This window comes from Nicotiana tomentosiformis, chromosome 9, assembly GCF_000390325.3.
Source record: "Nicotiana tomentosiformis chromosome 9, ASM39032v3, whole genome shotgun sequence".
NCBI lineage: Eukaryota > Viridiplantae > Streptophyta > Magnoliopsida > Solanales > Solanaceae > Nicotiana > Nicotiana tomentosiformis.
This window is the reverse complement of record NC_090820.1, coordinates 33,591,073-33,663,161: the sequence shown is the minus strand read 5'-3', so window position 1 is coordinate 33,663,161 and position 72,089 is coordinate 33,591,073. Positions and strand designations below refer to the sequence as shown.

Genomic DNA, 72,089 nt, shown 5'->3' with positions numbered 1-72,089 from the left:
CTGATGAAATAAGGGAAGATTGTGAATTAATTGATCGTGCACTGTGTTTTCTTAGGGTTCAAGACTTCAGAATGGTGAAGTTGTGAATAGTGTCTCAAGGTTCTATTTGTAGGTTGACCAAGTCGCCCCAAACTTAAGGCGAGTGCGGCCGCACAATTGTGAGTGCGGACCGCACTCTTTACCTGGACCTTGAAGCAACTCTACGGTTCGCATAAAAGTGAGTGCGGCCGCAGATTGGCTATGAATTTTAACAGACCAACTTTAAAGAACTTGCAATTTTTATCTTCCAGTTGTGTGACCACACATAAAATTGTGCGGCCGCAGAGTGATTTCTGCTGCTGCCTTTAGAATTATGTGGTCCGCACAATTAATGTGTGGTCCACACTCTTTGCTCTCAAGTATAGACTAAATCAATTAGGCATGAATCAATGTTTGCAACCATCAATTCTCAAATTCAAGCAATAACTAGGCTAAAATTCATATATCCAATCACAAATAAGCCCTAAATCAATCACCCATTAAGTACCCATACTAGAATTGGGTCACAACCCTAGCTAAGGGTTTAGCTACTTATGGACAATGGAGAAATTAAAGAATAAACGAAGATAAAATGCATAATAATTGATTAAGGAAAGAAAATCTAATGTTTAAATGCTAAACTAGTACAAAGTTGCCCAATACAGTTAATAAAAACGGCTCTAAGTGTTCAGGTGCACAAAAACTTAACCTAAAAATGACAAAAAGATATATTTATACCCAACTGAAAATATCTGACAAAATTGCCCATGCGAAGGTTGTGCGGCCGCACAATTCTGTGTGCGGTCTGCACTTTGAGACTGACTGGTGGGTATGGCTTTCTGCGGTCGCACAAAAGTGAGATGCAACTTTCTCTAATTATGCGGACCGCACATTTCTGAGTGTGGCCGCACTCTTGCTCTTGGACTGGATCAGGGTTTCATTCTGCGGACCGCACATTTATGTGTGCGACCGCATTTTGGCATCCTACAGCCGCACAATAATAATGCGGTCCACACATCTTCAAGCTCCCAAACTTCAGCTCTCTGAATCTAGTCTTCAGCGGCCGCACAATAATTGTGCAGTCCGCACTCTGTGAAGAAATCTTATCAGTGCATCTTCAGAGTTTGCGGCCGCACACAGTATTGCACGGTCCGCACTGTAGCCCTTTTTGCCTTATTTTGGTTCTTGTCCAATTTTACTCCTTTTTGAGTTGATTTTTACTTCTTTGGCTCGTTTCCCAATATTCCTGCAAGAAAGCACATTTCATTAGTTCTCGGGAATACCTTTAAGAATTTTTTAGCTCAAACGTAAGTAAAAGAGAGCAAATAAGTGGTCAAAATCCCTATTTATCAACTCCCCCAAACTTAAGCTTTTGCTTGTCCTCAAGAAATTAAGGCAATTTCCCACCTCCACTAGAAAAAGACTATTTCAGCTGGCCTAAGTTGAATCAAACACAAATCAATTGGGACCAACAATTACCCACACGCTCATGAATCATTAACAAGCCTATGAATTAAATGTTAATGCACAAATGGCTCTAATGTGATGCTTGAGCATCAAGGGTTGAATTTATTCATCAAGGAAGCTCGCACTTTCATGCAGGTCACTGTGGATCCCAAACTCCTCCTCCTATACTCTCCGGAAGCTCATCTCACTCACAAATGAAGAATTCAATTCAATGACTCGAGAAAGATTTGCTCATCACTCTCAAAAGAATGTCACAAGCCCGACTCTAAGTACTATATGCTTTCCCCTCATGTAGATCACCACTAATGTAAGCTCGTTCGGCTTGAAATCATGTATGGAGTTTTCGGCATGTAATGAAGGCTTTTGGACTAAGAAGGAAAATATCGGAATGCAATTGGTTCATCTTCCTTTTAGCACTTCATATTCTCTTTTTGGCTCTTACTTTTCCGACTCTTTGTGTCATTTTCTTTTCCCTTAGGGGGGGTTAGAGGGACTTACATCACTCTTTTTTTGTCATGCTATTCATACTTTCCTTCTTTGTTATCCATGCTTTGAACTTTTGCTTTCTTTTGCATCTTTTCAACCCTTTCACATTATTCACTTTCTTTTTGTGTTTTTCTTTAGTTCTTTATTTCTTTTTCTTTGTCTTTCCTCTTCTTCATTTCTTTTCTCTTTTTTTTGTGCCTTGAGACCATCTTTAAACTCCTCGTCTCTCCCCCAAGCTTATATTTTTGCCATTTGAATCACATGAGTGCTAAAGAAAGTTCGGGTGCCAAGAGAGAGTCACTATAAAACGGGTAAAGGCTTGTAATGTGGTTATCGAATAAAAAGGCTTTAGGCTCAAAAGGGTTTACTAAGGTTGATATCATTGGTGGGCCATGGAAGGTTTCAAAACGGGTCAAGGAAAGCCTACAATCACTTCTCAAGCCAGGCTAACTTAGAATTTCGCCTAGAAACACATTCGAGGCAAGTTCTAGACCACTCGTACGAGTACTTGGACTTGTAACAAAATATCTCACCTCCCACACAACCGGATTGTCAAAGAGAATAGAGTCGAGGGCCCACAACAACCGCATTCAAGATTGAAAATCGCTAATGGTTCAACTAAACCACTCGATGATTGCCTAAGTTAACACAAGAGTCACAAGGTTACTAACTAGGGCTATTTCTTTACAAAAACTTTTTTTTAACCATAAGCGCATAGTTAAGTGTGTTGGTACCAAGTGAAGCATGATTGACCCTTATGTATTCATTAATACTAGTTTCTACCTAATCATCAAAAACTGACTCGATCCCTTAAGAAGGTTGTCACATCATCCATCGTTGGGAAGAGCCGCCTGGTTCACACAAGAACCACCTTTGGAAAGAACTGTAGCATTAAGAAAACCAAAGGCTTATTGTTCACTAAAACATAAAAAGAAACTAACAAATCAAAAAGAAGCTAATAAAGTAACTAAGAAGCTATACTATTAAGAAAACAAAATGAAGAAGCTATGAAATAAAATACTAAAAGTAAGGCAAATGAATATACAAACCGAGAGGAATAGAATATATACAAGCGGGATGAATATATATACATAATGAGGGAGATAATAAAAATAAAGATAAAAGAAAAAGAGTATTAAAGTTATTACAGGCCCAAATGTAATAAAATGTCATCACCGTCATCCAAAATGAACCAAAATAGACCACCCCCCAGAAAAAGAATAAGCATTGTCCTCAATGCTTAGAAAAATCAAAACAAAAGAGGATAAAAAGTAAAGAAAACTCCCTATGTGGTCTCAGGGTGACTTGTAGCATCACCACCCTCTGTCTCCTCCAGCTGTATCTCATCATCACCAGGCTGAGGGACAACAGGGTTGGTGAGCATTTGAAGCATCTCCTCAGCAGTGGGGGAAGTGAGATCTGGCTCGTCAGACTTGCCAGCTGGTGCCTCTGCTGATGGTATTGCTGGGTCAGCTGGTACTGATGGATCTGCCTCCATCAGTAGGTAAAAGGGAAAATTACTTGCTGCTGCTATCTTCTTCACCTCCCTGCTCAAACTCTCCACTGCTTTTTTTGAAGCCTGGCTCATCTTCTTCCCCTGTTCGGTTGAAACCTAGGATTTCCTCATCTTCTTCACCTGCTCGGTCAACTCCTCAATAGCACCCCCATGAGCCACTAGAGTATCCATAACAGTCTTCTGGTTGTCCAGAATCTTCTTCAATGTTTCCTCCACTGACGGAGGGACCTGTGGTGCTGCTGGGGTGGAGGTCTGTGCTGCAATAGTACTGGATATGTCAGACAGCTTAGAAGTGGCTGTCTGCATCTAGTTGTTGAGGCTCGCCAAAGTCTGGGAAACTCGCAGCGCAGTGAGAGGATAAGTGGATGAGGTTTGCACTGGTACTGCAGCTGATGGCCTAGAAGATGAAGATGGTGGCATGTCGACTGTCCCGGTGGAAGGCACGGCTGTTGTGAAAGGCATGGGAGATGTAGATGGCTAAGCAACAGCCTCAGAACCCACCATCGAGTGCTCGTCAGACTGACCAACGGTGGTAGTGATCTTACCCTTGAACTTCGGGTTGTCAGCACCCTGCAGGTGGTACCATGAGAAAGGCTTCTTGGCCTTTACTTTTGTGTCATATGGCCTTGGCTCCACCTTGGAATCATTGAAATACTCTGTGAGGGTGTTTGGATAAGGGTAGGACTTTTCACTTTTTCGGACCGCCAATGTGATGTTGGTTGACATGATGGCACCCACATTGATCGGATACCCCACCATAATAGAAAGCCACCAAAACTGCTCGGGGAAGTGGGAGGTTGTTCTCATTCAAACTCGGATCCATTCGGCTACACACCAAGGTTTGCCACCCTTTAGCTTCAAAATTTAGGGTTGCCCGGAGGATAGGAACTCCTGCTGTAATCCATATTGGTGATGGTCCTCGGGCGGCCAAAATCTCAGCTAGCCACGGGCGAGCTGCGTCACCCAGAGCCAACTTCTCTAGGTACTAGACTGCCTCCACGTCTTCGAATCCCACTTAAGTGTTCAAAGAGCAGGCGTCGAAGCAGACTTTCAAATTTCTCACCTTTCTCACTTTCATCCCCTTCTTGATGTGAGCCACATTGGTGTAGAACTCCCTGACCAAGTGCTCATTTGCATCGATGACACTGTGGATGAACCACTTCCACCCCTTGCGCTCGTGGAACTGTCTAAGGACATTTGGATTATGAATATCCAAATCCTTAAATAAGAATTGTCGCTCAAGTGGGAGCGACCTCTGGGGCCACAATTCCCGGAACCTGTTGAAGGTTGTCAAGCTCACGAACTGATCCTCCCACATTTCCTTTTTCTTCGACCTCTCAAGGCCGCCCACTTGAGTGTCCCCCCCCCCTCTATCATTATCCGGTACATTATCATCATCGACATCAATAGGTACTAGCACTAGAGGAGTAGGTGTAGAGGAGGGCTCGGAATCCTGGCTTCCCGCATCAGAACCCCCAGAAGAACTAAATATAGGTTCGTCGCGCAATTGAAAACGCCTAGTGGGTTGGGATGGTTGGGACTGGGCCTCAGGTTGGATCTTCATTGAATGACCCTCGAAGGCTTCCCTGGATAGGGCATAGGAACTGGATTCTGAGGGCTCTGTGGCCCTTCCTCTCCCGGTGGTTGGCTTTTTAGCAATAGGCTTCGATTGCACTCGCAGAGGGCGAGTTGCTTTTCCTCTGCCTCGGGAGGGTTCACCTCTCCCTTTTGATGTATCGCTTCCACCACATGATCTAACCATTGTTTGCAATACAAGGTACATAGGTCAGTTGAGTTCAAAATATTTCGAACATTTATAGAACAATTGCAGCACAATAGTCATCAAAGGAGACAGTGCGGACCGCACAATTCTAAGTGCGGCCGTAGATTGTCTAGTGCGGACCGCACAATTTTGAAGTGCGGTCACACACCCTGAAGTGCGGATCGCATAATTGTGAGTGAGGCCGCACATCCTGAAGTGCGGACCGCATAATTTTAAGTGCGGCCGCACAAGTCCATTCCTTAGATGCTGATTCTCTGAAGTTCACAAGTGCGGTCGCACACATTTTTATGCGGCCGCACAATGTTTATGCTGACCGCACAATTTTGAGTGCGGCCGCACAAGTCCAATCCTGAGATACTGATTCTCTGATGTTCAAAAGTACGGTTGCACACATATTTATGCAGCTGCACAATATTTTCTGCGGACCGCATAATTTTGAGTGCGGTCCGCACTTTTCAAGCACAATATTTGCCCTAATCAAGTGGTCTGCGGACCGCACAAATTTGTGTGCGGCCGCTCAATTTGAGCATTTACGATAGTAAAGTTAGGGTTCATGCAATTTTTCAGAATTTAGACATGGCATGCACAAATTAACATGATTAATGGTCTACCCAGTCCCTAATGAACATATATGAAACTACCCACATGATTTTAAGCACCCATGACTAACAATTGACATTTTAGGTCTAACAACTCGCACCACAAAATAACAAAAACTAAAGGAAATTACAAAATCTAAAGATGTAATGAACATACCAGTTATGAAGGATGCATGTAAGAATCTACACTGATGAAATGAGGGAAGATTATGAATTAATTGATCGTGCACTGTGTTTGCTTAAGGTTCAAGACTTCAGAGTGGTAAAGTTGTGAATAGTGTCTTGAGGTTCTATTTGTAGGTTGACCAAGTCGCCCCAAACTTAAGGCGAGTGCGTCCGCACAATTGTGAGTGCGGACCACACTATTTACCTGGACCTTGAAGCAACTCTGCGGTCCGCATAAAAGTGAGTGCGGTCGCAGAATTTGTGCGGACCGCACAATTTTGTGTGCGGCCTCCGATTGGCTATGAATTTTGACATGCCAACTTTAGAGAACTTGCAATTTTTGTCTTCTAGTTGTGTGACCGCACACAAAATTGTGCAGCCGCAGAATAATTTCTGCTGCTGCCTTTAGAATTGTGTGGTCCGCACAATTAATGTGTGGTCCGCACTCTTTCAACACTTAGCCAAAAATTTTGACACAGTTCCTGCAATGCACATCCATTCCTGCATACACTTCAAAACTAGTTAGCACAAAACAAAGCCTATCTAATGAAAAAGAAAAAAAAAATACACATGGGTTGCCTCCCAAGAAGCGCCTTATTTAACGTCACAACATGACGCAGGTTTCCATCAATCACTTGAAATGAATTAACGCCACAACGTGGCCATCATCAACTTTGCCAAGATAATGTTTCACCCGGTGACCATTGAGTCTAAACACTTCATCATTCTTGTTCTTCAAGTCTAATGCACCAAAGAGTGTCACATGCATAACCTCAAATGGACCACTCCACTTGGATTTCAACTTTCCCGGAACATCTGCAACCGAGAATTGAACAATGGCACAAGATCACCTTCTTTGAACTCCTTGTTCCGGATGTACTTGTCATGGAGGTACTTCATCTTGTACTTGTACAAGGATGAACTTGAATATGCATGGAACCGGAATTCATCAAGCTCATTCAATTGTGCCACCCTTAAGTTGGCGGCGACATCCCATTCAAGATTAAGCTTCTTCATTGTCCACATAGCCTTGTGTTCAAGTTCCATCGGTAGGTGACAAGATTTCCCGAACACTAACTGATACGGAGACATACCAATCGATGTTTTGTAAGCCGTCCTATAAGCCCAAAGAAAATCATCAAGTTTCTTTGACCAATCTGTCCGGTTGGCATTCATGGTCTTTGACAAAATACTCTTGATCTCCCGGTTGGAAACTTCAACTTGCCCGCTTGCTTGAGGATGATAGGAGGTCGACACTTTGTGAGTAATACCATAATTTGTAAGTAAGGTATCAAAATCTTTGTTTCAAAAGTGCGATCCCCCATCACTAATAATGGCCCTTGGAGAACCAAACCTTGTAAAGATATTCTTTTTCAAAAATGCCACCACACTCCGAGCTTCATTGTTGGGCAGCCATGGCTTCAACCCACTTTGACACATAATCCACAACTACCAATTTGTATGTGTTCCCACAAGAGCTCACGAACGGACCCATGAAATCAATGCCCCACACATCAAAAATGTCAATCTCCAAGATGGTGGTGAGGGGCATCTTATTTTTCTTAGAAATCCCACTAGCCCTTTGACATTCATCACAACGCTTGACGAGATCGCTAGTGTCCTTGTAAAGAGTAGGCCAATAGAATCCATAAGTCAACACTTTTGTTGTCGTTCTAGATCCACCATGGTGACTACCATATGGCGAAGAGTGGCAAGCTTCAAGAATTTCCATTTGTTCCTCCTCCGGTACATATCGTCGAATCACACCATCGGTACAAATCCGGAAGAGATGAGGCTCATCCCAATAATAGTCAAGAAAATCCCATTTGAGCTTCTTCCTTTGGTTAGAAGAGAACTCACTCGGTATAATGCCACTCATAAGATAATTGGCAAAGTCGGCAAACCATGGCATCCCGGTCATAGAAATGGCTAGGAGTTGCTCGTCGGGAAATGAATCATTTATCTCAAGTCCATCATGTGGCCTCCCTTCCTCCTCTAAACGAGACAAGTGGTCCGCCACTTAGTTTTCACTACCTTTGCGGTCTTGAATCTCTAGATCAAACTCTTGCAAAAGAAGCACCCATTGCAATAGTCTTGCTTTAGAATCTTTCTTGCTAATCAAATATCGAAGCGAAGCATGGTCGTGTGAACAATCACCTTTGTACCCATCAAGTACGGGCGAAACTTTTTCATAGTAAAAACAATAGCAAATAGCTCTTTTTAGGTCACTGTGTAGTTGACTTGGGCATCATTCATGGTCTTACTAGCGTAATATACCGGATGGAAGATTTTGTTGATACCCTACCCAAAACCTGCTCCGACCGCCACATCACTTGCGTCACATATGAGCTCAATAGGCAAGCTCCAGTCCGGTGTGGTGATAATAGGAGTAGTAGTCAACTTAACTTGAGCAATTCGAATGCCTTCATACAATCCTCATTGAAATGGAACTCGGCATCCTTCTCCAAAAGTTTACACAACGGGTTCACCACCTTAGAAAAGTCCTTGATGAATCGGTGATAGAACCCCTCATGACCCAAGAAACTCCTCACTCTCTTCATGGATGTAGGGGGAGGGAGTTTGTAGATCACCTCAATTTTAGCCTTGTCGACCTCAATACCATGCTTTGAAATTTTGTGGCCGAGGACTATGCCTTCTTCGACCATGAAGTGACATTTCTCCCAATTCAAAACCAAGTTTGTCTCCTCACATCTTTCCAAGACCTTATCCAAGTTGTTCAAGCAATCATTGAAGGAATTCCCAACCACAGAGGAATCATACATAAAGACCTCAAGAAAATCCTCCACCATGTCGGTGAAGATGGCCATCATACACCGTTGAAAAGTCGTCGGTGCATTTCATAACCCAAATGGCATCTGCGAGAATGCGATAGTACCATAGGGACAAGTGAAAGTGGTCTTTTCTTGGTCCTCAGGAGAAATCAGAATTTGATTGTAGCTGGAATATCCATCAAGGAAACAATAAAAAGCTCGTTCGGCCAACCTGTTAAACATTTGATCAAGAAATGGAATCGAAAAATGATCTCTTTCCGAGTGACTTTGTTGAGCTTCCGATAGTCCATGCAAACTCTCCACCCGATCACCATTCATGTAGGAATCAACTCGTTCTTGTCATTGGTGACCACAGTCATGCCCCCTTTCTTTAGGACACATTGCACCGGAGAGGTCCACGAGCTATCGGAAATGGGGTAAACTACCCCAGCATCCAACCACTTTATGATCTCCTTCTTTACCACCGCTTACATTGCTTCATTTAACCTACTTTGATGTTTAATGGAGGGTTTGACATCCTCCTCCAAAATAATCTTGTGCATGCAAAATGCGGGGCTTATACCCCGAATATCCGCCAATGTCCATCCTATAACTTTCTTCCTCTTTTGAAGCACATGGGCCAAGAAACGCATACCTGAGATGTGAAGGCAATGGCTTTAACTCCAAAGTGGGAGGCTCCTCGATTGAGGGCTTTGTTTGAGGAGTCTTCCGGTTCTCAAGATCTAAGGACAATTTTCGGGGTTCATAAGCATACGACCCCATTCCTTGTAATACATTTAGACATTCCACATAGTCATCCTTTTCATCATCATCATGATTAAGCAATACGGCCTCCAAAGTATCATCAACATTCGGCACTAGCATCATCAACAATCACCTCGGTCACTAAATCCACAAACGAACAAACTTCGTTGCTATTCGGTTGCCCCATAGATTTGCACACATGGAAACTCACCTTTTCATCACCTACCCAAAAGGTGAGCTCACCGGCTTCCACATCAACAAGAGCCTTCCCCATAACAAGGAAAGTCTACCCAAGATAATAGGCACCTTATAGTCCACTTCGCAGTCAAGGATCACAAAGTCCGCCAGGAGGATGAACTTATCAACACGAACCAGCACATCATCAATAATACCCAATGGTCTCTTCATAGTACGATCCGCCATTTGTAACCTCATAGATTTGGGTCTTGGTTGCCCAATTCCCAAAGTTTTGAACACCGAGTAGGGCATCAAGTTGATACTCGCCCCTGGATCACATAGAGCTTTGGCAAAGTCGGTGCTTTCAATAGTGCAAGGGATTGTGAAATCGCCTAGATCTTCCAATTTCGGAGCCATTGAGTGCACAATAGCACTCACTTGATGTGTCATCTTGATGGTCTCATAATTCATTGATCTTTTCTTTGTCACAAAACCTTTCATGAACTTTGCATAACAGGGCATTTGTTCCAACGCCTCAACCAATGACACATTAATGGATAAGCTCTTCATCATGTCAATAAACTTCTTGAATTGGTTCTCACTATTTTGCTTGGCGAGCCTTTGAGGGTATGGAGGAGAAGGCCTTGGCATTAGTGCCTTAGCCTTTGGCACTACCGGTTCCGGTATGTCAATCATGTGTTCCCTAGATGGGTTTACTTCTTATTGGGTCTCCTCCGCACTCTCATCAATATCAATTTTCACTTCTTCATTAGCTTGAACCACATTGCTTGGAATTTTATCTTTTTGAACCACTACATCATCATCCACAATTCTTCTTTGATTTGAGGTGGTTGTATCTCCACCTCTTCTACTCCTTGTTGTTACGGCCATGGCATGTCCCATGTTGTTCCCACCATTTGGGTTCACCACCGTATCACTAGGTAGTACCCCCTTAGGACGAGTGTTTAAAGCTTGCGAGATTTGCCCCAATTGAACTTCCAAATTGTGGATTGAAGTGTTGTGAGAGGCTAATTGAGCATCGGAGTCAGCATTTTTCTCCATCATTTGTTTGAACATATTTTCAATCCGTCCCATCTCATTATTGGAAGAACTAGAACCTTGAGACGGATAAGGAGGCAGGTTGTTAGGTTGTTGATATATCGGGGGCCTTTGAGAGCCAGGCCCCCGATTCCCTTGGTTACCGTTCCAACCCCCTTGGTTGTTGCCTCCCCAATATCCTTGATTGTTGCCACCCTAATTGCCTTGGTTGCCTTAATTGTTCCAATTACCTTGATTATTGTTATTGTTCCAATTACCTTGATTGTTGGTACCACCACTTCAATTGCCTTGGTGATTTTAATTGTTCCAATTTCCTTGATTTCCTTGAAATCGCCATTGTTGATTTAGGCCTTGACAGTTGTTCCTTTTCCCTTGGTAATTATTCACATATTGCATTCCTTCCTCTTGCTCATTATATGATTCGTCTTGGTCTACACGGTTTTGCACTTGTTGACCCTTTTGCCTTCGCTTGTTCACCATCATATTGACATATTCTATTGCATTTACTTGCTTAGGACCTTGAACCTGTTGAAGTTGAGCTTTGGCCAATTGATTCATTGTAGTGGTCAACTCGGCAATTGCTTGCCCATGATCGTGCAATTCTTTGTGTTGGTGAATCACATTTGGATCACCTTGAGGAACATTTGCTCTACTTTGCCATGCCGATGAGGTATCCTCCATTTCATCTAAGACTTCGCAAGCTTCGGCATATGGTGTTGTCATGAAATTTTCACCGGCAAGTTGATTGACCACGTATTGATTGGTCGTATTGATCCCTTTATAGAAGGTTTGTTGAATCATAGCCTCGGTCATGTCATTATTCGGACACTCTTTCACCATAGTGTGGTACCTCTCCCATATCTCGCGTAACGGCTCATTGGATTCTTGTTTGAATGCTAGAATCTCATCTCTAAGAGTAGCCATATGCCCGAGAGAAAAGAACTTGGCAATGAATTTTTCCGCCAATTCATCCCATGGCAAAGAACTTGGCAATGAACTTAGCCATATCGTATTAAAGCATCCTCAGAAACGTTGGTCTGTTTACTACCCCAGCAGGTGTCCACAAATCCTTTCAAGTGCTTGTACGTATTTTGATTTGGAGCTCCGGTGAAGAATCCCCGTTGCTCAAGCAGTGTAACCATAACATTTGTGATTTGAAACTTGCCCGCCCTAATGCGGGGTGGGACTATGGAACTTGCGCACCCTTCATTCGGCAACATCCGGTGTGGAACCGCTCTTGGTGGATTTGGGGGAGGAACGGGAATGTTGTCTTGAGGCTGTCAGCCTCGTCTATTTGCTTGAGGTACAAGAGGAACCTATTCAACTGGGTCATCTTCCACATCCACATACCCCAAAGGCATGGTTTCGAGAGGATCATTGTTAAGAGCCATTTCTTTTGTACCTACAATCGATTCACAAAAAGGATAGTAACCCGGAAGGAAAAGAAGACAAGTCACACACAACCAAATATATAGCTAAATCCATTTTTAGCTCCCCGGCAATGGCGCCAAAAATTGATGTCGCCCAAACTCACACCACTAATTTAGGTTGCGAGGCGGTCGATGCAATAATAAAAACCCAACGCGAGTCGGGGTCAATTCCATAGGGAGCTTGATGTGGGATTAGGTATATACCTAGTGTGAATGTATGACGTGCCTAAGATTACACTTCGACATTTCCAATTGTTGTTTCTACTTCTACTTTTACGCTAAGGCTTGTAATTGTAAAGCTAAGAGACAATGTTTTTGGTTTTGATTGTTTTTCAAGTTATAAATGATCTAGGGTTGTAACTTCCGCCTAGTTGGTTACCTAACGGATTTATAGCTTTAGGGCATGTTTGGTTGATCGGGATATAATATAGCAATCACACGTAATTACTCACTCTATATCTCTCGATAGTTTGAGTGATTTTGCCCAATTCGCCTTTCTCAAGTCCAAATGGGTATCTCACGAAACAAGTGATAAATGTTCAAGTCGGGTCTTACTATATCTAGATTCGACCCTTTAATTGGGGTTATCAATTTCTTGAGTTCACCCCAATTTCTTGTTAGCCAAGTTTTCCTAGACTTAGTCTCACTTTCTCAAGTATAGACTAAGTCAATTAGGCATGAATCAATATTTGCAACCATCAATTCTCAAATTCAAGCAAGAACTAGGCTAAAATTCAGATACCCAATCACAAATAAGCCCTAAATCAATCACCCATTAAGCACCCATACTAGGGTTGGGTCACAACCCTAGCCAAGGGTTTAGCTACTCATGGACAATGAAGAAATTAAAGAAAAAACTAAGATAAAATGCATAATAATTGATTAAGGAAAGAAAATCTAATGTTTAAATGCTAAACTAGTACAAAGTCACCTAATACAGTAAATAAAAATGGCTCTAAGTGTTCAGGTGCACAAAAACTTAACCTAAAAATGATAAAAAGATCTATTTATACCGAGCTAAAAATATCAAACAAAATTGCCCCTGCGAAGGTTGTGCGGCCGCAGAATTCTGTCTGCGGTCCGCACTTTGAGACTGACTGGTGGGTATGGCTTTCTGCGGTCACACAAAAGTGAGATGCGACCGCACTTCCTCTAATTGTGTGGACCGCACATTTCTGAGTACGGCCGCACTCTTCCTCTTGGACTTGATCAGGGTTTCATTCTACGGACCGCACTATAAATTGCCAGTACATATGATATACATAACGGTGATACACTGCAGTTGATTGGTTTTGATAACATAGATGATCATGGAGTTGTAGATTTTAATAAAACTCCAATAATAGATGATCCTCTAAATAATACTGTTTCGGAAGGCCAACTTTACAAGGACAAGGAGACACTGATGATTGTGTTGAAAAACTACGCTATTCGAAAACAAATTCAGTTTAAGATTGATCGATCAAGTCCATCAAGGTATAAATGTATATCTAACTTTAATAATTGTATACAATCGTGAAGTTTTATATTAATGATGCACGATAGTTTATCTAAATTTACTTACTATTGTGTAAATTTGGATGTTGTTAGATACTGTCTAGTATGTGTCAATAATCGGTGCGCGTGTTTTTTCAAGTCTTCATCTCTAAACAAGTCAAAAAAATTTAGGATTAGAAAATTCAGTAAGGATCACACATGTTCGGCGAAGGATAGATTGTTTACACAATGTGTAGCTACTACTCCTGTCATTGGAAGAATTATCTGTGATAAATAAGATGATTCTAAAACAGTATATACTTCAAAGGACATAATGAAAGATATGAAAAAATAATATGGTATTGACTTAAGCTACTGGAAGGCAAATAGATCAAAGCAAAAGGCACTTTAGTTTTTGAGAGGAGACCCAAGTGAGTCGTATGCAAAGTTGCCGAGCTACTTATATATATTGATGCATTTCAACCCCGGGTCGGTTGTGAGTTTGAGAAAATCGGATGAAGGACACTTCATGTATGCTTTTGTCACATTATATGCATCAATTAAGGGATGGGAGTTTTGCAAACCTATTGTTGTGGTTGATGGAAGCTTCCTTAAAGCAATATACAGAGGGACGTTACTCACAGCTTGCTCGCAAGATGCTGGAGGTTTGTTTTAGAAAAACTCTATTGTATTTCATTATTTATATTCATGTATATCCATATATCCCATTGTGTATCAGAGTATCCTTATATGTATATATGTTCATATTATGTGTATATCTATTTATACTTATATCTTTCTTTTATATCTGTGCAATCGATTACACATCTATAGGTATTTCATCTACGGAATAACATAAAAGATATATACAAGAGGAGCCAAAAAGAGCTAAGAGAGATATTTTTCGCTACGGCAAGAGTCTAATCACAATATGACTTAGATGGAACAAATAAATAGAAGAGTGAAGGATTACTTATTTGATATTGGGTATCACATGTGGTGTAGAGCGCATGCAAAAGTAAACAGAATAATGACAATGACTTCCAATATTGCAGAGTCAGTAAATTCAGCTACTAAGGATGCAAGGGATCTTCCTATACAACAATTACTTGAAGAAATTCGAATGTTGATCGAGAGGTGGAACTACACAAATCGAAATACTGCACAAGCGACATTTACAAAGCTTACCTAAAATACAATGATATACTGGATGAAAATCATGATGTATCACAGAATATGATGGTATGTTTATATTATAAAATATGTTCCTTGTTTTATATTCATATTTATCTACAGAAACACTTAAAGAAAATCTATTGGATTAATCTTTTGTATTAGTTACGCAAAGTCTTGACTAATATTGCATTTCTACAAAATATAGGTGAGGCCATCAATTGAAAACTTACATTCAGTTATTGACAAGGGGAGGTTGTTCATCGTTTGCCTTAGGGAAAGGACATGTAGTTGTATAAGGTTTCAATTAGAACAAATACCATGTCCGCATGTATGGGCAGTGTTGAGGTCAAAAAACTTAGAGGGTGAAGATTACTGCTCTATGTATTACAGCAATAAATACATGTTAAAAGCATATGACATTCCAATTTATCCTCTTCCAGATGAAAGTACATGGACAATACCTGCAAAAGTATTAGAACAAGTTGTGTTGCCACCAGTCGGGAATAAGGTGCCTGGAAGACCTAAGAAGGTGAGATATAAGAAGCTAAGAGGTCAAAGAGTTCATGCAGACAATGTGGAAGTGAGGGTCACAATAAGAGAACATGTAGAAATATACCTAATCACCACTGAGTGGTCTTGTTCCCAATAGATTATAATTATTAGTTTAAATGAAGGCAGGACTTAAATATAAATGACTGGAGTATATATCAAATTTAATAATGATGAAATATTGTTCATTTTAATTGTAACTCAAGTTACTTAAATTTTGCACTTGTATAATTAATTTTTAATTTATTAGAGGTTGCATTTTTTCATGTATATCAAAATGTATCATACAATTTTGCCGGTCGAGATCAATACATTAAGTTGTATTATCTTCACTCTAGTTATTTAAATTCCAAAAAGAATTTGAATATTCAATTGCTGTATTATCTTCACTCTAGATGAAAGGAAGATAAGGCATGTTAGATCTTAACTGGAAATGGAGAAAATCTTTTACCATGTCTCTGGATTACTGTAAAAAACTTTGATTATTTTCTCTTTTTAGAAGTGGTAAAAATAAAGGGGATAATATAAAGGTACTGATGTGGTGGGAGAGGATAAGGAGGCTAGTTTAGAGAATGGGTGCGTGGATCAGGACCACTGCCCAGTTAGATGGATAAGAAAATTATTGCGCAAGCAAAGCCTCACCATGTTAGCAAAATGGATATTCAGTTCTGCAGTTGTAGATGCCTTATCCAAAAAACTCTTTAATCTCTACTTTAATAATTATGAGGATATGCAAAGTTTTTAGAAAGAGCTAATGTGACAGCGGGCGAAATTAGGATTTGAAGTTTATGAGTTATAAATTTACAATCGAATTTATAGTTCGTCTTGGTTACTAAGTATAAAGTAGATATTTATACATAGTTAGGGTCTAAACAAAAGCTATTCGTTCATTGGAAACCATAAAGAACACTCTACCTTCACCCCTTACTAATGATGATATCATCCAGTCACCCAATTACTCAATTATTTTTCAAATTCCATGATATACAATGCTCCTGATTGGACATAGAATTGTTTTAACTTTTTTTCAAAAACACTTTGAAAACATGTATATCATCATGTATATTATTGCATAGACATGTTTATATTTTTATAGCACATGATTTTGAACTATTTAATCATTTTATAAGAAGTTGTTTTACTATGTTGTCATATTGAACACTGAAGTTTATTGACACGGAAAGATATAATATTACGTAAGGATAGGGGTGTACATGGGTCAGGTTGATTCGAATTTTCTAATTACCAAACCAAACCAATTGTATCGGATTATTAAATCTAAATACCAAACCAAGCCAATAAAAGTCAGGTTTTTTAATCTCGATTTTTCTCGGGTTTTCGGTTTTTTCAGTTTTTTTTTCATAAAGTCTTCATTGCACAAAACGTAAAATTTGTGCTCCAAATATTTCTTTAATCCTAGTACAACAGAACTATATAAGTCATTTTTTAATAAAATAACATAAATATGAGATGAGCCATGGCATTGTACTAAAATATTCAACAATAAAGATAATAAAATCACGTAAATAAATATTATTAATAAGCCATAATGAAAACAAATAAAATTTAAAATTATGACTAATAAGTACTATTATTTACATAACTAACCACTAAAAAAAATAAGTTATACATTTTATATAAACCATGAAAAAACAAAAAAAATAGATATCCAACACTATATTCATTCATAGTACAATTGAATTGAATGTCTTTTATTAGCATTAGTATTGATTTGATTTTGGTTTAGGATTTATTTGAGTTACTAACATTTATGAACTATAAAACTTATTGGAGCATCCAAAAATTATAAGCTCATGCTTGAAATAATACGTTAAAAGATAAAACTATGAAAAGCTTAAGAAATATTTATAAACTGCACTACCAAAAATAGTTTAATGTATTAAATATATTTAAAATTTCTATACATATGTTGTCGGGTTGGTTTGGTTTCGGTTTGACTTTTTTTAGTTTAAACCAAACCAAACCAAATATAGTCGGGTTTTTTTCCAACACCAAACCAAATCAAACCAAACCATAGTCGGATTTTATTTTCTTGGTTTGACTCGGATTATCAGGTTGGTGCGATTTGTCAATTTCATTTGTACACCCCTACTTAAGGATATACAAGATAGGATATACATCTTTGTTCTTGTTATACATACAACAATACAATATATACATATAACTAGTCGCATAGTTGTTTGATATACATATCAGATATACATAGCAGAATATACATGTTTGTTCAATTTGATTGTAACGATCCAGCCAGTCATTTTCGTTTCCCTATTTACTGCTCATTCTGTACTTTATAACTGATATATGACTTACCGGAGTAATTGTTTTAGGTCCGGTGAGGATTTGGAATGAATTAGAACACTTAGTTCCAAGTTTTAAAGCTTAAGTTCAAATAGTGATCGGATGTCGACTTATGTGCAAACGACCCCGGAATAGAATTTTGATGATTCCAACAGCTCCGTATGGTTATTTTGGACTTAGGGGCATGTTCGAAATTTTATTTGGAAGATCGTAGTTAAATTAGGCTTGAAATGGCTAAAATAGGAATTTAAGTTTGAAAGTTTGACCGGGGAGTTGACTTTTTGATATCGGGATTAGAATCCAATTATGAAAATTTTCATAGCTCCGTTATATCATTTATGAGTTGTGTGCAAAATTTTAGGTCAATCAGACTTGATTTGATAGGTTTCGACATCGAATGTAGAAGTTGGAAATTCTTAAGTTTCATTAAGCTTGAATTGGGGTGTGATTTGTGATTTTAGCGTTGTTTGATGTGATTTGAGGTTTCAAAATAAGTTCGTATGATGTTTTAGGACTTGTTGGTGTACTTGGTTGAGGTCTCGAGAGCCTCGGGTGAGTTTCAGATGGTTAACGGATCAAAAGTTGGACTTAAACAGCTGCTACAATTTCTTCTGCTGGAAATGCAGAAAATCGAGCCCAGGATCAAAGCCCAGAAGTCGAGCCCAGGGTCGAGGGCCAGGATCGAAGCCAGGGTCGATGCTCAGGATCGAAGGCCATGATCGAAGGCCATAATCGAAGGTCAGGATCGAGGGCCAGGATCGAAGCTGTAACGATCCGACCGGTCGTTTCAAGAGTTATAGCCCCATTTTCCCCATTTCTACTTCTTTTTGTGTTATTCAGCTATATTATATTATATCGGGTTAGTTGGTTCGGGACCGGAGTGGTTTCAGAGTGAATTGAGATACTTAGTCTCTTAAGTAGAAACTTAAGTTGGAAAAGTCAACATCCAAATTGGAAATTTGGCGATTTCGGTCGGCAGTGGAAAATTTGATATCGGGGTCGGAATGGAATTTCGGAAGTTGGAGTAGGTTCATAGTGTCATTTGTGACTAGTGTGCAAAATTTGAGGTCATTCGGACGTGGTTTGGTTAGTTTCGGCATCAGTTACCGAATTTGGAAATTTAGAAGTTCTTAGGCTTGAATCCGAGGGTAACTTGATAATTTGATGTTGTTTTGAGTGATTCGAAGGTTCGACTAAGTTGGTATGTTGATGTATGACTTGTTGGTATTTTTGGTTGAGGTCCCGAGGGTCTCGGGGTGATTCCGGGTGGTTAACGGATGTGTCGAAGTTGGAAAATGCAGCTGAAGCTGCTGCTTCTGCTATTTCCGCACCTGCAGAAGGAAGAGTCGCAGGTGCGAGGCCGCTGGTGCGCGTGGGGAGTTCGCAGGTGCGGAAAATGCTGGGCTAGGTAGGATGCGCAGGTGTGAGAAGGGTATCGCATCTGCTAGCCCGCAGGTGCGAAACCTGGGGCACAGATGCGGAAAGGGGAAATGCTGGGCAGGCTTCGCAGAAGCGGAGGAAACGCGCAGGTACGCCTTCGCAGGTGCGACGAGTTTGCCGCAGATGCGGAGTCTGGGCGGATAAGTGAGTTGCGCAGGTGCAGCTCCTTAGACCGCAGGCGCGGTCGCGCGGGTGCGAGTAAATGGCCACAGGTGCGAGAAGCCTGGGCAGAGGGTACATATTGCACACTTTGCGAATTTTGGTGAATTTTTCACCATTTCTATTCGATTTTGGAGGTTTTCGGGAGAGATTTGAAGAGGGAATCAAGGGGTTTTCATTGAGGTAAGTTACTTGAGCCCTAATATTTGTATATATAGTGATTTTTCGTTGTTTAATCATTGTAATTAGTGAAAATGAGGGGTTAGTGCTTGGAATTATTGGAGAGTAATTTAAGGATTTGAAGGACCAAACGATGTCGGATTTTGATGAATTTGGTATGGTTAGACTCGTCAGTGAATGAGTTTTCTAGTTTTGTGAATTTTGTCGGATTTCGAGACGTAGACCCGGGGGCCGGGTTTGAGCCAATTTCGGGTTTTGGTCTAATTTTGAAACTTTTCTTATGAAATTCATTCCATTAGCGTATATTGATGGTATTGTACTGATTGTGAATAGATTTGGAGCATTTTGAGGCCGAGTCTTGAGGCAAGAGCATTGCGGGGTAGAGATTTGACCAGTTTGAGGTAAGTAACGATTGTAAATCAAGTCTTGAGGGTACGAAACCCCGGATTTTTAGTGACGCACATGCTAGGTGACGGGCGTGTGGGCGGGCACTGTTGGGAATTGTAACTTGGTCCATCCCGTAGCAACTGTAAAGTTGCATACTTTGTTGAAACTATATAATAGTTATATGTTTTAGAAAGAATTTCTATAAATTGGGCTGAATGCCATATTTGGGCATTGCGCCAGTATTGTTTGGACCCTTAGGGGCTTTTTTTCTTACTATCCTCTCATTGTTTTCGATTGAAAATCTATACTCAGTCATGTTTATACTTGTTTACCGCATAACTCAGTTTTATTACTAGATTTTGATGCATATAAATATTGTTTTGGGCTGAGCACCTTGTTTTTACTGAAATGCCCGAGTGGCTTGAGAGGTTTATGACTGAGTGCGGCTGAGGGCCTGATTGTGCGGATGAGTATGGATCGGGGCAGCCCGCTTGCAGCATACTTTATTATTATAGCACATGAGTTATCCATGCAGATTATAGCGCTTGGGCTGAAAGAGCCCCTCCGGAGTCTGTACACACCCCCAGTGAGCGCAGGTATCTACTGAGTGCGAGTGCTGAGTGCTGAGTGACTGGGAGGCATGAGTGATTGTGAGGTATGCCTGAGTGGCAAGAGTGATTGTGAGGTATGTCCGAGTGGCAAGAGTGATTGTAAGGTATGCCCGAGTGGCACGAGTGATTGTGAGGTTTGCCCGAGGGCCTGTATATGAGTGATGTTTTGCCCGAGGGGCTGTTTATGATTTCATAATTTTGCTCACCTTTGCATTTTTTCTCTGTCTGAAAACTGTTGAAAAATATCTTTAAATGATTTTTACTGGAACTGGGTTAAACGAGATGTTTTGATTCAAATCCTGATTTTAAAAGCATGTAGTATTTTACTGAGATTTCGCGATACGAATGTTATATGCTTTATTGCTCGTCACTACTGCTCAGTCTTTATTTATTGTTGTTACTTACTGAGTTGGCGTACTCACGTTACTCCCTGTACCTTGTGTGCAGATCCAGGTGTAGCTGGACACAGTAGCGGTTGTTGATTGTTCTGGTTGCAAATTTTATCGGAGATAGCAAGGTAGCTGTTTGGCGATCGCAGCCCCTGCTCTTCTCCCTCTTATCTTCCTCTAGTTGTATTTAGCTATTTTCTAGGTTGAGTTAGCCTTGACATTGTTAGACAGATTGTAGTAGATGCTCATGACTAGTGACACCCCGATGTCGGGCTTTTTCTTCCGCACTTTTATTTTGATTTGAACTACTTTTCGAAGGTTTTTATGTTAAATAACATTAAAATTATCTTTGAAATGAAAATATCATTTTATTTTGGAAATGAGTCTGCTTGCCTAGTTCCACGATAGGCGCCATCACGACATGTGTTAGTTTGGGTCGTGACAGAAGCCATGATCGATGCCCAGTATCGAAGGTCAGGATCGAGGGCCATGATCGAAGCCATGATCGAAGCCTTGATCGAGGGCCAGGATCGAGGCAGGACCGAGGGCTGCCTGGACAGAATTATAAAACAGGGGACTTCGTACCTTGTGCAGTTTTTGACGAATTGGAGCTTGAGGAGAGGCAATTTTTGATAGATTTTCAAGAAAACAATATTTGGGTAAGTGATTCTAACTCGGATTTGGTCAATATACATGAATATATCATTATTTTCACCATTTAAATAGTGTATTGAGATAGAAATTTGGGAAAATTTTAGAAATCTCAAAGAAACAAATTTTTGAGATTTCGGTGTCGATTCAGAATCGGATTTGAGTGAAACTGATATGGTTGGACTCGTAATTGAATGGGTTGTCGGATTTTGTGAGTTTTGCCGGATTCCGAGATGTGGGCCCCACGGGCAATGTTTGAGTTATTTTCGGCTTTTTATTGAAAAATATAGTATTTTCTTATGAAATTGATTCCTATAATTTTTGTTGACTGTATCGAATTATTTTGGCTAGATTCGAGCCATTCAGAGTCGGATATTCGTGGAAATGGTATTCTTGCCGATTGATTGAGCTTGGTTCTAGGCAAGTGACTTGTCTAACCTTGTGGGGGGGAAATTTTCCCTAGGATTGGTATTGATGTGATAAAAGTCGTGTACACGAGGTGACGAGTGTGTACACGAGCTAAATATGAAAGATTATATTTTTAAATTGTGTAGATCACTGTTGCATATTAATTAAATTATTAAATATTAATATATTCTCCATCATTGATCTGATTTATATATTTTAAATTTGTTTGACCTTCTCCTGCTAATTGTTTTCACATGTTTAGCTTAAACTTGGTTTCTTTTATTCTGTGCATTATTTGAAGGTGGAATTTCTTTAATTTAAATATTATTAATATGAAGTATTTGATATTTTGAATTTGGAACCGAGGCGACGTATTAAAAAATTTTAAATATTATTTTTGCTGAGTTATTTATTCCCTAATATTTTGTGAGATTTTGTACTCATTGTCATTGAGCAGTGAGCTCCCTGTTGTGGAAAGTATTGTTGTTGTTGTTTATTTTGGCAAATTGAATTATTTGGGCACTTGAGGTGCAAATTGTGATATATTGTGATATTGATACGCATGCGATAGTATAAGGTCTGGGTGTTGAAACGCATGCGGTGAGATAAGGTGGCTTGATACGCGTGGCTAGTAGGGGAATTACTAGAAGTCATGCGGTGTGATAAGGGTGGCTAAAACGCGAGATACTATTTCGGAAAAAATATTTTTCTTTAAAATTAAATGTGAAGGCTCCCATGGTGATATAAGGAAATGAGATATTGTGAATTTCTTTATGATTTGGGACTACGAGGCGGTACCTCGGGAGTGCCCTTGTTGATATTGATTTATGGCCGCAGTTGCCTTTGATTAATGTTGTAATTTTCTTAAAGTTGAAAAGAATTCTGTTTTGTTTCCACGAGGTATTATTTGCCATTATTTTGCGTAGTTAATTGGTGACATACTACTTACTTGATTCATTTCCATTGTCATTTTATTTTTATTATATTGTTAAATATTTCACCTTGTCTTTCATTATTCCAGTAGGACCTGACCTGACCTCATCACTACTCTACCGAGGTTAGGCTTGGCACTTACTGGGTACCGCTGTGGTGTACTCATACTATGCTTTTGCACATATTTTTGTGCAGATCCAGGTACATCCTATCAGTACAGACATCAGTGAGCTACCTGTGTACGGAGACTTCGAGGTATATCTACCAGCGTCCGCAGACTCCGGAGTCCCCTTCTATCATTATTATGTTGCTTCCTTATTTTACTTAGACCCTGATATATATAGATACATTGAGGATAAATTCTTAGAAGCTTGTGACTTATTTCTACCGGGTTTTGGGAGTTGTAATTATGTGAATTTGAAGATTATTTATTTTAGATTTTTATTGTTATTCCGCATTGATTGGCTTACCTAGTCTTAGAGACTAGGTGCCATCACGATATCCTACAGAGGGAATTTGGGGTCGTGACAAGTTGGTATCAGAGCTGTAGGTTCATAGGTGTTATGAGTCACAAGCAGATTTAGTAGAGTCTTGCGGATCGGTACGGAGATGTTTGTACTTATCTTCAGGAGGCTATGGAACTGTTAGGAAAACATTCACTTCTTTGATTCCTTATCGTGCGCATTGTTGACTTCAAAGTTCTAAACCATTGTCTTTCTATTCTCTCACAGATGGTGAGGACACGCACAACTGAATCCGATGATCAGACACTCGCGCCCCCGATGATCACCGTATCCTCCGTACCATGGGTATTATGGATTCTAGTGGGGTTTCTTTCACGGCATTCTAGATTAGAGGAGCGGCCTGCCAGTGGTGGCGGGCATATGAGTTGGATAGTCCGGCTGAGGCAGCTTCACTTACTTGGACTCAATTTTTTGATATATTCTTGAGGAAATATGTTCCTCAGAGTCTTAGAGATGTATGGCGTGCAGAGTTTGAGCAGTTGCGTCAGGGTGCTATGACCGTGTCGGAATATGCGGTCTGATTCAGTGATTTAGCTAGGCATGCACCAGCCTTAGTTGCTACTATTCGAGAGCAGTTTCGCAGATTTATTGAGGGTCTCCACCCTAGTATCAGATTCAGTATGGCCTGAGAGCTAGAGACAGACATCACATGTCAACAGGTGGTGTCAATTGCTAGGAGATTGGAAGGTATGCGGATCCGGGAGAGGGAAGAGAGGGAAGCTAAGAGACCCCGAGATTCTGGCACATATAATAATGCTCGTGCCCCAGCTGCAGCCGTCATAGTAGAGGTTATGTGAGCCGTCCTATTCATTCAGCACTTCCAGCTTCCAATGGTATTCCGGCTACTCCCAGACCTCAGGTTCCATATTATGCACCGCCAGTGTCTTTTGTACCTCATATACGGGGTGCCTTGAGCGAGCAGTCTAGTCGATCAGGCCCGAGCCAGTCCTAGTAGCCACGTCCTCCGAGCGAGCAGTCTAGTCTAGGAGGGGTGCACCTCCGCAGGTTTCTCAGGCCCCTTCTATTCCACAGGGCCCTCATGCTTCTCAGGCCATGATTACTGCACCAGTTGCCACTCCACCTGCACAGCCAGCTAGAAGTGGAGGTCGGACAGGTAGAGGTCGCCCTAGAGGGGGAGGCCAGGCCAGATATTATGTCTTTCCTGCTAGGACAGAGGCCATTACATCTGATTCTGTTATCACATGTATTATTCTTGTCTGTCATAGAGATGCATCAGTCTTATTTGATTCAGTCTCCACTTATTCTTATGTGTCATCTTATTTTTCCTCGTATTTGGGCGTATCCCATGATTCCTTGAGTTCTTCTGTTTATGTATCTACACCCGTGGGTGAATCTATTATTGTGGACCGCGTATATTGGTCGTGTTTAATTGTTATCGGTGGTTTTGAGACCAGAGCTGATTTATTATTGCTCAGTATGGTGGATTTCGATATTATTTTGGGCATGGACTGGTTGTCGCCCTATCACGCTATCCTTGATTGTTACGCCAAGACGGTGACGTTGGCTATGCCAGGTCTACAGAGGCTAGAGTGGAGAGGTACCTTAGATCATATTTCTAGCAGGGTTGCTTCATTTCTTAAGGCTCAACGAATAGTTGAGAAGGTGTGTGATGCGTATATGACCTATGTGAGAGATGTTAGTGTTGATACTCCTACCGTGGAGTCAGTTCCTATAGTAAGGGATTTTCCTTAAGTTTCTTCAACAATTTCCCGAAGAACACTATCTGTAACGCTCATGAAGATTGCACTCAAAGCCTCTCCGTCAGGTCAGCCTTCTCTGTCTCTTTCATCTCTTCAGGAAAATACTCATCAATTGCCTTCCATAACCCTTGTAACACCAGGGACGATTTCATCCTAATCTTCCATAGACTGAAGTTAGAACCCCCGTCAATTTTCTCTATTTCACACTTTGTTGAAGATGATGAAGACATCTTAACCCTAGATTATATGTAGAAACTCGAACCTTGCTCTGATACCAATTATTGTGAAAGATCGTGGGTTAACTAGTACACAATCACACACAAAGCAAATAGAGAAGAAAAATTAACACAAAGATTTAACGAGGTTCGGCTAAGCCTAATCCTCGGGACAGGAGCAGAGAGTTTTTCACTATAAATGAAAAGAAAAGTACAATACAATCTATAGAATCTCCAACTACAACCCCTATATATAAATCCCAAATAGTCCCAAACCTATAAGAGAAAGGTTTCCCAATTTGATAAGGGCTATATGTTTTCCTTTCCCAAATCTATTAGAACAATAGGTCTTCCTAAACCTATAGGGATTATGGGAATAGATTTAGCATACCTTATTTGACACCAAATCAATAAATATATAATATGTGTCACACCTCAAATCATCACTTTAACTATGTAATTTGTGAGACACGAAATGTGAGTAGTTTTATTTTTTCTATGGGTCAATATGCCCTAATTAGTGAAAATTATTTTCCTTTACGAAGAATGAATATATTCGACTTAGTTTACCTATGCCCTAATTAGTGAAAATTGTTTTCCTTTACGAAGAATGAAGATATTCGACTTACATTACCTATGGGCTATGAACTTAATAACTCGTATTTGATTGCTTCAAATTAACGAAAAACGAAGGATACTCCTAACTGAAATAAGAATATTCAAGAACAAAGAACAATATTTAGTATACAAGTAAAATATTCGATATATGCATAGACAGTCAGAGGCGAATTTAGTGCAAAAGTTACGGGTTCACATAAACCCGGTAACTTTTGCAAAAATTTTGTATTTGCACTAAAATTTTTATTAAAAGTATAAAAATATCTAGCTTGAAACCCAACACGTTGGTCCAGTTATCATATATATATATATATATATATATATATATATATATATATAGGATCGGGAACCCGGGTAGTGCGAAATATAGCCAAACAATGGTATAATGGCAATAACAAAGACAATGGAAGTTGATAACAACGACAATTAAAGTATATAAAGAAGACACAAATTTAACGTGGTTAAGTCAAAGTGACCTACGTCCACAAACGGATATGGGCAATTTACTATAACAATAAGAATACAAAAGAGAGTACAAAATTAGAGTAAATACTCTAATTAATCCCAAATACCCTAAGGGAATAACCTCACAAGATCACTCCAAAGAAAGGGTTCACACAAGTGCTTCTCAACAACTCTCATACAAAAAACTCTTAATAAAGGAAGAAAGGAAGAAACAAGAAATGAAAACTCAAGTCTTGTTGGTGTGTTTCCAAATGAGTAGAGAATCCGCATTATATAGGGAAGAGAAGAAAGAAATGCTTGGCCAACAATTGGACACATCCTCTCAAAATACAAGGCTATTTATTTGGCCAACAAGGCCTTAAATAAAAGGCTCCAAATGTGCTAACAAGGCTCACAAATAAAAAGCCTAAAAATAAGGCCATCTTTTACAAATCTCCACCTTGGCCTAATTTTGGCTGATATAGTAAATTTGCTTCACCTTCTCCGCAAAAGCCCCAATGGGCATATGTCAAAATTTAATGCCATCAAAATCAGACAAGTTGTCTGATACCGAAACTGCAGTAGGGCCTATAACAGTGGAGCCCAATAAAGTATACAACGAACCATATCTGTGTGCTTTCATGATCACAAGAGCATCTTGAAAAACTTTTAAAACTCCACCATCACTAGTGAATTTGCACCCAAGGAATTCTAAAGTGCCCAAAGATATGAGATTTTTCTTCAACTCAGGAACATATCTAACATCGGTGAGAGTTCTCACCACATCATCGTGCATTCTGAACCGAATTGTACCTTTGCCAATAACGTTGCAAGTAACATTGTTACCCAGTTGGACAACTCCACCTGCAACTGAATCATATGTAGAAAACAAGTCCCTGCTAGGACACATATGATATGAACAACCGGAATCTAAAATTCACTCATTATCTAATCTGAAACTAGTTTCAATTGCTAAAAATATAGTTCCCTCAATCTCATCAGTTGCTACACTAGCTTCGGCGGTGTCAGTATTTTTGTGCTCATTTTTTCTTTCTTTATGCTTGTCTTTATTTTTCAGTTTATAGCATTCAGAAATATTGTGATCTTTCTTATGACAATAGCGACACTGTAAATTATTATATCTGGATATGGAGTCGGATTTGCCCCTAACAAACAAGCCAACTTCCGCTTGAGTTCCACTAGCTTCCCTAGTAATATCACTATCTATCTATTCTTTTGATTTTAAGATAGATTTAATATCCTTATAAGAGATATTATCCTTTGCATAAAGTATAGTATCTCTTATATGCTTAAAAGATGGGGGTAGAGAACAAAGCAGTAACACGGCTTGATCCTCATCTTTAATTTTAGCATTTATATTACTCAAATCCATAAGAATGGAATCAAAAGTGTCAAGATGAGAGAGAATAGAGGTACCTTCACCCATACGGATTGTATAAAGCTTCTGCTTCAGGTAAAGTCTATTTTCCACCGTCCTCTTCATATATAAGGTTTTCGATTTTTCCAACATGCCTTTGGCTGTGATTTCTACAGAAACTTCACGTAAAACCTCATTTGAGAGATTTAAAATGATACATGCTTTTGCCCTTTTGTCTATGACTACAAACTCCACATCCGTCATTTTATCCGGCTTATTCTCATTTCCTTGTAACGCCAAGTCTAAGCCATCCTGAATTAGGATAGCTTTCATCTTTAATTGTCATATTTCGAAGTTTGCACTTCGATCAAATTTCTCAACATAGGTCTTTGTTAGAGTCATTTTGGCTATTGAAACTAACCCGGTTAGATCCGGCTCTGATACCAATTTGTTAGGATCGGGAACCCGGATAGTACGAAATATAGCCAAACAACGGTATAATGAAAATAACAAAGACAATGGAAGTTGATAACGACGACAATTAAAGTAGATAAAGAAGACACAAATTTAACGTGGTTCGGTCAAAGTGACCTACGTCCACAAGCGGATAGGGACAATTTACTATAACAATAAGAGTACAAAAAAGAGTACAAAATTAGAGTAAATACTCTAATTAATCCCAAATACCCTAAGGGAACAACCTCACAAGATCACTTTAAAGAAAGGGTTCACACAAGTACTTCCCAACACTAACTCTCATACAAAAAACTCTTAATAAAGGAAGAAAAGAAGAAACAAGAAATGAAGACTCAAGTCTTGTTGGTGTGTTTCCAAATGAGTAAAGAGTCCTCATTATATAGGGAAGAGAAGAAAGAAATGCTTGGCCAACAATTGGCCACATCCTCTCAAAATACAAAACTATTTATTTGGCCAATAAGGCCTTAAATAAAAGGCTTCAAATATGCCAACAAGGCTCACAAATAAAAAGCCTAAAAATATGACCACCTTTTACATATATTAACTTTAGATCGTTCTAGAAATCCATAAACTTAAACATCTGAATCTGCCACTGCACATAGTACAAATATACAAGAAGCATTATTACGCACATGTTGCACTTTTTTCTTTTCTTTTTGGCATTACATCAATTCATGATTGAACACTTATTACAAGTTAAAAAGTTTGATTTCAAAGTAGATTATCACAGTAGAGTGCCCTCGGCTGGAGCGGGTGAGCCGGGAAGTACAACGGGAATATCTGGAGGTTGAGGTTCAAATGGGCCAGATGCAGATCCTGCGCCTAGGCCTAGAGGAGGATCACGACGGCCTAAAGCCCAACTTCGTCTGCCTACACAGTCTTCCAAGGCCCAACAGCAGCATAGGAAATAGAAGCTACCACAACACACAATAAAAAAGTTAAATGTTAGTATTAGTAGCAATCTATGTCTCGTGCATAGAAATGCTTAAGCGCCCTTTGGTTTGACTAGAAAAACTTATCTCAATTCCTGCAAAATCTTGACACTTATATTTTAGAAGTTTATGGTTTTCTACCACCATCACGATCTCAAGTTATATATATAATAATAATCGAGTAAAATATTTACTAGCGAATTTCTTAATACATATACGTTATCCAGACAAAATTAGGAGCAGCTCCTAAGTTACATGAACTCATAAGTGACACTCTAGATCTGCCCCTAAGCGTGAGGCTAGCTAACTACAGTGTTGTTTCAATTTTCAAGGTGAGGTGACCTGTATAGATCCCCTGCGTTTTATTTACTGATCAAAACAGTTGTAATAAAATACAAAAGTGAGTCTCCCTTTGTTGTGGTGGAACAAAAAAAATCTCCATTTGTTGCTTCTTTACTTAATTATTGATCCTCTATATCGTGACAACTTACCTATCCGAAAATATTCCCCAAAATATTAAAGTAAAAACAGATAAAATGAACGAACTTGCGTAAAAATACTAACATGAGGTTGATAGCAGTACTAACCAAGAAGAGAGGGCAAAGCACAAGTTAGAAAAGTAGCGACGAAAAAAACCAGAACCAACGGTACTATGATGATAGTGTTGATGTGTCCAACCAGGATCAGATCCTGGTCCAGCCATACTCGGAACATTTGGTGGTGCTGGTACGTACATCTTAATATTATTCTCCTCAAATCTTGTTAAACAAAACCAATCATAACAAGAAACTGAGACTTGGGTTTTATACAAACAGTGTTCGACTGTTTTCTCGTCTAAGTTACGAGGATGTCTTATCTGCTTATAGTATATGGATAGTGACGGAAAAGGCATGAGATCTTATCGTGGAAAGAAAGCGGTGGGAAATAGTTGATGCATATCCTTTAATGTTCCAAGTGTATTGCTTCCATGCATGCATATCCACGTATAGTATTCTCACCTTCCTTTTTTATTTTTTTATTTTTTATAATAAAACTATGATATTCAAAACGACCCTACGCATGCTGTAATTTCACAAAATATCTTATTCCAAAATTGGATAACAATTAAATTTATACGCAGTTTAAATGATACGTGATTTAGTTCAATACGAATAATTAACACTAATAGATAAATGAATTAAAGATGAAATAAACGATCAACCAATCGCAATGTTAAGACCACGACTGATCTTAGATTGAACAGTGAGCTGGTCCTCGATTGAACCCTCGGTTCAAACCCAGTCGCGAATAAAGAACAGAATGAGTGAGTAATGCCTTTAACAGCAGAGGCGGATCCAGGATTTAAACTCTATGGGTTCAACTTTTAAATTTTTTTGATTGAACTCATTATATTTTTAAAGTTATGGGTTCATATCTACTATTTTTTGTAATATTAATGAATTTTTACATATAAATTTTTACTATGCGTCGAATGTTATGGGTTCAATCGAATCCATCGAGTATACCCTACATCCGCCCCTGTTTAACAGTAGCTAGAAGACAAAAGTAAATATTTATTGCTTTGAATTGCTAGTATAAGTCTAAAAGGGTAAAAATCTTCTTTTTCCGATAATTGTTGATCCATAATCGATATCAAACGAGATCTGCATCGTGATATTCGATTGATGGCGAATATTACGGCCCTCTATCTGGGAATGTCGGGCATACGAAACCTTATTTTTGGGATCGGTTTTGTGCCGTGCTCTGAGGAAAAGGCTTCTGAATAAATTTTTTGGAGTCCGGTACCTTCAATATCGGGGTGCACTAGGAAGCACATCATTACTGGGAATCACTTTATTATTTTCACCGTGATGGCCTGATTTAGCGTCAACGTTCAAGTGAGTCGACTAAGAGTTTGACATTTTTAGGCTGGCCTGGATTTAAGATTTCAAAGAACAAGCGTAAAATAGGGTGTGTTATGATGATTTGTATTAAATCCACTATTATCTTTAGCCCCATGGTGGGCGCCAAACTATTTATCCCAAAATTGGGTAACAATTAAATTTGTACGTTGTTTAAAGGATACGTGGTTTAATTCAACAAGAATAATTAAGAATAACATATAAATAAATTAAAGACGAAATAAACGATCAACCCAATCGTAATGTAAAGACCAGGATTGATCTTAGATTGAATAATAAGGTCATCCTCGATTGGACTCTCGGTTCAAGCCCAGTCGCGAATAAAGAACAGAACAAATGAGTAATGCCTTTAGCAGTAGCTAGAAGACAAAAGTAAACATTTATTGTTTTGAATTGCGTGTTACAACGTGTAAGACCAAAGAAAAACTTCTCTTTTATATAGTAGGAGAGTTTCAATCCTAGTATTAGTCTAAAAAAGGTAAAAATCTTCTTTTCCCGGTAATTATTGATCCATAATCGATATCGAACAAGATTCATGCCGTGATATTCGGTTGATGGCAAATATTACGGTCCTCTATCTGTCATGCACAACCGTTCACCGTGTCTCCCAAGGTCTAGAACTTATACTCGGTTTGGGGTGCATCGCCTTACCATGCCCGATGTCGGATATATCGTTCACTCTTCCTGGGTCTCGATACGAAGAGTCTCTGATCTCGATTACGATTTTGCGGATTCGTGCTCCTCTTTCGTTCTCTCATCGGGCAATCGGGATAGACATTGCCCCGATTTTACCCATACATATTTATATCTTCTGCCAACACAATTATCGAATAATTTTATTCACCAAAACTTAAACTAGATGAGAAAAGACGATAAGGCAGGATCACCTAAAGTACTTTTGCCTCTTATGAGGTTTAAACCTGAGGCCTTCGGGTATCTCACCTTCAACTTCAAATCAAACATAACGCATGTAAACCGTGGGCCAGTGGGATAACAAACTGTTTTATCTCGTATTTTTCATGAGAAGAAAAAAAAAAAAAAGACGGGTTATGTTTTTTTCTAGTTTAATAATTGACGTCTAACTGGATAATAGTGGACTAGTAGTTAAATAAGTTCAATCACGAAAAATAATTACATTAACCCTGTGATTTTGCATTATAGATGTTAATTTACTACATAAATAAGTGATAAAATTGAATTGAACAGAAAAGACATATTAGTGGAGGACCCCCTGAATACACCAAATAATATTTCTTCTCAGTAGCATATGATGGACCGTTTGACTACTTCAGTAACATACTAATGTTTTCTTTTTTCCTATGTACCAAATTAAGTTTACTCGATTTAATCTTGTATCGAGAACTGGACTCCCATTAATATCTTCATAAAGATAGGGGTTTGTAGTTAATATGGATCTGTAGCTAAATGGAAGTGTTAAAATTAAAAGAAACTTCAGACAGTCCTAGAAATTTTATGTCATACAAGTGTTGAAAGTTAGGAAAATGGAAGTGTTCAAACTGCAGCCACGAGTTCATGAAACAATAAAAATGGAAATTTATAAATAATTGCTCCATCCAATCCAATTTACGTAACCCTATGATCTTTTTTATTTTAAGAATGACCTATTTTCTAAATTTGAAAAAAATTTAACTTAAATTTTCATTTGACCCTTACTAAAAACTTTTATAGCTCCACATATGACAATGGTATGTTTAAGACCAAAAATTGTCAAAAAACTTGTAATTACATAAATGTTATGACATGTAACATGTTTAACACAACAAGTATCAATAATCTTTTCTTCTTTTTTAAGCTCCATGTCTAGTCATATAGATTCAAAACAACCTGAGCACGAACTAGTACCTTCTGGTTTTGTTGCAGCCACCCACCCACAGATCATGCAATTAAAGAATTGCACACAATAGTCTCTACTCATTCTCATGTAATCATTAATGTACTCATTCACTAAGAATAGGAGAAGAATGACAAGATTTACTTTTACAGTAAGGATTGCCACTTAGTCCAATCCAAGGAGCAAACACAACTTATAACTTTTCATCATACTGTGCTCTTCAACTCTTCTCACAATCTTACTCAACAGGTGCGGAGTCCAGAGGCATCAGAAATTATGAACTGGGATACCAGGGAATTCATTAAGGAGATACATTTAAATAGATCAAGATATCGAGTGTAGATCTTGCAAGAAAAATGGAAGACAACATTATTTCAAGTCATAACTATGTGGGCAGTCTTTCTCTTTTTCACCTTTTCTTGAGCTGAGGGTCTACGGAAACAGCCTCTCTACCACCAGGTACGGGTAAGGTCTGCGTACATACTACCCTCCCCAGACTCCACTTGTGGGATTAGACTGGGTCAGTTGTAGTTGTTGTACTATGTGAGCAGAACATGCAAATGTAAAAGGATACAACATTTCTGAGATTGTTTATTAGGCTTTTCATTGATCTAAACAGAGTCTGCTAATATGAAGAAACAAAATTTACATGTACAATAATGAAAAGATTCTCATTATCCAAAAGAATACAAAGGAGAAATACTACGATAAAAATGCTTTTTTACCTCTCTATGCTGTTGAGAAGCTTCTTGATTTACGTATAGGACAAATAATCTGTAAATTTTGCAGCTCCTTCAAGTATACCAATTATAGAATATCACATCATTCATTAGACTTTACATGCTTTCTTTTCCTTTCTTGTTAGAATCCTTCTTTGATGGCTTTGTCTTTCTTCTTGGAGCACCAGTGGCAGGTTCCACCAATGGGCCGGACCACGTTTGGATCGGTTCTTTTGAATATGAGAAATTCATGGATGTGAATGGGACTTCTGACGGTTCATAGCCTGGATCAATGTGATGTGAAGAACCCAAGGTATAACCTAATGTTCCATCCTGGTGTGGGGGAGGAAACTTTTCACTCTTGCTCTTCGCGTTTGCTTGTGTTACTAGACGCCGCCTCTGTTTAAGCAAGTTAAGCAAAAGTCAGTAACAACAAGGCCAGAATGCACTAAAGAAATAAATCGGAGGATTGAACGAAAATGGAATTATATAGCCCTTCCGACGTTCAAATTTATATGATAATTTCTATTTTCCAAATGTAAAAATGTTGACCCCATTCCACCAGTAATACTATTTATTACAACTCCTAAAGTTTTGAGAATTTAAATTCATCAAAGAATCAAGTTTAAACTTCGATGTGTGTTTTCTCTATCAAACAACAACAACAACAACCCAGTATAATCCCACTAGTGGGGTCTGGGAAGAGTAGTGTGTACGCAGACCTTACCCCTATCCTGGGGTAGAGAGGCTGTTTCCGATAGATCCTCGGCTCCTTCCCCCTCCAAGAACTCTCCACCTTGCTCTTGGGGTGACTCGAACTCACAACCTCTTGGTTGGAAGTGGAGGGTGCTTACCACTAGAGCAACTCACTCTTGTCAAACTAAGTCAAATTAACATTTTAAAAATTGTGCACCGTCAAATGTTATGACATAAAATAAAACCGAGGGAGTAGTATTTCCAGACGTTGTAACATGAAAACAAGCACTTGTTTGCTAATTTAATTGGAAAGGAATATTGTGTATAAAATGTAAAACTACTAGGAAATGCAATGACGGAATTTGACAATCATGTCAAATGCGAAACTACTAGCAGACAACCCTCTCTTCCAACTACTAATCATTGACAAGCAATATATTGACCAATTTGGCGTGTAATTAGCCCAATGCAAAAAAGACGAGGTATGTTGGAGAAATGTACACTTCAGAATCTCAATAGCTTTTACTACTTTCCTAATTATAAGATAATAAGATGGCAACACAGAGAAACTATTCAATCAACAACAACAACAAACTACTTTCCTAATTATAAGATAATAAGATGGCAACACAGAGAAACTATTCAATCAACAACAACAACAACAAACCCAGTATAATCCCACAAGTGGGGTCTGGGGAGGGTAGTTTGTACGCAGACCTTACCCCTACCTTGAGGGTAGAAAGGTTGTTTCCGATATACCCCGACTCAAGGAAAGAAGGGAAACTATTCAATCATGGGTAAGAAATTAACTAAAAGCTGAAGTTCGACTTTGAGCAGATATTTTGTTCTCTTTATTTTGTAAGTTTTGCGTTGGAACTACTCCGACAGATTCAGATTATGCATAAAATGCATATGCAATTTTACAACACTTGGATGGTAAAATATTAGAAGCATGACATGACACAGGTAAACTAGTTTAACCCTGGGATAGAAATTACCTGAAACTGAAAATTTGACCATCTTTATATTTTATTATCTTTGTTTTGTTAGTTTCACGTTGGAACAGCTCTGACAGTTTCACATTATGCAAAAAATGCATATGCAATCTTACATGACTTAGATGATGGTCAAATACTAGAACATAAAGGTAATGCTGAAATGAGATTCTTAAATGACATACATCAATATTGACTTGCAGCTCCGCGTTGGCTTCAGGAGCAGGGATTGCCCTCACTGCTCGATCACGGTGACGATTTCTCCTTACACCATCAGCATTGGCTTTCCCAATAGCTCTTTGTCTATTATATAGCAAATAGTTCAGGTAAAAATTTTAGGAGGAAAATGACAAACTGCTTCAGCAGATAAACGTGAAGCAGATAGAAGAAAATGAAGTTCCCCTACTTAATATCACAAAAGTATGCTAATTGAGAAGACAGATTCATGTTTTTGTAACTGGTTCCTTTAGCAGGTCCAACTATAAAAGGGAATTTGCATATGAAACAAAATAATTTTGAACAAATACTGATGAAATATAAAAAGGTATACACAGCAACTAGCTATCTCGACAAGAATGGTTTCTTCTATATACAAAATAATTGATATAAATATGCAAACATGAATATGAAGTGTGGATATAAAATAAAAAACAAAAGGATCCAGATAACTAGACCTTCGAGATTCTTCGTCTCGCCGTTTAGCATCCATTTCTTTGCTGGGTGGATATTTGGGAAGGCTGGAAGGTTCACAGGCGTAAGGTTTGGTAGTAAAGAACTGCACAAGAATAAACGGAACATATATTGACAGTCCTTCAAAATATTCTATGAAAATAAATTTTAGAAAAGTGTAAAACTCTGGCGTCAAATGCTCCACATGCGTCCTTGTGTAACAAAGACATAGGTCAATCAATTCGAGTGCATGTGAATATCTATGAAGTAAAAACAAATAAAACCTTTTTAGTCAATCTTCTTCCTGCATATACTTTGGAAATCCATTTAGCTCTCTAGCAGTTGACGATGAATTGATGCTAAGAAAGGAAATTGATTTGTAAAAGGTCAGCCAAACCAAGTTCTTTGACTTTCTTACTAGTGATGTAACTATGAAGCAAGTCATTTCTTTACTGCCATGTGATGCAATATTTGAAACCACATCATTGGATTTTTCCCACACAATTTTCTTAAAAAGGAAAAAAGCATCAATTCTGGTCTTTGTAAGGTTAATGAAGAGATAAAAAGAAGAAATTCGTAAGCACTAATAATTAGTAATAAATGCAGAAGAAAAAGTCTATCAATGCAGATGAAGAGATTGAGGAACAAGTGCACATGAAAGCAAAAGCGTGAGACTTTAAAACAAACAGAGACTTCATCACTTAAACAGTTAATCAATCAGTTGCCTCAAGTAAAATCATGAAGTAACAAAATGGATATGAACAGCTTACTGCACTCTGTAATGCAGCTGTAGCTGTCTGACGCTCAGCAGGATCAATGGCCAGAAGAGTCTCAATCAATGACAACGATGAAGGTGGAAAATCTTTAAAAGTTTCTGCTATACATCTTCTGTATGATTGCTGAGGTTTGAATATAGTTGCATGTGGAAGCCTCGACTTTTTCCAATATTCTTCTGATGGAGATCCACATAGCTTGAAGATCTTGTGGAGCTGTTCAACCTGAATATTATGGAAGTGTAAATTAATCAAATCATGAAGCTCGCTGCTAAAATCCAATCCATGATAATTTACTCAAAAGTTACAAAATACTGATTGTAAAGCAATCATAAGTCGCAGGGCTACTTTTCAGTTCATGGTCCTCCCACCACAGTCAGTCCAGTGGGAAGGAAGATTTGCACATTGAGGAAAAAGCAAAGACATTTAAGCTAAAGCTGGAGCAATGTTCAGAATTTTTTTCCACGCTTTTAGAACTTTGGTTTGTGGTCCTGCCACTCCTTCCAATAAAAAATCACATACACGCTTAAGCCCAAGATGCAATTGAGTAGCTTAATCCAGATTAAGCTGTACACAGCCATGTCTCAATCTAACTCTGAAGCTAAGCACATTGTGTCATACTTTCACGCGAGCAGTCTGCTCTGACTGCTTTGGTTTCTTAGGCTTAGCATTGTGTGATAGGGGAGAACCTAAAAACAGCCATATATAACTAATCGTCTAATCCGAAACAAAATCTTTCATATCTCCACTTCTCTTTCCTATCATGCTAAAGAAAGTTATTTAGCAGTTCACTGTTCACTAATCTTGATTAAATATTAGAAAAGCTACTTCTTCCCCAAATAAAGATTTCATTTTGTATCGATGAGGAAGGGGAGCCTTGGCGTAACTGCTAAAGTTGTTGCCATGTGACCAGGAGGTCACTGAAGGGTAAGGTTGCGTAGTGCGTACAATAGGCCCTTGTGGTCTCGCCCTTCCTCGGACCCCGTGCATCACGGGAGCTTAGTGCACCGGGCCTTTTGTATTGAAGAGAATTTCAAGTGGAGAGAAATTAGTTATAACCAAATGTACCTTAGTTGAAGGGAAAAAGCTTCTCTTCAACTAAAAGAAACACAAGCAAGCAAATAAATTGATGCAAACAACAAGCACGGCAAAAAAAGAGTTCCTTTTCCTGGTATCACCCAAGACCTGTCACACTATCAGATTGTTTTGACCAACAGACTGTACCTCTGTACGACCAGGCATAATGGGTTTCCCAGCTAATAGCTCAGCAAAAATACAACCAGCACTCCAAAGATCAACACCAACACCATAGTCGGTGGCTCCAAGTAGAAGCTCTGGTGGTCTGTACCATAGAGTAACCACACGACTAGTCATGGGCTGCTTTTTATTGGGATCGAAGAAAGAAGCCAACCCAAAATCAGCAATCTTGAGTGCTCCCCCACTGTCAATAAGAAGATTTGATCCTTTTATATCGCGATGCAACACAAGACGGTTATGACAGTGTTCAAGCCCTGCTAATAGTTGATGCATGTAACATTTAACCTACAAATATTGACCAACAAACAATGTAAACAATTTGGAAGCCAAACACTTGTAGCTAAAAAATCAACAAGCAAATAATACAAGTATATAACCCCAACCTGAGCCTCTGTGAACTTGATTCCAGGGCTTGCAGCAAGTCCAGCTAAATCATGATCCATATAATCAAACACGAGGTACAAACTACAAGACATCCTTGACGTAACCAATCCTCGCAACGTCATAACATTTGGATGATCCAAGCGGCGCAAAATCAAAATCTCTCTTGCCATAAATCTCACACTCTCTGGCTCCAAATTATCAAATCTAACCTTCTTCAGTGCAACAATGTCCCCCGTTAGATTATCTCTAGCTTTATAGACATTGCTATAAGTACCTTGCCCAATCTAAATAGCACAAAAAATACAACACAGAAATGACAATGAATGAGATATTAATCAATCTACAAAACAAAAACAAGTAATTCAACCAATGAGGTTAACAATTGCTTGCCTTAGCTAGCTTCTCAAATGCATCCGCCCTGCGCGGAATCCAACCATTGATAGCCTCTCCAGCTACATCAGAAAGCCATGACGGCCATCCAGCCGCCACTTGCTCGCCGTGCACATTCTTAGGTGGGTTGCTTAGCCTCGGATTAGGCTTAGACCTTCTCCTCTCACCCCTATGCCTTGCATTCTCACCCTTCTGATCCCTACCATTCACAACTTCACCAACATCACTACCTCCTCCGCCGCCGCCTACGGCATCCACTTTATTTACAGTACCAACTTTCTCTCTCCTCCCAGATGGGGCAGCCAAATCTCTATCTACCCCATTTTCTCTCCTACTTCCAACTACAACCTGCCCATTAGGTGTCTCAGAAGATGAAATCTCTTTCCCAAATACACAACCCATTTTCCTACAATCTTAACCCTCATATCTCATCACCCTGGACACCCTTTTTCCTCATTCAAACACTTACAAATCCCGCCACACAAAAAAACCCACATGCAATAAGCTCAAAAGATGTAAACTTCACAAGCAGAACAATCAAATGGAGCAAGATTGAGCTTAAAGATTTGAACTTTTGAGCAAAACAATCAAATGGAACAAGTTTGAGCTTAAAGATTTGAACTTTTGAGCAATTCAAGAAAGCAAAAATATAAATCAATCAAGCTATATCAGAAGTAATAGCTTTTCAAGAATGCAAGTCAAAAAAGAAAAAATCTTGAAGTAGAACAAATAAAAATAAGATTAAGGGAAAAGGGGTTGTTAGATAAATGTGTAAAAAGTGGGATACGCTAATTGAAGAACCCTAGCTTTAGTGCCCAAGAAAAGAGAAGCAGTAATGATTTGGAGTTAAGCCCACCATTTATGGCGGTCAAAAATGGAGTTTGTATGTAGCTATAGAGAAAAGGCAAATATGCACAGTAAACTAATGCTAGTAGAGTAGCTTTATTGCACTTCTTTTGTGGGATTGAAGATCCAACATTTATTAAAGTTTCAAAACTATACTCCCACACTTCCACCCTAAGAAACTACTATGCAATAAATATTTCCTTCTTATTATAAGCTATACATTAATTTAAGTATTACACTTTATATTAGATATTTAGTATTATAATTTACTGCAGTGTTTGGAATATACCGATATTACTCCTATTAAATACTTACCACCAAAAGTTAAAATAGATATTACCCCTTCGCTCTTAACCATAAGCCTTATTGTTCTAGGATAATTGTGATATCAGTTGGGATCATATATTCCACTAATTCAGATTGTGAGTGTCTGTACATCTGAATTAGTCGGGGCCAAAGCGGGTGTTATATATTGAATACTGCATGAAAAATCAAAATAATATTATTAATCGCTGTTAATAGTTTTGATATTAGAATTTATAATTCCCTTACTGGGGAAATAACTAGAAGCAGAGGAAAAGAAGAGATGAGCTTCAGCTTTTTTTTGGTCTTTGGTGGCTGCAGGTCAAAAAAGCACCTCTCCTTTTCTTTTCCTCCTAAATTGTCTCTTAATTATTTTTCCTTTTATTTGTTGTATAATAATGGGTAAACGTGAAATTGAAAGAAAGAATCTATTTTTTCAGAAAGCGTATATTTGTCAATTGACAGAGAGTTAAAACTTAAAAATAATGCTTTGAACAATATAAAGGGAGTAAAATTCATAGAATGTGACTTTCTTTCCTATTTTCCCCTTTAATCTAGAAAGATTATATTTCTTTATTTAATTAGAACTTGTTAATCAATATTTTACAAATAATTTTATTCGGGTTGGTCCGCCAGATATTATATGTATGATGAGATGAGATACTATATGTTTGATCAAACATCATTCTCCAATTTATCTTAATTAATTATTTCTCTATTTACTTATACTTTTTTTCTTTTGATTCTTTTTTTGTTTTGTATTTATTTTTATAACCGTATGTCTAAGAGCTACACTCGATGGAGAAACCTCGAAACGAATACAAATTTTCTGTGTTAAAAATTGGAAGTTGTTTCGATTGCTTTATACTTATTTTATTTATGATTTTTTAGATAACAAAAGATATACAAGAATTATATTGGTCATACTATTATTTTGTTGTAAAGTTAGTATTTTTTTTCTTGCAATGAAAAGTTAGTTTAATAGATGCTTATTAAACTACGCTAAGAAACCTAAAGACGACAAGCATATTCGAACATAATCATTACCATTTTCTTCTTTTATACTTCAATGATAATTGACAAAAATGATTGTTTAGCATGATATGTAGACTGTAATCGAAGTTCCTGTGTATAGCTCCTTAATCACTTTCAATGCCAAAATGTAACTAAGCAAATAAGTATACCTAGAGTAAAGTTTAATTGTACGCATTGATTATCGTGTAAAAAATATTTATTCAATCATATCACTTATAAAATAATTACAAGTAAATTTATATGATAAGTTTAATTTGATAAAATGATAAGCAACACGTTATCACATATTAAAATTCATTTGATAATATATATATATACTCTATTTTATATGACTGTCATTCTAGTTAGAAAGTCAACCGATTATTTTTCAGATGTATTTTTGAATATTTTAAGCATTTCTATTATAAAAACTATATACATTACTTTTAAGCAATTTTGACATGTACGAATTAAATGTGAAAACTAAAAAGAATTTGTCCAAATTAACACTGAAATCTCTTGCCCCTTTCATCATTTTATGGACAGATAGAGTAGAATTTTCGAAATAAACCTCAAGTGCCAGAAAAGTAAAAAAGAAAGAAAGGAAAAGGACATTTGAGAAACACGAAGATTATCGTAGAATTAATATTTTGTTCAGGAATGTGTGTACTATGAGAAATAGTCATTTAATAGCCTATTGTTTATTAAAACCGTGTGCTTGATTGCTTGACAGCAATTATTTTGAGATTTGCTCCACCAAATTTTTAATTAAAAAAAGTAAGTAGTGAATTCTAGAGATCTGATGTTTGGTGAATCTCGTAAAATACTGGTATTAATTCTGAAGATTAAATTTCGTCAAATGGCTGTTAAAATAATTATAAATGCCTTACTAATTTGATCTAATTTTCAGCTTAATGGGACAAAATAAGAAGAAATTACAGAAAATAAAACTCAACTCCACCAAAAAAAAACTAAGAACAAATTAAAAGATGTACTTTACCGCCTACCCACCACTTTTTAATTTTTATTAAGAAATTTTACTTTTATCTATTTAGATTGAGCTTAAACCTTTTATATCAGGGTCGTCTCAACTGCTAACACAAAGTTTTATCCCAAAAGTAAACTTTTCATTATGAAATGAATGAGCGCTACGCTCATCCCTTGCTTGGTTGTGCCAAATTATTTTTTGGAAAATAGCACCAATTTAGTGCAACTTTTGGCCAAACATGTAACAAACAAATACACGTTGCAGGTATCAACAAGATTTTGAATGTTAGATATATACTTAGATTATATTGCCATCTTTACATTTCCAAAAGTCTGTCTTAGTAAAAAACTATGCGAAAATCATTCAGTTGAATATTAATGTTGCTATTATAATATCAATAGCTTTTCAAATATACTTTTTTTTCCTGTCAATGTTTTATTATTATAAAGAGAATAATAATGTCAAGATACTTGACAACATCATTGGTTTTACGTAATGAAAGAATTTAATTTCATTTGCATAATTAATTAGCTTTAAAGGAGGAAGCATGCGAGGCCTTCCATCATGGAGCTAATTGTTACATGCATAGGTTATTGACGAAGCATGCATTAGTATGTATTATTCTAACCGATACAGTAACTAAATACAGTTAACTTAAATTTATTAAATATCATTCTAATTGTACTTTCATAATCTTTGGCCTCCAAATGGGGACCAATTTTGACTCTAAATATTCTTTTTCAACCAAAATATTGTGGCTAATGAAGAATTGAATGATATTTCAAAGTTAGAGCTATTACTTTGTGACAAAGCAATAAGGTTCACTTGTGACTCCTATGTATTTTTTGCACTTGTGTAATAGCCCAATTCACTAGTGATATTGTCCGTTTTAGCCCTGGCGTGCACGACCAGCATTTCTCTCATGTTTTGTCGACGTGGAATTCGCCTAAGGTGTCATATACATCCCTGGGATTCGCGTGTCAAATACATCCCTTTTTAGGGACTCGGTTTGCCCACCACCTTCTCAAAGATATGGGATTCGCCTAATTAACTTGGTTGATCGTTGAGGTTTACCGACCATCGTTCAAGGTTACAGAACCTCTGATAGCATATATGTAATAATCCAACCCACTAGTGATATTGTTTGCTTTGGGTATATGCTTGTACTACTTTAAAACACATTATTAAAATCTAAAATTTTTTAAATTATATATCCGATGTCTCTCCCATATTTTGTTGATATAGTTCACGTGGGGAATCACAACTTCATTGGATAGATAAATGATGGAGAAACAACTTCAATCGCTCCAATTAGTGGCCAGTGATTTGATTTTCTTGTATGCAAATAGTTACTCTTTTTGACAAGTCTCAACTCCTTAGAGGTTGTTTGGTTATTGGGATTAAGATAGTAATCTCGGGATTATGAGATTATATTTATTTCATATTTAATTATAAGTATTAGTTAGTGGTGGAATAAATTTGATACCAAAATAATGGGCGATTAGCTATTCACAGAGAAAGTGGAATAACTAATTCCATGAGATATTTCAGCATATGATATATTCTTTGTTTATTACACCTGGTAACCAAACGACCCCTTATATATAGTAGTAGTATAGAGAAAGTGACTTTCATTCATAGCATATTGTGAATTCGACGCTCTTATAATATAGTGATAAATTTCACGCACTCTAATTCGACCTGCACATAGTTAAGATATTAAGTTGGCTGCAAGCCTGCAGTTGCTACTTTGATTTACAATATTAGAGAGGAGTAAAACTTCTCATTAAACCACCTCAAAAAGGGACAAAAAGGAAAATTAAAAAATAAAAAGAAATAAGAAACAAAAAGGGAGGAAAGTGTTGGTTCCATGTTTGATTTGACTTAGATCCCCTATAAAAGTTTACTAGATGCATGCTATAATCGTATCATAATCATAATCATAATAATAATTATTATTATTGTCATTGTTCGTAGGAGGAAGAAGATTAAAAGGGTTGTTAAGGTGGGTAAACTACGTTGACTGCATAATGTTGTGTCTGAGATTAGGTAAAATAACAACAAAAATATTATGAAATAATGCATGATAATTAAACGACATCGAATGATAGTGATAAGTATTGTGAAACGTGTCATTCAAAGATGGTTGTATGAGTTGCTTGGCATATGTATTCTAGGATTGCTAAAATTCCTTGGCATTTAAGCAATAGATAGAAGATTGCACCCAAAAATATGGTACTTTAATTAAAATATCACGGCTTACTTAATTTGCCTTTGAAAAAAAAACATTGGAAAAGAAAAAGGAAACAACTTTCTAGTTAAGAGAACAAGAGTAGTATTTTTTTCTACTCCATTCGTTCACTTTTACTTGTCCATATTGACTTTGTACGCCCCTTAAAAAATTTGGAATGAGTAATTAATGCTAAGGGCAAAATAGAAAAAATAAATTATTTTTCTCTTGATATGCGAAAGTGGACAAGTAAAAATAAAAATCTATTTTTAGAATAGTGGACAAGTAAAAGTGAACGAAGGGAGTACCAACTAGTGTACCTTTCTTGTCCACAAATAAAATACGTCTTACAACAGCATAACAACTATTTTTTGTTCCCTAAGAGTATAATAACTAATTACTTGAAGGGGAAAATGCATAAGTACTCCGCCCTAACCTATAATCGAAATTTCAACTATACACTTTTCCTTTTTGGGGGTCCTATTATCCCCGAACTACTTTTTTTTTTTGGTAACTAAACAATTTTATTACCAAGTAATATTTACACATTGATTCTCTTCATAGCTTGATCTAGACATAAGTCCCAGATTCAGCTATCTCTTCCTTTCCCGCTACTCCTATCTATTCTTAACTGACTACATATCTATATGAACAATAGGATAGTAGTACAGTTCTAGTAACCTTCTCTTCAAACGTTACTTCAAATTCCCTCTACAATGTATCTCCTGCGTTAACAGTCGAGTGATTGTTTCAGCATTCCTTTGCCTTTACAGTGTTGTTCAGCCCATTTCAATTCTTGATCGCATGTCATCGCCTGTCTATGAACCCTCTGACATTCCAACACTGCTGTCTAGATTTGTGTTGAAAATGGACATTTAAAGAATAAGTGATCAATAGTTTCTTCTTCTGTGTGACACAGTGGGCAGGTATCATCTTCCACACAGCCCCATCTCCTCAATCTGTCTCTTGTTTGTAGTCTTCTATGTGCAGCCGGGAATAAGATGAATATCCATTTAGGTAGCTCAGTATTGTTGCATATCAACCTTCTCCATGGAACCTTGCTAAACTCTCCTCGCAGCTTTAAGTACATAGCCTTGGTTGGGAATTTTTCCATTATGAATACCTCTTCTTCTGAGTAACCAACTTCTTCAAAGTATTTCTTGGCTTTAAATATCTTCTAGATCACCCATGATGCTTGCTTTGGCTTAGTTCCCCACACTGAATTATATTTCTTATAGTATACATGAACCCACTGAACCCACATTTTATCTTTCTTCTTGCATAAATTTCATAGTAGCTTGCAGATAGCAGCTTTATTCCATATCCCTATGTCTAACAAGTTCAATCCACCTGTTGCTCTTGGCCAACACAATCCATCCCAGGCTAGAAGTACTTTCTTTGTGACCTCCACACCTCCCATAGAAACCTTCTACACATGCTTTCAATCAAATGAATCACTTTCTTTGGTAGTAGGAATATCTGAGACCAAAACACTTGAATGGAGAATAGTACACTCTTAAATAAGCTGTACTCTTCCTGCATAAGAGAGGAACTTAGTAGTCCAAGATTGTATTCTCCCTACTATTTTCTCAATAAGAGGCAGACTTTGCACCAGTGATAGCCTTTTAGTACTCAAAGGTACCCCCAGATATCTCACTGGAAGAGTCCCCTTGGAGAATCCTAGCATTTGCAGTATTTCCTGTTGTATGTCATCCTTGACTCCTCCAAAATAGATAGAACTTTTTTTAGCATTGGCAACTAATCCATAAGCTCGTGAGAATTCTTGGAAGCACTGATATAATAGCTGCACAGATATAGTATCACCTCTACAAAATAGTAACAGATCATCAACAAAACTAAGTTATATTATGTTCAGCTTGGCACACTTAGGTTGATAGTCAAAATTTGGATTCATCTTTACTGTCTTCAAAAGTCTGGTGAACTACTCCAAAACCAATACAAATAGGTACGGAGACAAAGGATCACCCTGCCTCAACCCCTTTTTAGCAGGGGAAGGTGTTGAATGCTGCCCATTGATGATGATGGAATACGAGACACTCCTCACACATCTCATAATTCAGTGAACAAACTTCCCTGGCATTTGCAGACTCCTTAGGACTTGCTCCATATAATCCCATTCAATAGAGTCGTAGGCTTTTTTCATATCCACTTTCAACATGCATCTTGGTGATAAGACTTTTCTACCATATTCTTTAACAAGTTCATGACTCATTATTATGTTGTCATTTATCAATCTTCCAGGCACAAATGCAGACTGACTTTTATCTATTATATCATCCATTATGCCTTGTAGTCTATTAGTTATCACCTTCGAGATGATATTGTAGATGAGAGTGCAGCAAGATATTGGTCTGAATTCAATATTTCTGGTTGGATTTGTTACCTTAGGAACCAGGGTCACTGTTGTACAATTGATAGGCTGGTACAAGTTATCTCTTGAGAAGAACTCCATCACTGCATATGTTATCTTGTCTCCAACCACATGCCATGCTTTTTTGAAGAAAAGTACATGAACACATCACATCCAGGTGATTTACTATCACTAATACCCAATAGAGACTTGTATATTTCTTCTTTAGATACTGCTTTTACCAACTATAATTATTGTTGTCTATTCACCAATGGACCATCCTTCATAATCACTGGATTAATAGCAAGTAATCTTCCAGCTGCTGATCCCAATAGTTGTTTGTAGAACCTAAGTACTTCCTCTTCAACCTCTTGTTTTATTTGTATTACTTCCCCATTGCTCCTTATTAAGTTCTTGATCTTGTTCTGAGAGTATCTACTTGTCATGTTTGCAAATAAGTAGGCAGTGTTAGCATCTCCTAACTTTAACCACTGTACTCTTGACTTTTGTTTCATGATACTTTCTTCCACCCTCAGCCACTTCTCCAGATGCATCTTTATGTCCTTTAATACTATAATCATATTCTCAAGTTGTCCAGGACTCCTCATTTGTTACTGCAGCTCACATAATTGTTTCCTGCATTGTTTAATCTTGTCTCCTATTGCATTATACTCTGTATCATTTAGCTCTTTCATAGCTTGTTTCACTCTTTTCAATCTTTTCCATACATCTTTTATGGTATTGTCTTCATTACTCCCTTGTCATGCTCCACTAACTAGAGCTAGGAAGTCTTTGTGTTCAGCTGGATGATTTAGAAACTTGAAAGGTTTGGGAAATTTATCTTCATTGTCTTCAAATGACACATTCAAGGGTGAATGGTCAGATCATCCTGGATCCATTACCCATACCTCAAGATATGGCATTTTCAGTATCCACTCAGCATTGACCAAAGCTCTGTCTATTTTGCTTTACGTGTGCCCATTTGTCCATGTGAAATTTCTTCCATTGGTCCTCATTTCAACCAAAGCAGTATCATCTATGAAACAATTGAAATCTCTCACCTCCAATTCTTATACATGATTCCCAATTGGCCTATCCTCCCATGACCTGATGGCATTGTAGTCTCCCATGATTAGCCATGGGCCATGTTGCCTAATATTTATATCAGCTAAGTCTCTCCACATGTATCTTCTATCTTCCAATGTATGCAAGCCATAGACTGCAGTAAAATCAAACCTCATATTCATACTTTTAATATGAATTGCAGCATGAATAAATTGAGAAGACTTTCCCAATTCCAAGCATTCTATCTCATTAGCATCCCATAACAACCAAATTCTTCCTCTGCTACTGTGTTCATAGTTGGCTAACCAATCCCACCCTGTAGTGATCTTCCTTATTATTTGAATAGCCTTCTGCTCCTTTATTTTGTGTTCAAGTAATGCTATTATACTTATTTTATTGCTACTTAAAAACCTCTTAACCTCTTTTTGTCTAGGGATCTTATTCAATCCCCTAATGTTCCATGTAACCAGCTTCATACAGGAATAAATAGGGATTGTGAATACTCTTCCACTCCTGTTTGGCTACTCTGCCTACTTGAACCCTTACCCATTTGCCTTGGAACTGTTAGTTGCAATCCAGATTCTGCTAGTATGTTGAACACATTGATCATGCTAATTGCATTAGCTCATGTTTTCTCCTTGCTTCGAGCTACTGATTTCCCTATTTTTTTTCCAAATATGTTCCTCGTCTCCTCTAGTTATCTTTGTAGGTGGGTTAACAAGATTGCTATTTGCACCAACAACCATTGCTACTTCACTGTTCTTAACAGGTACGTTTGTTTGCTCTACCTTATCATTAAGGCTAGCTTTGGGTTGCCACTCGTGTTTCTGCTTTTGTTGCTTAGGCTTAATCTTCTGAGCTGGTTGTTCTTCTTTTTTCCATCTGTGCCTAACTTGCATACATGTATGACAAAATTCAGGGACCCAGTCATAAGCATTTCTTGCATGAATTCTTTTCCCTTAGGATCTGTCACCTTAATGGCCCTGGGTAGTTCTTTAGTAACATCCATCTCAATTAGCACTCTAGCATAGGTAATTCGATCCAATTGAGTAGTACAAGCGTCTGCATATAAGGGAATCCCTAATCCACTACTTATCCTGCTTAGTGACTTTACTCCCCAATAATTCAGTGGTATTAGGGAACTTTACTCGCATAGGTATGGTTTGCAATACCTCCTTATTAAAATCAAAATTTTCTGACCATACCTTCATGATTATCGGCTTATTATTCAGTATGTGAGGCCCTGAGTACAGAACTTCATCTCTGTCCTCTGTAGAGTTAAATCTTACCACAAAATAACCATCATTGTGAAAGTAGACTTTTGGATTTGTTGTAAAATTCCACACTGAAACAATAAAACGTTCCATAGCTCCTATTGTTGGGGGTGCTCCAACAACATGCAGGATCAGAGCTTGCTTCCATTTCCTTGTATCTTCTTCCACTTCTTCCTTGCATAATTCAATAATTACTTCTCTATTTTTTATGGTTAGTGCAATAAAACTTAGATTCATTCCTTTCACTGCCAATCTGTTCCCCACAAATAAATTAGCCCACTTCTTCTGGTCTAGCTCTGTGCTCGCAGCTGTTAGTTTGTCCTTGCTTTTATCATCCTCTAACCTATCCCCAATTTTTCCCAAATTACCAGTAGTTTCTTCTGAATTGCTCGCAGGCAGATCAATTTTCTCTGAGCTAGGGTTGTCGTTCTTCAACGGATTACCAATATTTGCTTCTGAATTGCTCGCATGCAGACCGATTTTTCCTGAGCTAGGGTTGACGTTTTCCCACTGATTGTCAGTAGTTACCTTTGCACTATCAATCATCGGTAGATGACTCATAGCAGGGGGTGTTTGCATACCTTCCTTTGTGGTTGATAATGGCGGCCACTGTTCCTTTGAAATTTTCTTTGCATCTGTGATCTCCGAACTTTGCGTTCCAGTGATATAAGTGTTGTTCCCAGTTCCTGTATAATCCACAAGCCGAATCGTAGTCGCATTTCTCTTCGGCCTACCCCTCCCCATTGTTGTTCAGCGTATGTTAGCAAAAGCACGCTATTATGCGCTGAGAGAGAAGAGAGAGTAGTTCAGTTTTTTCATTGTCACTTTGATTACTCAAAAAGACATCCTCGAACTACTTTAAAATGGAATAAATTTCTCCTTAAAAGATCATAACCAAGTTTGTATCAAAGTAGTGAAAAACACGCACCTGCCAATTGTAAATTTCATTTTTTTTAATTTTCTTATTCTTTTATTTTATTCTTTTTCATTTTCTTTCTTTTTCACCTTCCTTTCTTCTTCATTTCATTCTTTTAGTCGTTTGTCCGACGAAATCAAATACCAGTTTCTCGCCTTTTTTATTTTTAGTTTTCCATGTTCTCTTCTGCTTTATTTTTTTCTTGTTTTATTTTATTTTCTCTTTCTTCTTTACGGGTGGTTTTGCACCGACCAAATCTACGGCGCACCAATAACGGAGCAGCAAATTCGGAGGTGGAGAAAGAGGGAAGGCCATCCGCCGCATGAATCGACCAATGGAGATCTGATTGGGGTGGACAATGAAAACTCTTTTCTTCAAAATCAACCATATATGGTTTGCATCTCAGCAAAATCAGTAAAAACTAAGGTCAAATATTAAGAGGTTTCAGTGAGTTTTTGTGATAAATTGGCCATAGTGGATTTGTGAAGGAGGTGTTGGAAGCATGAAGAGGAGAGAGGTTTTATGGAAGTTCTAGATGATGTTTGTGTTGATGGTATTTCCGGTGGCTGCCGGTAAGCTTTCGCCGGAGGATTTGTTTGTATTCCAAAGAAAGAAAGCAAAAAAATGAAAAAGAAAATTTGACTTTATTAAAAAAGAAAAAAATATTAAAAAGATATATCAGTTTAAGTTATAATGTTAATTAATTATAAGTGCTTGTCCAATCAAAATATGACACGTGACCATGTTAATCATATTTTACTCATGTTTTGCTTTTCACATACCTCAAAGAGAGTGAGCACATTCTCCATGCCACCTCAGCACCTAATGGTGTACTTATTCCATTTTAAAATAGTTCAAGGGGTAATAGGACTTCAGAAAAGTAAATGTGTATAGCTGGAACTTCGGTCATAGGTTGGGGGGTACTTACGCATTTTCTCTAATTACTTTTTGTTTGATTACTGATATTGCTCATATTAATTTCGTGCTAAAATACTGAGGATCTTTACTCAAATAGCTGATCCAATTTCGTGTTTAACCACAAATTATACATACAATAATCTATATATTATATATTATCCATCAACTATTTTTAGTTTAAGCGGTTGAGTAATCTGTTAGATTTATTTTTCAATAAGAAAGTGTGAACGAGCTTTGTCATGAATGGTACTATTTGATGTTGTGAGATGTTTAATTGGTTGTATAATAAAAATAATCTCCGTATAATTAATGCAGTTTTCAATTGATACATGAGAAAAAATAAGCACATCTGATGCGATATTCACTTAGAAGTATAATTATATACATATTTTTCCGATGATTTTTTTTTCAATTCAAGAATAGTGATTTTTATTGTATTTCAAGAAGATCAAGTACTTTTACGTGCATGTTGTACTAACCTAATTTTTAGCAAAAGTAAATTGCATGACAATTTCTGGATAATAGCTAGTAAAATATATTTGGTCAAAAAGCGCTATCTTAATGACATAGGTAATTATCCTCAATGCACAAAAGGAAGTGGAAGAAAAAGGAAAAGCACTATATTCCAAAAGCACCAAACAAATAAAATACACTTCATTACGTTTTGTTTATACGTGCATGACAAAAAGAAGCATAACAACATAATTATGTTAGTTGTTGCACAATACCAATTCACAAGAAAAAATTGATAGCAAAGGAAGCCAAATAATTGTTGTTTTCAAGTATTCACCAAATACAATTCAGCTTTCACAAGGTTGAACTCTTATCTTCCTAGTCTTCTTGCATAAGTTCTTGGAACCTTACTATGAGTCTATGACTATATATTTGGCAATAATTCATTGGTTCCAATGTATATATTGATTGGGTTTAACTTATATTCATCAATAATATAAAATAAATTAACATGCTTACTTCTTGTCTTATTTTTTAAATTATTAATTTTATTAATTAATTATGAAAAGTTACTTTGAAATAACTTTTTTTTGGGACTTTGAAATAACTTTAAGGTGACATGATAATGCAAAAAAAGTTTGCACTATTATTATTATAAAAAAGTGAAACCCATACTTAATTGAGTTTTATATGTTACTTTGCGAAAAGTTGATGTTAGGTTACTTTGAGGTGGTAGGTTAATGTCAATTCGAATAAATTCGACTACCTATAAGTTGAACCAAATCCATGATTTTAAGTATATGAGTTCTGAATTTTAGAACAAAATAGTTTATGTAATCAGAATAGATTATTTATATATATTAAATAATTTCTTAATATAAATGTAGAATTTGAATTAAAGCTAGTGGATTCTGATGAACTCGTAACTTGTATCCTAAATCTAACCACGGCTCAAACACATGTGTAGCCTAAAGCCAAAGTTTAATGTGAGTCCTAAATTTTTAAAACAAAGTTATGATATATATATTTTTATTTGAAGTCTATTTTTCTATCCTTTTTAGATAAAGTTGTTAATAATTTTTTTTATAATTAATTTCCTCTAATAATTTCTTTTCAATTGATAATATAACCAACCCATTTAATCTATCTTGGGATATTGTTAATCTCATGTAAGATTTTATCAATTATAATTTTGAAAAACATCTTTTCTTTGATGCAACTGTTATAAAAAAAACTCTACTTTTGTATAAGACGTACTAAATATTATTTTTTAAATACCAGTCTACCTCGCCTATAAGAAGAAGGGAATTTTGTCCTTTTTTGCGTGTACAACTATCTGAACCTCTCCATTTTTTATTTTTTTTATTTTTTGTAATTCTTTAATTTGTACTCGTATGGCCATGGAACACAAGTTTCCACTATAATATTATGAGTTGTGATGTAGGTTTGACCAATTGATTTTAATCTTGGGCAGCCCCAACTGAAGCCCTGCCTCCCACGCCCAACAAGTTAACGAAATGTCAATTTTTATGACATTTAAATAACTCATCCATTTGAAATTGAATGTTCATGGTTTTCTTACAAGAAGGAGAAAAGTCAACATACGACTTTAAACGTTCATTTAAACAAAAAGTACTCATATACTATAATTCTTGTAATCTCAATTGAAGTCAAACGGCAGACGTTTCAGTTGAATAGGGTTGCTCTGACGTAGGAGTTAGGACCACATTAGAGATAGAATAACTAATTCTAAAATGTGGGATCATTTTATGGCTAAAAAAGAAATGAGATACTTTGTTAATCCAATTTGCCTTTTGCAAAAACATTTATTAGGTGATTGTTATCTATCTATCCAAGCTTTAGTATATAGAATTATCCAATATATGTGTTGAAACGAGATAGTAGATACTTTATAATATTAATTGAGATGCACGTAAACTGATCCGAACACTACAATTATTTAAAACACGAGAAAATTTCTTCTTTTTCTTTTTTATCCTTGAATTTGCACAATCGTAGAAAGTAATATGTAAGTTCGAGTCACCCCAAGAGCAAAGTGAGGAGTTCTTGGAGGGAGGGAGCCGAGTTTCTATCGGAAACAGTCTCTCTACCCCAGGGTAGGGGTAAGGTCTGCGTACACATTATCCTCCCCAGACCCCATTAATGAGGGTTAAGGTTTGCGTATACATTATCCTCTCCAGACCCCACTAATGAGATTATACTGGGTTGTTGTTGTAATTAAATTGTTCCTTAGCAATCAACTTACGTTGACCGGGTATTTGGGTATTGGTTTAAGCCAAGATTAATAAAAATAAATATGAAAAAATGACACTGTATATCCGCTCTCAAAATAATAGCCAAAATATATATATTTTTTGTATATATATATATATATATATATACATTTTGTATGTTATAAACAAAAATTATACGAATTTTATACACTTTTTAGGCTACCAAATATAAATAATTTCTGGCACGAGTTAAAAGTGAAAAAAAATCTATTAATATAGGTGTTATTGGATTTCTTGTTTGTACCCATCAATATATTTACTGTCTTCACTGAAATCAAAATCGTTAGTTGAATTGCTAGTTACCTGGCTCAAGTTTGAGTTTTTTTATTTTTATTTTTTTTTTATCCCTCCCAAATCAGGAGGATAACATGACTCGAACTCAGGACCTAACGGTCGTGGGTGGAGGTGCTTTACCAACTGAGCAAGTCTCACTTGTCCTCAAATTTGAGTTCAAGCCTTAAAATGGAGGGTTCAACAGTTACCCACCTTATATACAATCACTACTATATATAGTGCACAAGTTCTAACTTTCTTAGACTAAAAGGTCATCTCTCAAATTCGAGTAACAGAACGAGTAAGTTGGTTCTCGATAAGCATATTTTAGCAATGAATCGATGCCAATCATTCCAAAACTCCTAAATCAAAATGTGATTGACTGATTGAGTTGGAAAATTAATATGGACTGCTTGAAGCCCAAAGCTTTACACTTGTAACTGGGCATGGGCCCAACTTAATCTCTACACTATGGGCTTATGTAATTTCGAGAAAATTGGTTGGCATAGCCACTTTTAGGTCTTGCTATTGGAGTTTGGCCGCCTTTTCAAATGCATTGGAGGCATAGCCATCGGTCCGACCAAATTGATATTTTTGCCCCCCAACTAAAATACGGAACACAACTCTAGCATGATACCGGAGTTCGAAGCCCCAAAAATGATTCTTGATTTTTGAACCCCTGCTAGTATAAAATCCAAAAACGATCCTTGGAATTCAAAATAAGGTATCTGAAACAAAGTGAAAAGGATTCAAACTATCCAATAATCGTTATTAGGGTTTGAACCTGTAAAAATTTAATCCATTAATCATTATTGGGGTCATTGCTGAGTTTTGAACCTATAAAGGTTAAAGGTTTAAACCCAGAAATTGTTGTTGGGTTTGAACCTAAAAGGAGTGTTTCACCCATTGTACCTATTTTAAACTCAAGAATAATATCATGAAGTTAGAACTCCATGATTAATTGGTTATGCCTTGGAGTTCAAAATAAGGTACCATTGCTGAGTTTTGAACCTATAAATATTTGAATTCTAGTACACCAGGGGCGGCCCAACCCTAAAGCAAGTGAAAATGTTTAGGCCCCAAAAATTTAAGGGCCCCAAAATTACTAGTATTCTCTATATATAGTAGTATATTATTTATATAATTATCTTTTATTATTGATAAATTTATTTCTTTATTGTCATATTAATTTTTAATAACTCGATTTCTTCCTCTAATTAATATAACTAAAATAGTTTTCTGTCAATCTTATTTTGCTTTTTTAGTTAATTATATTTCTCTATTCATTAGTTGGTCACATAACTATATCTAATAATCTAACTTATTATTTATTTTTCTTACATAAATTATACTCTTTCCGTCCCAATTTAAGTATTTGACTGGACATGGATTTTATGAAATAAAGGAAGACTTTTGAAACTTGTAATCTTAAATAAATCATAGAAGTTTTTGGGTTAGAAATCATCTCATTAATGGTAAAAAGAAAAATCTAAAGTTAAATTGTTACCAAATATAGAAAAGGACTTACTAAAAAAAAGGAGTCACTTATGTTTTTTTTGGTTCTCCCATTTCAGTTGTGATGCAATCAACGTTAAATTCATTTAATTTTTTATATTTTATAAAATTAAATTTTTATTTTTTTAATTCTACATCCTCACTTGTCTAATTTTTTTAAAAACGATGTTCGTTAAATTTTATATATATATATATATATATATATATTAAGCTCTCTTATTAAGATTCTGCTAGATTCTGCTTTAGAACTCCGATGAGGTTGTGCCGCCCCTGTAGTATGCAGTGTTGAAATTTTACTTTTAAAATCACTAATATATACTTTATGTATATGGTTAGAAATAGTGAATATGATTTAATGCTTTCGTATGCAAACTAAATAAATAAATAAAGAAGTTTAAATATCATTTTCCTCTCTTCCATTATCCACAATGGCTACCATAACTGGTGCAACTCCCCGAATTGGAACCCCATGGCGCTTCGCAACTCCAAAGCACCATTTCTTCAACAGTTGTACGAAGCTCTCACTATCTAGCTCAAACCCTAATTTCACTCTTCACAAGCTTTCATCACAACCATTTCCAATGGTGCCCAATTTATTCCGAGCCGAAGCTTCCTCTGCCTTTTCCATCGGTATTCTCTCTCACACACATGCGCTCTCGTAGACACACACGCTCCTATGTGCTAAATTTGGTGGATTATGCTTTAGATTTGTAGATTTGCTGATCAAATATGTGAATGTGATTAATTGTTGTAATTGACTCGATTGTGATTTTTTTGTTTAATTAAACCGTTTAACTTAGAGTTATATAGTATTTTTAGCTACGTATCTGTACTATGCACAGTGTTGTTTCTGAATTGTGCTTAAATTTTACAAAAATAGCTTATCAATGTGCGATTCTACTTCAAATTAGGGCTTACTCTATAGACGAAGTGCTCCTTGACTTGCGCGGGATAGGGGGAGGGTGGGCGGTATGCAACCTTCCTCTTGCATTTCTGCAAGTTTTCGAGCCTCAATAGGTTACTGACACGGGCGGAGCCAGCCCGTCGGCTACGGGGTCCGGCCGAACCCAGTAGTTTTGGTCCAAACCTTATATTTGCACAAATTATTAAGTTAGAACCCAGTAACTTAAAAGAGTTAGAATTCTGAATCCATAAGCTTCAAATCCTGGCTCCGCCTCTAGTTACTGTGGGAGCTAGTACCAAAGGATGCGACCTAGTGGTCAACAAAGTTGGAGAGAAATCATGAGGTCTTAGGTTCAAATCCTAGTGGAGACAAAAAATACTAGGTGAGTTCTTTCCATCTGCCTAAGTCTTGGTGAACAGAGTAACCTGATATCTGCGCTGGAGGAAGGTAGAAGGTACTGGTAGATACTAAGGTGTGCGCAAGCTGGTCTGGACACCACCGTATGTCTCAGAAAGAAAAAAGGGTCGCTGAGGTAGCAACTCTACCATTGTGGGAAGGCTCGCAAATTCTACTTTCAAGTATCAACTGAAATTGGGTTATTTGCATATGCACTTGCAATTGTCATTGTATAGCTTGAAGATGCCACAGAGATTATGCTAGTTATGCAGAAATTTGTTGTTTCTCTTGTAGCTGCTGAAATTACTTCTGCAATCATTAGCTGTCAAAAATTGTGACAGCTAATTATATAAAAATGGTTAATTGGATCACATCTGATGGATTATACAAATGATGTATATTATGACTACTTAGTTATGCTGGGGGGAATTTAGTTGATTGTGCCAATTTCCCTATCCAAGTAACTCATGATTTAACTCCCTTAATCCCAATTTGTTGACACACAAGTCAATAGTCCCAGAATGTATGACACCATTTCATTTCTATGCTCCTTATACAACTTAAAAGAATTCAAAACTCATTAAACTATTCAATATTTTGAACTTTGATACATGTTGTCTTTATCAAGCTAACTTTTCAAGCATTGGATCAATATTTTTGTTCACTTCCACTGATATAACATTAAAGTACATCTTAAAGCACCTGCCTAATAAAAAAACTGTCATATTAAATGGGATGGAGGGAGCAGTAGGTGTTAAATTGATGTTTGGATGCACGTGCATAAGTATTTATTCTTTTGATATGCATCTTCATAATGTTCAATTATCTGGTTTCATTGTTTAGTCTTACTTATTGGTTACTAAAGATGCTCCAAGTGAAGAATTGGAGGCTTCCTCTAGAGGGGCCATTGGAGCAAACGACTTGTTAATTGTAGGACCTGGAGTTCTTGGGCGTTTAGTGGCTGAAAGATGGAGAGAGGTACATCCTGAACTGAATAATCATATGATTTCTTTGAGAAGTAGAAACGATCCCTACCTCATAACCTAATTGAAAAGTTACATGCACGTTTATTTCTTGTTTGTTAAATCTGGTTAGTTATGGAAATGTTTGATGTCCATTTTCTCAACTGATATTAGTTTTACGAGTTTCTGCCTTATTAATTGTGACAGACTGGTGGATTTCTTGTACGCTTAGTGAAGTGTGCATCGTAATTGAGACTGCTAAGAGTTTTGAACCCTTTAATGTGGCAGGAACACCCAAGCTGCCAGATTTTTGGGCAGACAATGACCACTGATCACCATGATGAACTTATTAAAATGGGAATTAGTCCATCTTCGAGAGAAACCAAGTTTACGTTTAAGTTCCCATATGTTATATTCTGTGCTCCTCCATCCCGGACTGAAGACTACCCTGGTGATATTAGGTAAGCTTGACAGTTCATGCAATAGCTAGCTGCTATCGCCTTTCTGTTGTGGCATTCTTTGATATTTAGTTTAAAATATTTTGTGGCTCGTTAAGCACGGTGGTGTCTCAGTTTTTCGTGAACAACAACATCAAGATGGGAAACTTCTGTTACTATCTCATTATAGAGAGCACAAATGCCTTTAAACTGTAGTGCCGCAATAAGCAAATACTTGTGCATTTTTAGTAAAACTATTGTTTTGTTGTGAGATAGCCCCTCCTTTTCTACTGCTGTTATGATTGCTGCAAATATCCGGGCTAGTCATTAGCCATAAATGCTTCACCTAGCTGGCAGCTGCATAAGTAGTAGTGTATGTTTTTTTAAAATCATGTGTATGGGTTGATCAGACCACTTTTGTGATTCAGCTCTGCTCTGAGTAGAATTAGTCAGCAGCAAATTCAGGTTTGATGAGTCCAAACATTGTTATTGTTTGTCAGCATTATTTTTCTTCAGATTTTCTGTGCTAAGTTTTGTCATACTGATACTATAATTTGATTTAATTAATTTCTATTTCACACATCAAATGAGCAGGGAGGCTGCGTTAAAATGGAGTGGTGAAGGTTCTTTCCTATTTACCTCGAGTTCTGCACCATATGACTGCTCTGATAATGGATCAGTTGATGAGGTGTAATATCTTACATAAAACACTATATTGCTGGTAACAGTTTCTTATTCTGATTGATTCCTCTTGAAGGGATTTTTAGGATTGTCGATTAAAGACACAGGCTTTGAGAACTGTATTTCCTGAAGGAAGCTACTGAACTTTAACTCATGTAACATAACGACATTAATCATGTTTTCTCCGAGGAGGTCTGAGCTTTCGTTAAACCTTTTGCGTTGTTAAATGTGTAGGATGGTCCCATAGTCCCAATTGGAAGGAGCCCAAGGACTGATATTCTTCTCAAGGCAGAGGAAGTAGTGCTGGAGTTTGGCGGTTGTGTTGTTAGATTGGCTGGCCTTTATATATCCTTAGATATGGATTTCAAAGAGCTAGGGTTCTTTTTGTGTAGCCTTCAGATCTTTATTTTATATTTATCTTAACCACTAACACAAGGAAGACAGAGGTGCACATACATATTGGTTACATAAAGGAACCGTGGATATTCGTCCTGATCACATCCTCAATCTTATCCATTATGAGGTGAGTGGGAATCCATGTTTTGCGTCATGCTTAGTTTAGAAGCTGCACTTTGTTCTTCATGTGTCTACAGTTGTGTCAGTGATTTTTTGGCTTGTCTATTCTTACAGGATGCTGCTTCCTTGTCAGTGACCATCTTGAAGAAGAGACTTCGTGGTCGGATCTTTTTGGGTTGTGACAACCACCCCTTATCCAGGTCATCCAATCTACATAATTATTAATGTTTGTGGATCGAAAGCCGAACACTCTGACCCATGTTGCCTTGAACTGTTGTATTACTTTGTGTTCATATCAGACAGGAAGTAATGGACTTAGTCAATAAAAGTGGGAAGTTTGAGAAGAAATTTGAGGGTTTCACTGGTAACTGACTCTTTTTGAAATCCTTTAGCCACCTGTTAAATTATGTCAAGCCACAACAGTCATTTGTTCTTTCTTTCAGGAACTAGTGGCCCTTTAGGGAAGAAGTTAAACAATTCAAAAACTCGTGCTGAACTAGGATGGGAGCCCAAATATCCAAGCTTCGCTCAGTTCCTTGGAGTTTCAGATTAAGTTGCTGCAGGAGCTCTCATTCTTTCTAATTATTGAAGAAATGCAGGAGAACTAGTTTCACAGTGGTCTTTTATTGCGGCATGTTCTGCATACATACAGTTCAAACGAATGAACTACAGGATCATTGTTTTTGTGCATTTAATTGCACCATGTTACGCAGATATTGCATGTGTAATATATGCCGGGGTTTGGTTTCTGTGTATTGTCTCCACTGTAATTGCTAGGAGAGGATGGTAGTCTTGTCAATTACTACTGAGATGTTTATAATGTTGGATTAAGGTGATGTTCTTGAAATGCTGCTTTTATAGTTGGAAAATCTAATGGTACGAAATGTTTCGGTTTTTGTAGCTTCCTGTGCTATTAGTTTTTCCTCTACGGAGGCTGACCATAATCCATGAACCAGACGGAAAGAAGTGTAACATTGAAAAAGCTCTAGAATGTGAGCCACTTCTTGGTCCTCGTTAATTGTCAAAAGGGGCCAAAACTTGGGACAAAGGGAATATTGTATTTTTTTGGAAGATTCTAAAATAATTGATGCTCACAAAAAGAAAACATAGTTGTTACCTCTTTGTTATTTGTTCCGTAAGGGATTAATTATTATTAGTTGTAGGCTTGTAGCCTTGATATCCGTTGCAAGTAAACGAGTTTTGTTATTTACTTTTGATCCACAGACCTTTGAATTGGGCGCAAATAGCACGGGCTAGCCAGTTTTCGAATTTGTAATTGAAAAATAGTCAGCGTTTGTAAAATCATTGAAAAATAGCTACTATTTTGCTGCAACGCGGAAAGTTTCAGTATAATATACTGGAGATTGGTGTATCTGTGTATGAACTTCCAGCATATTATGTTGCAATTCCAACAAACGGAAAGTTCCAGCATAATATACTGGAGATTGGAGCACCTGTGTATGAACTTTTAGCATATTATGCTGGAACTCCAGTATATTATGTTGGAATATTTTTCGGATTTTGAACAGTGTTTTCGTTCAGATTTATCTTTGCATAAAAAATGGATAAATTTTGATTAGTTTTGAAATTATGACTATTTTTCAATTATCACTTTTAAATCTGGCTATTTTTGAATTTTGTTGATGAACATCTAATAGTGGGCTTGAGGGGAAAAATGCAAACAAAATTTCTTTTTTGAGACAGTAACTTCAATGTTCAGTATTGAATTCCCGTCCTTTCTCTCTTTTTTTTTTGGGTGGGGGTGGGGGTGCAGAAAAACGGTGGGGGGGGGGGGTGGGGGAGGGGGTGTTTGGGGAAGGACCTTTTGTCTGTAGTCAAAGAAGCCTTGAAATTTCATTTACGCAGCTTGTGAGTATTCTTCCCTAACCCATATATGACAATGTAGTTAATGTCAAATCCAATTAGTGGAAATAGATGTTTATTTGATGACGAAACTTTACTAACATTTTAGGGGTTTGGATAACATTAGGACATTTTTTTTTTGAAAGAAATAGGTTGTGCAACAAAAATTAAAGCCCGTCTTCTAAATATGGTTAATTAACCAAAGAAAATAAAACGAAAAATAGGTTTAGAGTTAGAATGATTTTGATGGAAGTATGACAACTATTCTACCTCGTGGGGTGCCCATGTGACTCATGAATCTCATCTAGGTCGAGGTTGTAGTCTTCATATTATCGAACAATTAACATTATTTATTCATTTTGTAGTCAATAAATTATATACAAAAGGAATAAAAATTGCCCATTGTTTTATTTAGTCAACACTACCACTAGTATTCGAACTCCTCCTAAAACATCCTAACATCTCTCCGTAGAGTTCTCAGATGCTGATTGCTATAAAAATTATTTATATGATTATCTTATTTTCCAATTACACTAAGCACACTACGATTATGGGAAGATCATTGAAATTTTTTAAAGCTCTCAAAGAATGCTTATATTTTGAAAAAAATAAACATATGACCTTATTAATTCTATATTATACTTGTAATTAATGAAGTAACTAACAAAAAGTATACCGAGATGATTTGATTTGGTTCTTGTAGAAGATATGCAACTCTTGGTTTGTTTGCAGTGATGCATAATTGCATATGTATAGCTAACGTAACAAATAAAAGGAGAGATAGAGAAGTGGAAAAAGGAATTAAAAGCAGTTGAGTAGTAATTAGGACTAAGGAGTAGTAATTAACTGAATACTTCATAAATTATGATATCAGAACAATAACCATTTACAAGGATCATGAGCTACGTACTTCACACAATAGTTTAAGATTTTAGGTAGAATGTTTGAATTCATTTAATATACAACTTCATGTTCTACCTTTGATAAAATCATTCTCACCAGTGGCGGACCCACGTGGTGGCTAGCGGGTTCAACTGAACCCGCTTCACCAAAAAATAATACTGTTGTATATGTATAAATTAGGATTAAAGCTGTGTAAATTTTGTATAAATATTTTATTTGAACCCACTTGACAACTATTATTTTACGACTAAAGTTATGTATTTCTAAGATTGAACCCACTTGCACAAAATTCTGGGTCCGCCACTGATTCTCACTTGTATGTTTTTTTATCCAATCCATGCACGTATTTACATATAAATCTGAAATCGTTTTATTATATATACGTGAGAGGATTATACAATTCCTCAACTTAATGCGGAGCTAGAGTGCGGGGAGCGGGTTCGGCCGAACCTTGCAGTTTTGGTTCGAACTCTATATTTATCTTAAAAATTCTATTAAATATGTAAAAATTATTAATTTAGAGCCCAGTAACTTAAAACGATTAAAATCCTGAACCCCTTGAAATCTTGGCTTCTAGAGGCGGGTTCAACCTTTCATAACAGGTGTAATAACTTCAACTCTCCATATATGTTGTCGAAAATTTTGGTAAAGTATATATTAACCTGAACGTCTCTATCATGTTGTGCATATTATACATTATTATTAATGAAACTGGTCATCATATATATAAGGTAAAAAATTAAAAATGCACCCACTAACTTAAAGATTTTAAATACGTCTCTCTTCTATTGCCGTGCACATTTTTCATGCTAACTTATTGAACCGACCATCATATTATTAGAATTTAAGAAATTACTACAAGTGGTAGTCTTCCTTGGCATACAACAGAAATGGTCATAAATCACCATTGAATAAGTATTAAGTGGAGCAACAGAAAAAAAGCCACAAAAAAAGTTTAAAATAGATAGACGTAAAGAATTTTTTACATATTCAAGTCATATTTACTTGTCGTAACGGGTAACTTTTTATTTTCAAGAATACAAATTTCACGGATTATTTGTAAATATTCTTTGACTGGTTAGATATTATAAACTGACGATGTATATTAGTAAGAAAATAGAATGCAACTTTACAAAAGTGATACATTTACTTGAGTTACGCAACTCATTGTCAAACTTCTATTTGTTCAAAATGATTAATTAGTGAAGGAAGCAAAAACGACGGCTCTCTTCACATACCCAAACATGAAGCAAAGTAAATTCTAACAATTATTGTCTACTTGCCTACCTTTATACCTTAGAATAATTGGTTAATTATTGAACAGTTTTGTACACTTTCTGGCACTTCTCAACTTAAAATAAGCTTGATTTGTTAAGCATGATTATTAGGGGTCCCATTTGCTGAAATCATAAGACACTCTTGAAATTTGGCAATAATTAACTAGTGGTTATTAGAAGAGAATCAATTATATATAGTTAGGTCGAAAGATCCACTCCCCTCTAAATTAGGTCGTGGGGATTCTTTTTTTAAAATAAAAAATTCTTTAGTTGTGACGTACATTTGATCGATCGAAATCTTATTCAATTTTTCCGAAAGATCTTTTCAACCTAATGTCATTAATTTTTAGTTTTTGTTTAAAAAACTGAAAAGCATATTTTGGAATAAGTTTTTAGTTTTTGCAAGAAAAGAAATAGTAATAACATTTGGTTGATACTCATGAAAAGATATTTGGATTTTGTGTTTTCGAGACAAATGATAATTTCGGTACAAGAGAAAAACTTATAAGAAGCGTATCAACGACAACAACAACCCAGTATAATTTCACTAGTGGGGTCTGGGGAGGGTAGTGTATACGCAGACCTTATCATTATCCTGGGTAGAGATGCTGTTTCTGATAGACCCTCGGCTCTCTCCCTTCAAGAACTCCCCACCTTGCTCTTGGGGTGACTCGAACTCACAACCTCTTAGTTGAAAGTGAAGGGTGTTCATCACTAAATCAACACACATCCTAAATATAAAGTTACTTTTGATAAGGAGGATCCAAAGTGACATTTTGGAGAAAAGAAAAAGAAAAAAAGCATTACAAAATAGTGAAATTGGAGAGTGGAGGTATATTGATGTCATCAAATCAAAGAGTCTAAGGCAAAGTTCCTTTATTGTCAAACATGGGTTCCAACCATTGTGATTTGTGAGGGGGTCCCCTTAAGCCACTCTCTGATGTAATGTTGTCACTTGTCTCTCTCAAAGCAACTCCAATTCTTCCTCATCAGATAGTAGATACAAACAGACGTACGTGGGGGTCCCAAATTAATCAAATTCGGAAAACTAAAAGAGAAGAAAAGGGGATGCCGTTTTACCTACGAAAATTAGTGATAACTTTAGGGGGTAGCACAACAACTACAATAACAACATATTAAGTAATGTGTACATATACTTTACTCCTATCTTATGGAGATAAAAAAATTATTTCTAATAAATTTTCGGCTCAGGAAAGTATAAGCATCACAATAATAAAAAGAAAACAAGACGAGACAACACCGAGAAATCGAAAAAAAAAATGACAGGTAGTAAAAAAAAACCTAATACCAACTAAATGCGAGAGTACGTACTAATACTATCGGTATGAATAACCTAGACTACCTAATCTGCTATCCTAATTCTCGACCTTCATACCTTCCTATCAAGGGTCATGTCCTCGGTCAGCTGTATCTGTGCCATATCATGCCTAATCACCTCACCTCAACTCTTCCTCGGCCTACCTCTACCTTTCCTAAGGCCCTGCAATGTCAACCTCTCACACCTCCTTACCAGGGCGTCTGGGCGTATGTGCTTCTCTTCCTCACATGTCCAAACCATCTAAGTCTTGCTTCCCGCATCTTGTCCTCAATAGTGGCCACACACACCTTGTCCCAAATAATTTCATTCCTAATCATATCTAAGATGGTGTGCTCGAACATCCATCCCAACATCCCCATCTCTGTTACCTTCATTTTCTGGATATGGGAGCTCTTGACTGGCCAACACTCAGCCCCGTACAACATAACCGGTCTGACCACCGCTCTATAAAATATACCTTTAAGTTTTGGTGGTATCTTTTTGTCACACAAAACACCGGAAGCAAAGTCTCCATTTCATCCATTCCGCGCCAATACGATGTGTGATATCTTCGTCAATCTCCCCATCTCCCTGTATAATAGACCCAAGTTACATAAACTTCCCCCTCCAACTTTAGGTGATAAAAATAGAGGGGGAAATATTAGATCAAATTTCCATTTTTCATAAATTGATCATAAATGATGTGTTGTACAGAAAAAGGAAAAGTTTAAAATCAAACGCGTAAACTTAAATCTTTATTAATCATGAAACATTGAAATCTCTGAGTAACTAACAAAAAAAAAGTTGAATTTAATTTCACTTGATGGATTCTTTTCAAAGTCAAATGTCACATTGAAAAGGGTCAAGGAATATCACGAATATATTTGGGTGTAGATTCCTTCTTCTGAAGATTTTGTTATCTTTGCTGTGGATATGGCAGAGTTTTCCTTTTTTTTCTTTGGGATTTATATTTTAAGAGGGTAGCTAGATATATTCTTGATAAATAGTAACCTTTGTGCATTTAATTCTTAAACTATAATGCAAAAAATTCACTGTTCTCCCTAAATCCTACATATGTGTGTCAACCAAGTTTGCATAGGACAAGTGTGTGTTATATTCTGGTGCATTTTTATATTGAACTTGCAAAAATATTTACATTCAATTGACAAATATCTAATTGCACCACCAATATCATATTTATTATGTCAGATATTAACAGGAAAATGCATGTATAATAACCAGCAGGATAGTGACAGCTTAGCTAATTGCTATAGCCAACTCTTCTTGTTATTATTACTTAAAATTTAGTTTCTAGTTTGAACATAGGATTGACCAAAACCTCAATGACAACTTGCATATTAGTGGGATCTTTAATCTTCCTCCACTAGACATATAGAAAAGTTGGTCCTTTTTTAGTTTTTCCCTTAAACGATGGAAAACCAATGGTTTTGTCTATTGAATTAAGTGATTCTATTGAAAAGCATGGGGTGGTTGCTTGTTTCTCCCTTCCTCTCATAATTGAAATGATTCTTTCCTTATTAAGATTCTTATAGGCAGAATAGTGAAAAGTGTCAATTTCTTCTATTTGAAGCTCCCACTTGACTGTTGAGCGTAGCTCTTTATAGTGTATACTTTATATTGAGCAAATCAATAAAAAAGTGGAGCTCGGTGCACAAAATATTCCGTATTCATAGAGGGTCTTGAGAAAAATAGTACCCAAGTGGTGTGAAATAGACAACATAGTCTAATACAAATATCAGTTCCACTACTTAAACCAATGACTTATAAGGCACATGAAAACTACTTTACTGTTGATTCAAGTCAACACTACGTCAAATCAACTAGAGAGAAAAAGAAAACAAAAAGAGTCTAAAGGACACAATTTTCAAACATAAGACCCCACTTGGCATATATTAATAGTGAGTAGGTTGTACAAAGAGAACTTTCCATATGAACAGTACAAACTGCCAACAATAGCATCTTCATTGAATTTACAAAGACATTATGTCAATATTCTACATCTCAAGTTAATAGGTGCAAAATCAAGAAAGAAATGCAATTTGCCCACCAAAAGAAAAGGGTATCCCTATAGGAATTAGTTGTTATATATTTTGGCAAAATCAAGAGTTTTCTTGCCTTGAAGCTTGTTAGTGACATAGTGCATGCTGTACTCTCCATGATTGTACCTTTTATACTTGCAAGGGTTATTTTCATCAACCAATTCTTGCAATGGTCCTAATTCAATTTCATAACTTGGTGCATAAAATGTCACAATTGATAGTCTGTCCTTTTCTTGGTGAGTCACTGCTCTGTGCTCCACACTCTTGTATCTCCCATTAGTCAAAACCTATTTTGAAAAAAAATAACTTTAGACAAAACCGAACTTGGATGGAACTAAACAAGATTTGGTGAACAGATATAAATATCAAAGGCTTTATTATTAAGAAAATAAAAGGAAAAAAGGTAGCCTGCCAGCCTGGTGCACTAAGCAGCTTAAAATTATACCAATCCGAATCTGATCCGAAATTCGAAATTTTAATAAACACAATCCGAAATCCGATCCAATCCGAAATTGAACGGATCGGTTCGGATTTCGGATATCCGATCCAAATGAACAACCCTAACTAAGCTGCCGCTATGCGCGGGGTCCGGAGAAGGGCCGGACCACAAGAATTTATTGTATGCAGCCTTACCTTACATTTCTGCGAGAGGCTGTTTCCACGGCTCAAACCCATGACCTCTTGGTCACATGGAGGCAACTTTACCAGTTATGCCCAGGCTCCCCTTCTCAGTGACTATCATACGTTTAGAAATATCCAATAAACCTATCAACATAATAAAAGGTACTAAAATAATCCAAGAAATGGAAAAAGAATGCATACCTCAATGGTATCACCAATGTTGATAACAAGTGCATTTGGAATTGGTTGGATAGGCACCCAAACATTTTCTTTAAGTATTTGTAGGCCAACTGAGCTGCCTTTACCCTGTTGTAAAACTGTAAGTGCACTTCCATCTGAGTGGGGACTTAGTCCCAAAACAAGATCTGGTCTAGGACATGCTGGATAGTAGTTCATCCTCAATGCTTGTACAGCAACTCCAAACATTTCTTCAAAAATATCCTCATTCAGTCCAAGACTCAGTGCTATATATTTTAGTAAATTCTTGCATAGCTTCCTTATCTCCCTTGAGTATATCTCTACTGTTTCACTGCAAAAAGGGAACAAAAGTTGAGCTCCAAGAACGAGCGATTAATGAAGTGGATTAAATACATGAGAAATCAGGTTCAAATTCTATCAGAAACAAATAACGCAAGGTGCTCTTTCCCTATCTGCCTAAGCTTAGTGACAACGTTACTCGGTACCTGTACCGCGATATGGCGATATAATCAAGGTGGTCCCCACCCAAGTTACAAAAAATGATCTTTTCTTGTTTAAACTAGTACTAGTAGTCAATCTAAGGTGGTCCCCACCCAATTTACAAGTGTTTTGCACTTGCTGATCAAACAGTTATATTTTTTCAACTTGTTTTCTTTAGCTGAAGTTTAGGCTTACCTGAAATCAGCTGGCTTTGTTGGCCAGAGTTTTGGATTTCTAATGAAATGAGGTTCCACACCAAGGGCAAACATGTTACACCAATCAAGCTTTTGATCTTCTGAGAAAACAAAAGCTTGACCATAACCTTGAACTGTTCCAGGAGCCATTGGATATTTCTGTTTCTCCTCTAAAGGTAGCATGAAAAACTCCATAGCTATTTTCTCCATTTTTTCAAGCAAGTCCAAATCAATCCCATGGTTAATCACCTATAACATAATAAACCAAAGTTAGAATCCCATAATCTTTTAGATTAAAAAATGTTGAATGCGGAGAAGTTACAACAACAACAACCCAGTGAAATCCTACAAGTGGGTGGGGTCTGGGGAGGATAGTGTGTACGCAAACCTTACCCCTACTCCGGATGAGTAGAGAGGCTTTCCGATAGACGCTCGACTCAAGAATATGGAAAGAGACAGAATGGGGAAAAGTTAAGTACCTGAAAAAATCCCCACTCTTCACAGGAACTAGAAAGCTTCAAGATTTCATAGTGGAAATCCTGGCTATTTTTGTTGCCTTTCAAGATTTTGGACAAATCAACAACAGGAATGTTGTTAAGGTTACAAGAAGATGGAGTAGTAACTGTGGCAAGTTTTGGCCTTTCTATCATATCTCTTACAAATCTTTCAGGAATAGAAGATGGCTTAGTCTTTTTCAATTCTTGGACATCATCAATGTGACCAACCTTAACAGGAAAACTTGGTACTGGAGCCATTTTCTAACACAACTTTTGTTTTTGGGAAATGGTACTTTTGTTTGGTGGGGTTGGAAATTTTTTTCTTACAAAACAACTAGTCAAGGTTGTGAAAGTCTCTACTCATTAAATTCAGAAAATGTCAAGTACTTATAGAGGGTAAAGAGTGACAAAAAATGATGCATCTCTGATTTTATTGTGTAGGTCCCTAGCTGATGCACTTTAATAAATTCTCAGTCATGCAAGTTCTATAGTCTAGAAATGTAGTAATATATAAACCAATAATTGCTTGCACTTCCATCCAATTACCAACATTCAATATGGATCATAGCATCAGCATCTTGAGTTCTGAGTACAAACAATTCATTCCTAATAGAAGACTTGTTTTTTTTTGTTTCTTTTCTTTCCTTTTTAGCTACTTTTTGTAAATATGTCCTCTCCAAACAATGAAAAGCATATTAGTTTTATTGATTGAAGAAACTCCCCTGTTAAGTTGCATTAAGGGTTAATCAAACAAGAGGGAGGTCATGTGCACAAACCTTCCCCGTTCACACCGAGCCCGAGGAAGATGTAAGCGTCAGTGGTTGATTGTACATATTGATCTAACCTCCTGATCAACAACTTATATCTGTTTATTATGACATGTTCTTTCATGACAGGTAAGCCAACCTCCCACTTATAAGGGGCACTATTAATTTGAATTCGCACTAGATAGACCCGCTAAGGGAGTAAAGTGCTCTACCCAAAGATTTTTCGATGCTTGAACTCAAAATCTTTGACTATGGATAGATTAGATTCTAACCATTATACCAAACCCCTCGATAATTCGCCAAAGAATTGAAAAAGGCACTATGTCAGGACAAATCAGGCTCCAAAAATACCCCCTCAATTTTGATCCTCCACTTCCCTCTATATCACACTCCAACAGAAAAAGAAATGTGCTTGGCTGCAAACTAGTAGTAAATCTTTTTGGTAGCTGCAACTATTGAAGGACAAAAGGGATTGGAAATTGGAATTGAATGTAATTGTTGGTACAGGTAATAGTACACTATGGCTAGTAAGAGGGACCAGCTTTGATTTTAATTGTGTGGGTCCATAATTTATGCACTTTAATAGATTCAGTCATGCAAGTTCTATAATTGCTTGCATTTCCATCCAATCACCAATTTTCAATATGTAACATAGCATCAGCATCTCAATAAATCAACTCTCTTCCTTTTTCTGCAAGGGTGGGTGAAAGAACATATATAAATTCTTAATTTAATGTGATTTGGCAGAATCAGTCCAAAAACATTATAGGCCACGTTTCTAGTACACCTCCAAAAGCATGTTAGCTTGCGTACCACACATGGTTAATGAAAAACTTTGAATTTCAGTTGATTCCTCTATTAGGTTCAAATTAGAAATATCTTTTAAAAAAATTAAAAATTATTTGAATTCGAGGCAAAACTTATAAAATTCTTCTACTCAAATTTCACAAAATCAAAATTCGGGAGATTGAGGAGTTAGTATTAACTCATGATGAAATAGTTAAAGCGCGCATAAGTAAAGTGGACATCATTGATATCGAATGTAATTGTTTGGTACGGGTAATAGTACTATGGTTGTCTCTAATGAAAAATGAATGGAAATTTGTGGTAGGGGCCATTGCTGTGATTACAAGTTGATGTCTCCCATTTGTGCAGACCAAATCTAGTGAAGTTGTCATCATCTCCCCTTTGTCTTTCCCATCTTCACTGAATAAAAGAGAGCTTTTTAAGCATACCCGTCCATACCCACATTTTGCATTAAACTAATACTAAAAAAAGCGAATATTGAATTGCAATATTATTTTTATTGTCTACTTTTTATTTCATGATTTTTGCGGATTAGAAAGGAAATCTTGGCGCAACGGTAAAAATTACCGTCGTGTGACCGGGAGGACACAGGTTCAAGCCGCAAGAACAACTTCTTGTAGAAATGCAACATAATTCTGCATAGAAAATGTGGTTCAAACCTTCCTCGGGCACTGCTCATAGAAGGAGTTAGTGCACCGTTTGCCGATTAGTTGTTTATCTTCGTTTTTACTTTGATACAGTGTTCGGGTGAGTGGAGGGGGGGCTGGCTTTCAGAAAGGAGAAAGAAAGGTAAAAGGAGAAGAAAAAGGTGACCTCTGACTGAGTGCAACATTGGATTGAAAGATACATTCGACCAAATTGAGTTAACTGAGTTTGTTGCTTTCAACATTTTGATTCACCAGACAACGCGTGATTCTCTTTACATTTTCTTCCACATTTCCCTTTTGTAATTTTTGTCCCAAACTATGGAAAAAGAACAATTCTTGATTTAAAAACATTTTTTTTTTTGTTTTTTCCTTTTTCCTTTTTACATTTTTTCCCGTGACTAGAAGAATATCTTGTTTTACTTCTACATATTTTTGTCCACCTTTTGGTGGTAAGGAATTTGGCACTAACTCATACCATGTACATTAAGGACAGCCCGATGCACTAAGCTCCCGCTATGCATGAAGTCGGGAGAAGGGCCGGACCATAAGGGTCAATTATACGCAGCCTTACCCTGTATTTCTGCAAGAGGTTGTTTCCACGGCTCGAACTCGTGACCTCCTAGTCACATGACAACAACTTTACCAGTTACGCCAAGGCTCCCCTTCAACTCATACCATGTACATTAATAACCAAAAGTAAGACATGAAGACAGGATGAAGTACCTTACCTCATTGAGTCCTACATGACTTTGAAGTTCAACAATGGTTCAACCTAGTGGCCGAAAACAAAAAACAGCACTTGGGATTCACTTCATATTATGATTAAGTGCCTTCATGTTTCAGAAGATTTACCTTGGATAAGTTGCCAAATTCCAAGCCCGAGAGACCTGTAGCTTTCCAACACACTGAAATTCATACTAAGCAGACCAACTAAAAGAAATGCATTGACATGCTTAAGAAAAGAGATTAAAGGAATACAGCCAATCCTTATACTTACCTCCAAAATCCGATATGGAATTACAGATGTTAATTGAATTACAGACGTTTACAATCGTGCGAGTACAAGTACAAAACCAGAACTAAAACCAAGTAGCCCAAGTGTAACATCCAGTTGTGACCCAAACTTGGATCTGTGTGGTGCAGTTTCATAAGGAGAAAGTTACATTTGTCTATGATATGAGATTGATGTAGTAGTTGTTTCTTCAACTCAAGAAGAAAAAGGACTCCCAGGTACACTAAAAT

At 37.1% G+C, this 72,089-nt stretch overlaps 4 protein-coding genes and 2 long non-coding RNA genes across 13 annotated transcripts in view; 1 reads left to right on the top strand and 5 right to left on the bottom strand.

Annotated features, from left to right (window-relative positions):
- Positions 1-28,468: 28,468 nt before the first annotated feature.
- LOC104105044 (uncharacterized) lies at positions 28,469-30,135 on the bottom strand. The gene is made up of 2 exons (XR_011411262.1): positions 29,811-30,135; positions 28,469-29,205 (listed from the first exon to the last, which is right to left on the bottom strand). It is a non-coding gene; the product is annotated as an uncharacterized lncRNA (long non-coding RNA).
- Positions 30,136-33,554: 3,419 nt separating this feature from the next.
- LOC104105043 (probable serine/threonine-protein kinase At1g54610) lies at positions 33,555-39,880 on the bottom strand. Its single transcript, XM_009613269.4, has 7 exons — positions 38,860-39,880; positions 38,469-38,753; positions 38,053-38,370; positions 36,826-37,053; positions 36,061-36,161; positions 35,572-35,689; positions 33,555-34,094 (listed from the first exon to the last, which is right to left on the bottom strand). The coding sequence occupies exons 1-7, from the start codon at positions 39,259-39,261 to the stop codon at positions 33,813-33,815; spliced, it is 1,734 nt and encodes a 577-aa protein (XP_009611564.1). The 5' UTR covers positions 39,262-39,880; the 3' UTR covers positions 33,555-33,812.
- Positions 39,881-55,698: 15,818 nt separating this feature from the next.
- LOC104105042 (uncharacterized) lies at positions 55,699-60,115 on the top strand. The gene is made up of 9 exons (XM_070186111.1): positions 55,699-55,949; positions 57,485-57,597; positions 57,870-58,042; positions 58,613-58,706; positions 58,934-59,042; positions 59,131-59,222; positions 59,330-59,415; positions 59,515-59,579; positions 59,659-60,115. The coding sequence occupies exons 1-9, from the start codon at positions 55,748-55,750 to the stop codon at positions 59,766-59,768; spliced, it is 1,044 nt and encodes a 347-aa protein (XP_070042212.1). The 5' UTR covers positions 55,699-55,747; the 3' UTR covers positions 59,769-60,115.
- On the bottom strand, positions 55,854-59,223 carry LOC138899557 (uncharacterized). Its single transcript, XR_011411261.1, has 3 exons — positions 59,127-59,223; positions 57,480-59,038; positions 55,854-55,938 (listed from the first exon to the last, which is right to left on the bottom strand). It is a non-coding gene; the product is annotated as an uncharacterized lncRNA (long non-coding RNA).
- A 6,343-nt stretch (positions 60,116-66,458) lies between the features above and the next one.
- Positions 66,459-69,226, bottom strand: LOC104105041 (protein LATERAL BRANCHING OXIDOREDUCTASE 1). Its single transcript, XM_009613266.4, has 4 exons — positions 68,609-69,226; positions 68,131-68,378; positions 67,459-67,786; positions 66,459-66,923 (listed from the first exon to the last, which is right to left on the bottom strand). The coding sequence occupies exons 1-4, from the start codon at positions 68,882-68,884 to the stop codon at positions 66,672-66,674; spliced, it is 1,104 nt and encodes a 367-aa protein (XP_009611561.1). The 5' UTR covers positions 68,885-69,226; the 3' UTR covers positions 66,459-66,671.
- Positions 69,227-71,840: 2,614 nt separating this feature from the next.
- Positions 71,841-72,089, bottom strand: part of LOC104105039 (cysteine-tryptophan domain-containing zinc finger protein 3-like) — an 11,727-nt gene continuing 11,478 nt past the window's right edge. For all 8 annotated transcript variants that reach the window (XR_001970961.3, XR_001970963.3, XR_001970965.3 and 5 more), the window contains one exon: positions 71,841-72,089. This exon is cut by the window's right edge. The gene's annotated coding sequence lies outside the window, so the exon portion shown is untranslated.

Coding starts and splice junctions, on each gene's coding strand:
- LOC104105043 (XM_009613269.4), bottom strand. CDS start 39,261: ATGGGTTGTGTATTTGGGAAAGAGATTTCATCTTCTGAGACACCTAAT. Junction 38,754..38,859: donor CATTTGAGAAGCTAGCTAAG/GCAAGCAATTGT, acceptor TGTGCTATTTAG/ATTGGGCAAGGTACTTATAG. Junction 35,690..36,060: donor CGAGACGAAGAATCTCGAAG/GTCTAGTTATCT, acceptor GCTATATAATAG/ACAAAGAGCTATTGGGAAAG.
- LOC104105042 (XM_070186111.1), top strand. CDS start 55,748: ATGGCTACCATAACTGGTGCAACTCCCCGAATTGGAACCCCATGGCGC. Junction 58,707..58,933: donor ATAATGGATCAGTTGATGAG/GTGTAATATCTT, acceptor TTAAATGTGTAG/GATGGTCCCATAGTCCCAAT. Junction 59,416..59,514: donor GACAACCACCCCTTATCCAG/GTCATCCAATCT, acceptor TGTTCATATCAG/ACAGGAAGTAATGGACTTAG.
- LOC104105041 (XM_009613266.4), bottom strand. CDS start 68,884: ATGGCTCCAGTACCAAGTTTTCCTGTTAAGGTTGGTCACATTGATGAT. Junction 68,379..68,608: donor AAGAGTGGGGATTTTTTCAG/GTACTTAACTTT, acceptor ATTATGTTATAG/GTGATTAACCATGGGATTGA. Junction 67,787..68,130: donor ACAAAGCCAGCTGATTTCAG/GTAAGCCTAAAC, acceptor CCCTTTTTGCAG/TGAAACAGTAGAGATATACT.